Genomic DNA, 70,625 nt, shown 5'->3' with positions numbered 1-70,625 from the left:
GTTGGGAGGGTTGATTTGTGGGCTGGCTCTCCAGCTGCCTGACTTTGGAAAGAAGGGGTCAACCCACACCCCAGAGCTATGTGATGGGCAGCTGAGATGCTGACGGGGCTGGGAGGAAAATGCCTCCTCTTCACCTTCCTTCCCAAGGAGCCTCAGAGTTTCTCCTCAACAGCTAGGGAGATTCAATTATGGAAACTTCCTAAGTGCACAAAAAGGGTCTGTGAATAAGAAACCCTTATATTTTATCAACTCTTCCATTTCTGCTGTTGGATCTCATAATTCACCCACACACTTGTGAGGAAGAGGAGGCTGCATGGTGAGGCTCTAAGATGCAAAGGGAGAAGTGACCTGGCAGGTTGATGTCAAGGGCCCGAGACCCAGCCTCCACGGCTGCACCTTGCTTGCACTGTCCTGACTTGGAGATTTCACAGTGCCATCTCCCAGAGTGGGACTAGACACACTCATTAATCAAGGCAGGATGGTAGGTTGGGGGATTGGAGTTAGGACAGAAGGGGCTGTCCGCTGTTCAGATTCATGTGACCTGGTTGAACATAGGGGTGGGCACCAGACAAGGGCAACCCATTCATAGGCTGACCAGAGGCCTGTGACACGGTCAGGTGCAGAAAGCCATCAGCTCAACCAATCAGGCCCTCTCTCATTTTGGAAAATAAAAGGATTAAGACATCAGCAGGGACAGGAGAAGTAAGAAGCCACCAAAGAGAAGGCAGACGAGTCCTGTTGGTGACAGAGTCTAGAGGGAAGAGTCACAAGTGCTGGCTTGTGGGTCCTTGGAGAACATAGCCTAAGAGCCTAAGGACCCCCACCTTACTCCGCCTTCCTGTCTAAGCCCAGTGCCACAGCTTCTGTCCTGAGATGTGATCATGAATATCCTTGTAAGTAAACCTCCATATGCTAGACAGGCTCCCAATAAGCTGGGGAAATGGCACAGGGTGTCTTAAGTTTACCTGATTAAAAATCACCCAGGTGGACTTCCCTTGAGGTCCAGAGGCTAAGAATCTGCCTGTCAATGCAGGGGACACAGGTTCAATCCCTGGTCTGGGAAGATTCCTCACGCTGTGGGGCAACTGACCCCACACACCACAACTACTGAAGCCTGTGTGCTCTGGAGCCTGCGCTCTGCAATAAGAGAAGGCACTGCAATGAGAAGCCTGCACATGGCAGCTAGACTAGCCTGCACTCACCACAAGCAGAGAAAGCCCACATATAGCAATGAAGACCCAGCACAACCAAACATAAATAAATCAACCTCACACAGGCAGTTTGTTCAACCTACAAACCCCTGGGTTCCTTTCCTGACCACTGGATCTGAATCTCCAAGAAGGGCCAGGATATGGACTTTTTACCATACACCCTGGGTGGACTTATGGCACGTTAGGAAAACGCTAGTTTACTCCCATCCTTTTTAATCCTTGTAAGTCAGTTGAATTGATTGTGCAACACCACACTGCTTAAAAAAAAAAAAAAAAAAGAGGTGAGATACCCATTTAGGGGTACAGCCAGGCAAACAAAAAGGAAGTTGCACAAATTTCTTGTCCCCTCCATTTGCCCACAGCCCCAAGGTAAGATATTCTAGCAATTGGAGCACATTCCCTCTGGATGGCTATGATACAGGTGACACGTCCACGGCCTTGAATTCGCTGCTGCTGATGCTTACCATCTTCAGCGGTTAAGTCATGGCTCTGCCTTAACTCTGTTCCCAAAGACTCATTTTTCTCTTCTGTAGTAAGAGGATTTTTAGCTGGACACATAGCAGCTCAAAATAAAGAATGTGTTTTCCAGCTTCCTTGAGGCTATGTGTTTGTGTATTAGTTGCTCATTTTTATCCAACTCTTTGCTGTCCCATGGACTGTAGCCTGACCCAATGGACTGCAGCCTACCAGGCTCTTCTGTCCATGGGATTCTCCAGGCAAGAATACTGAAGTGGATAGCCGTTCCCTTCTCCAGGCTATCTCCCCAACCCAGGGATGGAACCTGGGTCTCCTGCACTGCAGGCAGATTCTTTACCATCTGAGCCACCAGGCTGGAGGTGGCCATGTGACTAAGTTGTAGCCAATGGGATGTGAGCAAAAGCAATGCCCACAACTTATTGATCAGGATTTACGGGAAAGATGTATGCTCTTCCTGCCTCCTTTTTCCTATCTCCTGGATGGAATGCAGAGCAGGTGGTGAGGCACCTTGGACCGTGTGAATGAGGTTTTTCCAGAGGAAACAGAACCAATAGGATGCACATATGCATGAGTGATATGTGTGTATTATATATTTATTTTATATGTTTACACACACACACATATATAAAGAGATTTATTATAAGGAATTGATTCACACTTTTATGGATGCTGACAAGTCCCAAGTTCTGCAGTTGGCAGGGTGGAGAGCTGGTGATGTCATTCTAGTCCAAAGACCAGCAAGTTCAAGGCCCAGGAAGAACCAGTGTTTCAGTTCAAGTCCAAAGGTAGGAAGAGACCAGTGTTCCAGCTCGAAGGCAGTCAGGCAGGAGGAGTTCCCTCTTATGTGGCAGGGGGTGGGGATCAGCCCTTTTGCTCTAGTCAAGCTTTCAAATGGTTGGATGAAGCCCACCCACATTCGGGAGGGCAATCTGCTTTACTATGTCTATCAGTTTAAATGCTGCTGCTGCTGCTAAGTCGCTTCATTCGTGTCCGACTCTGTGAGACCCCATAGACGGCAGCCCACCAGGCTCCCCCATCCATGGGATTTTCCAGGCAAGAACACTGGAGTGGGTTGCCATTTCCTTCTCTAATGCATGAAAGTGAAAAGTGAAAGCGAAGCCACTCAGTTGTGTCTGACTCGCAGCTACCCCAGGGACTGCAGCCTACCAGGTTCCTCCGTCCATGGGATTTTCCAGCCAAGAGTACTGGAGTGGGTTGCCATTGCCTTCTCCAGATTTAAATGCTAAACTCATCCAAAATCAATGCCGCAGAAATACCCAGAATTATGTTGGGTGCAGTCAAGTTGACACATAAAATGATCACAACGTGCAACTTGAGGGATGACAGAGCAACAAGGAAGAGGGGCGTTGATTTCTATACCATGGAACTACTATGCCAGCCCTGTTGCAGGAGAGAAAAATAGACTATATTGTATAAGCCACTATTATTTTGGATTTTGTTATAGCATTATTGCAGCTGTATCTATATCTTAATGATAGGGTTTTGGTGCAATTTTCAACCAGGGGTATCTTTTCAGTGGAGTTTATCTCACTTTATGGCAAGGCTTAACCCCCCACTCTCTAGAAGATTCCCACAGATGCCTCTTGTCCATGACACCTGGTCCTGCACCTCACAGGTCCTTGTTCTGAGGGACAGGATGTCAGAGGCAGATGTCGACTTCCACTAGCATACGCAATGGCATCCTAGCATACTCCACACACACAGTGAATTATTTGTTTATTTATTTATCTATTCATTTTTGGCTGTGCTAGGTCTTTGTTGCTATACGTGGGCTTTCTCTGGTTGCAGCAAGTGGGGGCTGCTTTCTAGTCGCGGTGCACGGGCTTCTCACTGTGGTGGCGTCTCTTGTTGCGGAGCACAGGCTCCAGGGCACATAGGCTCAGTAGTTGCAGCGCACAGACTTAGTTGCCCTGTGGCATGTGAAACCTTCCCAGACCAGGGATCGAACCCATGTCCCCTGCATTGGCAGGCAGATTCTTAACCACTGGGCCACCAGGGAAGTCCAGAGAGAATTTTTTAAAGTCCTTTCCTCTATTTAGCAAAGTTACTTTCAGTAATGATTATGAAACAAACAATAATAATGGCCAGAAAAGAAACACAGTGAAAATGTTATTTTATTAAACTTCTTATGTTAACGCATCCCAATAAAAAAATAAAAAATAATATTTTAGGTAAATTAGTAATTAATAAATGAATTTTAATAAAACCCAAGCATTTGCAAATGGCATAATTTAGGCACTATTAAATTATACCAATGATATTATATTTCACCTTTGAGATTATTCTTTAGCATTAAAATAGTTAATACTTTTAAAATAATAATAAATTTTGATATTAAAGATATTATTTAAATTATGCAAAATATTTCACATATGAACTAAAATTTTCACTTAACCAAATAATAGCATTACATTTCATGGCTTGTTTCATTGTTTTAAATTTTAAACACAAATGAAAATTTCAAGTGGTCACATAGAATGACAGAATTGGAGGAACTCAAGATCTAGGCTACTTCTTTAAAATCTCTGTGCTATCACTGTTGATTGAGAGCCTACTGTTCAAATGCAGAAATATGTCATACTCCAGGAGCTGGAGACAAACTCCACCTGAAGCAACCGTATTAGTTGTTCAGTCGTATCTGACTCTGTGACCTCATGGACTATAGCCTGACAGTCTCCTCTGTCCATGGAATTTTCCAGGCAAGAGGACTGGAGTGGGTAGTCATTCCCTTCTCCAGGGGATCTTCCAGATGCGGGGATCAAACCCAGGTCTCCTGCATTACAGGCAGATTCTTTACCGTCCGAGCCACCAGGGAAGCCCCCACCTGAAACAAACCCTATCCCAAACAATCATGAACTGACTTGTAAAACTGAGCCCATGTGTGTCAAGAGGCAACTGAATGCTAGAAATACTCTCAATTAACTTCCATGTGCATGCAGTGCTTAAGAATAAGAATAAGAAAAAAGAATAATAAAACTGCTAATTTGAACCTTACGTTTATTTATTTAGATAAAATTGACATATAACAGAGTATTAGTTTTAGGTATACAACATAATGATTTGATGTATATATGTGTATATGTATATATATATTGCAAAATTATTATCAGAATAAGTTTAATTAGCATCCATCACTATACATAGTTGTACATTTTTTCTTGTTGTGGAAATTTCTAAGACCTACTCTCTTCGCAACCTTTGAATATACAGTAGAGCGTTGCTAATTATAGACACCATGTTGTACATTACATCCCCAGACTTATCTTATATCTGGAAGTTTGTACTTTTTGACCATTTCACCCATTTTGCCCAACCTCCCACCCCCAATCCCAAGGCTCTAGTATTTTTATGGGTTCATTTTTTTCAGATTCCATTTATAAGTAAGATCATAAAGGATTTATCTTTTTCTCTCTGGCTTATTTCACTTAATATAATGCCCTCAAGATCCATCCGTGTTGTAGCGATCGGCAAGATTTCCTTCCTGTTTTATGGCTGAATAATATATACATATGAGTAATACATGCATGTATTTTCTTCAGTCAGTCATCCATCAGTAAACATGTATGTTGCTTCCACGTCTCGGAAAATGCTGCTGCAATGAACACAGGAATGCAGGTGTCTTTCTGAGAGAGTGACTTCACTCCCCTTAGATGAATACTCGTGTGGAACTGCAGTCTCAGGCAGTAGTTCTGTCTTCAGTTTCTTGAAACTGTTTTACATTCCCACCCACAGAGCACAAGGGCTCTGCTTACTCCACATCCTCACCAACACTTGTTATTTCTCGTCACTTTAATAATGACCGTTCTAACAGGTGTGCGCTGGTATCTCGCTGTGGTTTTGATGTACATTTCCCTGATGATTAGTGATGTTGAGCACCTTTTCGTGTGCCTGTTGGCCACTTGAAGGTCTTCTTTTGAAAAATGTCTATTCAGACCCTTTGCCCACTGTTTAATCAGATTTTTTGGTGTTTTGCTATTTAGTTGTAAGAATGCTTTCTATATTTTGTGTAGCAACTGCTTTTCATATTCATAGAGCACAGATATTTTCTCCTGTTTCATAGTTGCCTTTTCAATTTGTGGACCATCCTCTTTGCTGTGCAGAAGCTCTTTAGTTTGGTGTGGTCTCGCTTGTTTTTTTTTGCTTTTGTTGCCTTTGTTTTCAGTGTCCAGCCCCCAAATCACTGCCAACACCGATGTCAAAGAGCTTACTTCGTAGGTTTCTTCCTAAGAGTTTTACGGTTTCTATCTGATGTTCAAGTTTTTAACCCATTTTGAGCTAAATTTTGTGTATGTCCAGTTTCGTTCTTTTACATGTGACTGTCCAGTTTTCCCAACACATTTATGGAAGAAACTACCCTTTCCCCATTGTTTGTTCTTGGTTCTTTTGTCATAAACTAATTGACTATTTACATGTGGATTGATTTCTGGGCTCTTTATGATGTTTCATTGATCTATCGGTCTGTTTTTATGCCAAGACCACATTATTTTGGTTACTATCGATTTGTAATATAGCTTGAAATTAGAAAGTGCGATGCCTTTAGCTTTGTTCTTCTTCCTCAAGATTGCTTTGGCTACTCTGTGGCTTGCTGCTGCTACTGCTGCTGCTGCAAATTCGCTTCAGTCGTGTCCGACTCTGTGCGACCCCATACACGGCAGCCCACCAGGCTCCCCCGTCCCTGGGATTCTCCAGGCAAGAACACTGGAGTGGATTGCCATTTCCTTCTCCAATGCATGAAAATGAAAAGTGAAAGTAAAGTCGCTCAGTCGTGTCCGACTGTTAGCGACCCTATGGACTGCAGCCTATCAGGCTCCTCCATCCATGGGATTTTCCAGGCAAGAGTATTGGAGTGGGGTGCCATTGCCTTCTCCGACTCTGTGGCTCACATATATATCATTAACTCTCAACAATAATTGTCAAAATTATTTAGAACTTAGGCCAACAGGAGACTTTCCATAGAGTATTTTATCATCAGTGTATAGAATTTCCAGTGCATGATGGTACTAGAAAACTGACTGTTAGTCACTGTTGATGTTTATAAATTCTCTGCAGACATCATGCATCCTGTTGCGGGCATCTGGGCTGACCACTACCACTGCCCGGCCCTACCACACCACAGCATTTTGTCCTTAAATCCCCTCATTAGATGTGAGGGCCTAATTATTTTTGGCTCAGCTGCTTTATCTTCCTCTGGAAGACAAAGTTTGGGCACAAGAGGACCCAAAACACTGTAACTTTCAGATCTTGCCAACCAAAACACATAATACTTGTACTTTGTTTTAAATGGTAGTAATTGCATTATATGAATGGGCGGATGGTTAACTGCCCTTCTTTATTAGCTGAGGTGAATAACCACAGCAATGTGCTTTAGAAATGACAGCACACACTCTGGCGGAAGCTTGAGTGAGTTTTGCTGGAAATCGAAAGAGCCTCAATTTGGACTGAGGAGTCCATGGTGATGGGTGGGGAGTGGTCACGGCCTGTGGAAGGGGTGAAAGCTGAAGACAGGTTGATGGAACACGGTGCCCGGAAGACAAGTGGAAACAAGCAAGCAAGCCAGTGTCAAGGAAAACAGTCACTGTCCATAACAGGAACTACTGTTTAGCCTTTTTTCTTTTTTAATGTTTCTCGTTGTTTTTCTTCCCAACAACTCTTCAAAATGAGCTCAGGAGGTTCATTAATATTTGTTTAAGGTCTTTCAGCTAGAGTGGGATTGAACCCATGGCCTTGCCACTTCACCACCAGACTTCCAACACTGGCTCCTACACTGTCCAGTCTGTAGCCCAGCCTGGGCACTGGGACTCAGAGGTAGCCTCCAGGGGCTGCGCACTTGGACAGGATCATACAAAGAGTGAGATATTTCGGTATGCCACACCAAGCATGAGATCTGAGCATGTACCAGACCTGCTGGTTCTCAGAACTGAGGGCAGGCTAAGGCCTCACTGGAGCTTCCCAGGTGGCGCTAGTGGTAAAGAACCTGCCTGTCTATGCAGGAGACATAAGAGGCGCAGGTTCAATCCCTGGGTTGGGAAGATCCCCTGGAGGAAGACATGGCAATCCACTCCAGTATTCTTGCCTGGAGAATCCCATGGACAGAGGAACCTGGTGGGCTACAATCCTTAGGATCAAAAAAAATCAGACACGACTGAAGTGGCTTGGCACACATGCACAGGCCTCACTGGCAGCCAGGCCCACTTGAAGCAGAGTCCCTGGGCATCAAGGTATTGATAGAACTATTAATTCTCTCCAGCTGGGGTCAGGATTCCTCCGAGAGGGGTTTGTAGCAGGACTTGGAGGGTTACTAAAGCTGGGGGCCAGGCCACTCCAGGTCACATTGCATCTCTCCTCTCAAGAACACTTTTGAGAGCGCTGAACCAAAGAGTTGCAGGTGAGACCTCAGATTTGACAACCACATGGTGAGAGGTGGGGCTCTTAAATGTGGGGCTCTTAAGCCCCTTCCTCCCAAGAGCCAGCTTTGGGTGCGAACAGGAGGAGGGATCTCTTCCTGGTGAATGTCGAATCACAGAACAGTTCAGGATTGATTTTTTGAAGACTGAGAAGGCCAAATGCCTTTATTTCTTTGTTTCTAGCAGTGAGGGCCTGAAACAATTCAGGAATCTTTCACCATTGGCATCCTTATCAGAGGGATCCAGTGTTTTATTTATCCAACAATTATCTGCTGAGTGTCTGTTATGTGCGCAGCCCTGTTCTGGGCATGGACAGCTCACAATGAACAGCGTAGAAACCTCTGCCTTTGTAGAGCTCAGTGCTAATCGGGGAGAGAGACCATAAATAAAAATAAGGGAGTGAAGAGTACTATGGAGAAATCGAAGTCAGCTAAAAAGGCGGATGGCTCCGGGGGTGCAGTTTCGATGAGGGGTCAGGGCAGGTCTCTGTAAGGAGGGAAGTAGGAGCCAAGTAGCTCCTTTATTACCTCCCCAGCTCACATGTCAGGCTAGGTCTGAGCATCCATCACTTGCAGTGATGAGTGAAAGGGTCTGTCTCTTAGTTCAGAGGCACACTGCGGGGACACAGGGAAAGTGAAGAGACAGCCACTGCCTCCAGGGGAACAGGGTGAGCACACCAGAAACGGCATGAGGCATGCACACAGAAGCAGGGGGACAAATGACAATTACCAGGAAGCGCGCTGACCATCTGTCGGGCAGGCTACTGGGGGCGGGGGAGCAGCAGTGGTCTCTGTCGTGATTCTATCACAAGTGCATCCTGAATGTCACGGGCTTCCCCAGCTGGAGGGTGAAAAGCTGTGCCCACTAACTTTAATGCCTAAACCTTGGTGCTCCAAGCACCCAGCTGTATGTTGGCAGGAAGTCCAGCCTTTTAGAGAGTCACTCCTCCTGTCCATCCCGAGATGCTTCAGGGAGGTTACGTGTGACATGAAGCCTCCCTGCCCCATTGTTTACGACTATAAGCCAAGTCCTGGGCCCAACAGCACCCCTGCTGTGTCGCTTCTAGGGGCTCGTTCTATTGCCAGTATCTTGCCACAGCCAAGTCCGTGACCGAATAGTGAAGCCCAAAGTCAGTGACGGAGAAGGCTGCCTGTGATTTTGCCACCACTGGTATTGTCGCTCTTGCAATGTGAAAGGGAAGTGCTCTGGGCGCAGAGAGGGAAACAAAGGCTGGCATCTGAGATGCTATCCAGCTGGTCGAGCATCTCACCTCCTCCCCTGGACAGGCTGCGAGAAGGCCTCCACCACGGCCCCCACCCCCAGTGGCTGTTGCCAGAGCGGTCACAGTCCAGGAAGGCACTGCACCACAGGTGGCTCCGCCGAGTCACCCCTGCCTCTACCCCTGAGAGCAAATCTGACTTCGCACACAAGGAGCATGCTTTGTCTCACACAGACATGGTTGTCACCTGAAAAGGAGTTTTGAGCAGCCCGTGTTCCAGATTCTTCAGCTCACGGGCATGCAAAGCCCCTTTGTCTCAAACCACACACATGTCACCAAGGGGCTGGGGCAGGAAGATGGCATTTAGCAACACCCCTCCCTGGGAAGGGTAGGCCGGTGACTGGGCCAGGCTTCCTGTTCCAGCAACCCTTCTCACAGAGGGGAGCACGTTTCGCGTGTCCCTGCCATTCTCCTGTTGCCTGCCTTCCTTTGCCTCTCATCCCTCCCTCTGCTTTCACCAGCCCCCATTTCATCAGACGTGTTTGTGTCTATGCCCCTGCAGTAGAAAAGATTTTTCTTCTATCCCAGGAAGCTCCCTGGTCGTCATGCAAATCAGTGTACACACTGCCTGACAACTCCGATAGTCAGAAACACCCGACCCTAATATGAGGGGTGGTGGGACTAAGTTCCAGCTTATATCAAGATGCTCAGAATGTCCTATGGCACATAATGTCCATTTAACTTGCAACGACGGAGGTTTTGCAGTGCACGTCAAGATCTTGGAAGATAAAATATCTTTAGAAGCAATTGGTTCAATATACTCTGGTACATACACACAGTACTATGCAGCTGTAAGAAAAAATGAGGAAGTCACTATGAACTGATATGGAATGATTTCCAGATGTTATTAACTGAACAAGGCAAAGTAGAAAAGGCATGGATGGCATGCTATCTTTGTGTGAGAAATAAGAGAAAATATGAAAATGTGCCTGTATCAGTTTGTGATTACAAATAGAAAAATAGAAAAGATCAAGCAGAAAATAATGACATTGGTATCCACAAGAAATAAGAAGAAATAGTGCTTTAGACTGCAATATTTGTGGAATTCTTGGGGGAAGACTTTGTATGTTGAAACCCGTGTAATGGTGCTGGGGGATAAGACCTGTGGGTAATTAGGTCATGAGTGTGGAGCCTTCGTGACCGGGATTAGTACTCTTATAAAAGAAGCCCCAGAGAGCTCCCTTGCCCCTTTTGTCACGTGAGGACACAATTAAAAAGTCTGTGGTCTATGAACCCGGAGAAGGCTATGGCACCCCACTCCAGTGCTCTTGCCTGGAAAATCCTATGGACAGAGGAGTCTGGTGGGCTGCAGTCCATGGGGTCACAAAGAGTCGGACATGACTGAACGACTTCACTTTCACTTTTCACTTTCATGCACTGGAGAAGGAAATGGCAACCCACTCCAGTGTTCTTGCCTGGAGAATCCCAGGGACGGGGGAGCCTGGTGGGCTGCCGTCTATGGGGTTGCAGAGCTGGGCACGACTGAAGCGACTTAGCAGTAGCAGCAGCAGTCTATGAACCAGGAAATGGGCTCTCTCCAGACACCAAAATCTGCGAGGACTTCGATCTTAAACTTCCCAGCCTCCAGAACTGCGAGAAATAACTTTATCTTGTTTAGGAGATCAAACCAGTCAATCCTAAAGGAAGTCACCTCTGAATATTAATTGGAAGGACTGATGCTGAGGCTGAAGCCCCAGTGCTTTGGCCACCTGACGCAAAGAGCTAACTCACTGGAAAAGACTCTGATGCTGGGAAAGACTGAAGGCAGGAGGAGAAGGGGACGACTGAGGATGAGATGGTTGAATGGCAACGCTGACTCCATGGACATGAGTTTGAGCAGACTCCAAGAGATAGTGAAGGACAGGGAGGCCTGGTGTGCTGCAGTCCATGGAGTCACAGAGTCGGACAGAACTGAACGTCAATAAAATAAGCCACTCAGTCTACGGTAATTGTTATAGGAACCCAAATGGACTGAGGTGGAAATCAGTACCAAGATGTGGGGGTGCCGTTGTAACAAATACCTTTTTAAATGTGGACGTGGCTTTGGAACTGGATAAAGGGTGGAGGCTGTAAGAATTTGAAGTGCTTGCTAGAAAAAGCCTGCATCAAAGAAAAGCCTCAATTTTCTGAAAGAATACCTAGGTAACCCCGAGCAGAATATTGGTAGAAATACAGACGGTAAAGGCCATCATCATGAGGTCCTAGGAGGAAACGAGGAATGTGTTCTTGAACAATGGAGAAAGGGAGATCCTTGTTATAGAGTGGCAAAGAACTTGGCTGAATTATGTTCTGTGCAACACAGAACTTATGAGCGATGAAATCTGGGTGTTTGGCCGAAGCAATATCTAAGCAGTGTTAAAGGAGCAGTCTGGTTCTTTACTGTTTTCAGTGAAATACAAGAAAGAATAAATTATTCCACACAATATTCATACACATGCACGCACAAGTGGGAAATTATTCAGATAAAAGGAGAAGGAGATCCTGTCATTTGCAACAACGTGGATGGACCTTGAGGGCATTGCGTGCGTGTGATATACGCATGCTCAGTCTGACTCTTTTCAACCCCACGGACTGTAGCCCACCAGGCTCCTCTGTTCATGGAATTTTCCTGTCAAGAATACTGGAGTGGGTCACCATTACCTACTCCAGGGGATCTTCCTGACCCAGGGATCGAAACTGCGTCTCTGTCATCTCCTACATTGGCAGGCGGATTCTTTACCACTACAGCCACCTGGGAAGCTCCCCTTAAGGGCATTATGCTAAGCGAAACAAGTCAGACAGAGAGAGACAAATACTGTGTGATCGCACTTACCTATAGAATCTTAAAACAAACAAACAAACAAACAAACAAAAAAGGCAAAACAAAACCCAAACCCATAGATTTCAAGAACAGATTGGTGGTTACCAGATAAGTTTGTTCATCAAAATGTAAGCAGAGGGCTTCCCTTGTGGTCCAGTGGTTAAGAATCTACCTGCCAATGCAGGGGACATGGTTTTGACCCCAGGTCTGGGACGAGCCCACAAGCTGCCAGGCGGCTAAGCCTGTGTACCACAACTACTGAAGCCTGTGAACCTAGAGCCTGTGCTCCGCAAAAAGAGACGCCGCCGCGATGAGAAGCCTGAGCACCACAACCAGAGAATAGGCCCTGCTCTCCACAACTGGAGGAAGCCTGCAAGCAGAGCAACAAAGACCCAGAACAGCCAAAACTAAATGGTAAAAGTGTAATCGGAATCTAAAGATGTGTAATATTCTCAACCTGGGGCTTCCCAGGGGGCTCAGCGGTAAAGGATCTGCCTGCAGTGCAGGAGACATGGGTTAGATGCCTGGATGGGAAGATCCCCTGGAGAAGGAAATAGCAACCCACTCCACTGTTCTTGCCTGGGAAAATCCTTGGACAGAGGAAAAGAGTCAGACATGACAAAGCAACTAAACAGCAACCGTATTCTCAGCCTAGTCGTGTTGAAAAGCACAAGACAGCCTGTTAAGCTAAGAACACTATGAGGGTGGTCAAATGACCATTTGCTCTGATCAATCAGCTCAGGAAAGTGAGAGAAAGAAGCCCCGCATCCCTAAGGTGATTTAGGCCCTGGTGCAGCTGAGCCTTGGTGGGCACACCTCTTGGGGGCACTAGATGCAGACGTTGGCAGCTTCCCTGTGGCACTGTCTGGGCCTACACACAGAGTACAGGAGCCATGGGGGCGTGGCTTCCCTCACCTAGATTTCTAAGGACGCCGGGCAGAGGCACAGGTTCAGAACCCCACCCCTGAGGAGAGTCACTGCTCCAGACCCCAGTCAGCAGGAGCGGTCCAGGCAGAGAGCCACTGCACGGAAAGGGTCACTGCAGAGACCCCCCCAGTGCCCAGAGGGGCGGTGGGGCAGGGCCTCCCAGAACATCGGGTGCTGGACCCTTGTCCCATAGACCTGCAGAGGCAGGACCCCTGCCCCAGTATGTGCAGTCGGTGGGTTGTTCTCCTGCCTTTAAGTCTCATGCGGCTTGCCTTGTTGGGTTTGGACTTGCTCAAGACCATTCCCTCCTTCCTTCTCTCCTATCTCTCCCTTTTGGAATAGGAATGTCTATAAGTCCCACTATTGTGTTTTAGAGACGTATAACCTGTTTAGGTCCATGGGTTCACAGCTGGAGAGCAGTTTGCCTCAGGATAAATCAAACCTCGAGTCTCACTCATACCTGGCTTAGATAATACTTGGGGGAAACCTTGGACTCAGACTTCACACTTGCTGCTGGAAGGAGTTAAGACTTTGAGGGCTGTTGGGATTGAATGAATGTATTTTGCATGTGAGAGGTACGTGTTTTTTTTTAGGGGAGGTCAGGATATACTGATATATACTTAATATTTGTGTCCCACCAAATTCATACGTTGAAATCTAATCTCCAGTGGGATAGAATTAGAAGATAGGGGGCTTTGGGGAGGGGTCATGAGGGTGGAGTTCTCATGAATGGAGTTACTGCCCTTATATCAAGCCCCACGGAGCTCATTTTTCCCCTTCTTCTGTGAAAGGTTACAGCCAAAGTAAGGCTGTCTATGAACCAGGAAGGAGGCCCTCACCAGACACTGGATCTGCCAAGGCCTTGATCTTGGACTTCCAGACTCCAGAATTGTGAGAAATAAATTTTTGTTATTTATAAGTCCCCAGTCTGTACCATTTCATGATAGCAGCCTTAAAAGACAGGGAGAATGGGGTGGAAGGGATATGTGAGGAAGTGGTACTTTTCTGAGGATATCTTTTCAAAATAGTTTTGACTTTTGTAAAAAAGTCAATAGTCTATAGATACCAAAAGCAAATTAAATAGATAAGGAGAGGCAGAGAAAAGAGATGGAAGGGAAACTGAAACAAATGAAGCTACCTGTTTCAAGTAAGGATTATAACCACACAGAAGGTGCAGGGAGAGAAAGGGATAATCCGAGAGAATATCCCTGTTCTTAGGAAATACACACTGCAATATCCAAGAATAAAGACCTATGATGTATGTAGCTTATCACAGCATTCAAAAAAAATTATGTATAAACATTTATAATTACGTGTATAAGAGAGAAAATACGTAATAGATGGGGTAAACTGTAAACAATAGGTAAATCTAGATAAAGTGCGTATGAATGTTCTTGGTAAAATATTTAGTTTTGCAACTTTTTTGTGACTTTGCAATTCTTTCTAAATAAAATGCTTAAAAATGCCTTTCCATTTGCCTTTCATTTAGCCATTTTCTGGTGTGTTCATAGGGCTTCCCAGGTGGTGCTGGTGGTAAAGAATCTGTCTGCCAGTGCATGAGACACAAAAGACCTGAGTTCAAGCCCTGGGTCGGGAAGATCCCCGGAGAAGGGCATGGCTATCCACTCCAGTATTTTTGCCTAGAGAATCCCATGGACAGAGGAGCCTGGTGGGCTTCAGTCTATAGAGTCTCAAAGAGTCGGACACGACTGAGCGACTAATGCTTCATCCTTTACTTGGCGTGTTCATGCGCATTGGTACTTTTGATCTTCCCAGCAACCCCACTGAGGCAGGCAGGACAGGCATTGTTATTTACATTTCCCATTTTACAAGTACAGAAGTTGCGGAACAAAGGATGCTGAGTGACTTACCAGGTATCACATCCTGGACCCTCAACTCCAAATGGCAAGTCTAAGCTTCCTCCCATGATAACCACATACACTTTCCCATCTACCAGACTCCATTTACAGTTCCTGCTAGTAATCTCTCCGGGAGGTGATTAATTCCATAATTCTATCTCCATGAGTTTCTTAGCCAGCCTTTGAAACCCAACTTAAGAGTCAGTTCTGTCACTGATCCCCTGCCCCCCAGAGTCCCAGAGGGCCGTCATCTGTTCTCTGCATTATCAGTACACGCATTGACTCTAGAACTGGGGACACATAGTGTTATTTCCTATTTGTTTCTGTTTGTCTCCATAAAGGGCAAGGACCAAGTATGCGTCCTCTGACCGCCAGCCCCGAGCTCTGAGCCTGGCTCTGAATGTTTGCTGAATAATTGACTGCGGGGCTGAATGAAATCTCCTCTTATTTGACCTAAACTCACCTGAATCAAGTCTCAAGTGAGCCTTTCATCGTGGAAATGGAATTAAGTAGGATTAATGTTGACGCTGTCCTGGCTGGCATACCTCGCTGGGCCCATCCCGTTCTTTCACAGGGTAGCAGATTATGAGAGGTGACAGGTCACAGGGAAGCAGTGTGGTGTTTCTCCTAATACAATAGAGAGCATCCCATGAATGTAGTTTAGAGGGAAGGTCCTCAATCTGGCCAACATGTAGGAAGCAATGGTGTGGACTAAGTTTGGGGGAGGCAGTGGACAGAGGAGCAGAAGCCTGGGGGTCGGGGTAGGGGGCTTAGCAGGAAATTTCTCCTGAATCACAGATTCCAAATCAATTCATGGTTCAGCCCACTAGGGAAATGAGAATTTGAGTGGAGTGACATTTAACACAGTTCAGGTGACTGCTTCCCCCACATAAGTAGACCAGAAAATAAGCAAGAAAGGGACATTGCACACCCATCTTAGGAAACCTAACTGATGTCTACCTTCTCGATTCACCACCCTCAGGGGATGGGGGGCTATGATCTCTCTGGCACAGCTCTGTGCAGAGTGTGAGCAGATAGAACCTCCAAATAAACCCCTGGATTTGAGACAAGGCTGAAATCTTATTTGAAGGGATTTGCTTTCGATTTCATTTTTTTAAACGCATTTTTAATAACAAGCCTATTCAATCAAAAGGCAGCATTAGACTCCTTGGAACAGCAGTGGGGTCTTTCTCAATGTAATTTGGATCTTTTCCTAAACCCATTGCTTTTGATTCTGCCAGCTCAGATCTCTCCTTGGTCAGTAACTCATAAAGCCTTGTCATCAGTGGTGTGGATGAAATGCAGTTAGGAGCATCCCTAAGTACACCTCCGGACCCATCCCCGTAAGGCAGGAGAACAAGCTCCCATTCCCTGGCTGCCAGTGAGTGACATTATGCATATGAATTTTAATGCTGGAGGGGGGTGGATCCTGGTACCTGGATACCCACCCCTCTCACAGCATTAAGAGCCAAATCAGCCTCTCTTTAACTTTCTCACTGTTACAAATTTGTGACATAGTCAATTCACTGTTTTCCTAGAAATATTCCAAACCTAGCAGAGTTTAACCTAATAATGATATAGACCTTCTCGAGTCCAGGGACAAGGACAGAATGAGCACCTAATCTAAGGAGACAAAGCCTAAAATTTAATATATTCTCAACACAGCAGCCAGACGGATTCTGTAAGAGCCTATAGAGTATGTCCCTCCCCTGTCAAACCTCCATGTGGCTTCCCACTGCACCCAGAAAACCCCTACAGTGGCTGCAAAGCCCAGGGTGATCAGGTTCCATTATTTCTTGGACCTCATCCTCTGCAGTTTTCCCCTTTGTCACCCCATTCCTGTGACCCAGGCCCCCACTCCTGTTCCTCCGGCACACCGGGCCCATGGGCTCTGTGCTTGCTATTGCCTCTGCCTGGGTCCTCTTCTCCCAAGCATCCCCGTGGCTCTGGTTCCTCACTCTTTACTTCCTCACTGAAGCATCACCTCAGACAGGCCTGCCCTGCCGACCTTGTCTTCGATCACAGCACCCCCACCCTTCCTCTGCCCTCCTCCTGGTGTAGCCCTTGTTACCAGCTGACACACCACGTGTTCCAGTGATCTGCTTACTATCTGGGGCCTCTGGTAGACAGTGAGGGTCTATCGGGGCGGGCATTTTTGTCTGTTTTACTCACCACTCACCTCATGAGGACCTAGAGTAGCACCACACACATAGTATAATAAATACTCCAAACAGGTTTGTGGACTGAATGAAAGGGAAGAAGGGGGAGACTTCTGGACCCCAAATCCCACCACCTTCTAACAGGGCTCCTGCCCCAGGCTTCTCTGGTTCAGCCTTGACTCATGACTTCTGCCCTCTCCCATGCTCAGCTCAAATTTGACCTGTGCCCGTGACAACAGAGGGGCCAAGACATGGGGAAGTAACCTCAGCACTTCCCAGAGCTGTGGCTTCACTTGCGTCTATGACACGCTTCCTTGATTTGGAGATGTGTAATTGACTCTCCAGTCCCTCATCACCTCTCTCCTTCAGGCAGAGAAATCCCAATATCTGAAAGAAAGAGAGGCCTTCCCCAGCAGTCCAGTGGTTAAGACTTCACCCTTGCAATATAGGAGATGCATGTTCAACCCCTGGTCAGGGATTTAAGGTTCCGCATGCCATGCACTGCAGCCAAAGTTTTTTTTTTTTTTTTTTTTAATAAAATTGAAAAGAGAGGAAGGAAGGAAGAGAAAGAGAAAGAAAATCTCCGACTATTTTATTTAGGCAAATAAGCCATCGGTTTGGCCAGAACAGGTGATCCTGAAGCACACGCAACAGAGGGCTAGTCGGCAAGACAGGATCCCCTCTCATTGCTGAGCCTGCCTCCTAACCCTCACCATTCGCAGCCCTGTCCAAAGCCTTCTCCCACAGACTCATCGCTGAGCCAGTTCAAAGAGGAGACCCTCTTTGAATCTCAGAGAAACGTACACTTTCAGAATTATAAAGTACACATGGACCAGGAAGAGAAATTCGATAGACACCCGTCCCTTCCTGCCAAGGCAGTTCTTTCAAGACTCACCAACATTAACATCCAATGAAAGTGAAAGTGTTCATTGTTCAGTCGTGTCTGACTCTTCTCAACTGTGTCCGACTCTTCTCAACTGTGTCTGACTCTTTGCGACCCCATGGACTTTAGCCCCCCAGGCTCCTCTGTCCATGGGATTCTCCAGGCAAGAATACTGGAGTAGGTAGCCATGCCCTTCTCCAGGGGATCTTCCTGACCCAGGGATGGAACTTGGGTCTCCTGCATTGCAGGCAGATTCTTTACCGTCTGAGCCACAGGGAAGCCCCGCATCCAGAGCTGCTGTCTAAACAGCTGCACACAGATGCAGGGATTTCTCGGTGTCAGAGAGTATGGCAGAAGCACGTGCCATCTGGCTCTTGAAATTATCAAGGAGGGACCCCCCTTTCTCTGGGGAGACACCTTAAGGCAGGTTTCACATCTGAGATACACCCGGGTGTGGGAGCAGAAATTTCGAGAGGCCTCTTTTGGATGCCATGAGTGTCAGGCTCCCAGACTTGCCATCCACCATGAGCGCATCCCCCTCCACCAGTGGTCACAGCAGTTCTGGAAACCAGAGGAATAAGGATGCCTATGCGAATGCACATGTAGGGGTGGAGGGAGGTGCGGGCCACACACTCTGCCGAACACTGTTCCCAGTCATTCCAGACCAAATTCAATTGAAATGACACAGTTTTCAAAAACAATTTCTGGGTAAGTGGTGGAGAAAATAAGATCACCCTGAACACATGGAGGGAAGGAAGTAGCAGCCTGCCCCCTCCCCTTGCCCACCAGAGCAGAGATGTGTTCTGGTCCACAGGCAGGCGAGGCTGGCAAGGTTCCTTCCTCCCATACCTTCGCACAGAGGCATCGGCTGGGCTCGGACAATGACTTGTGTGGGTTGTCATGACGATGAAATTGAAACTGGGATAAACAATAGCCACTCAACCAGCAGCCTCACCTCAGAACTGACCTGTCATTATGATGGCAGCCGCCTGGGCCTCATATAGATATCAAGAGATGAGCATCTCCAAGCAGGCTTTCATAACAGGTGGCTAAACAGGAGGTTGGAAATCAACTGGCTCTCTTTGCCCTTTTCTTGAGCTAAACTAGCGGATTGAGCGGCATCCTAGGAAAGGTCCCCAGAGCCTGTAGAGGGACAGGAAAGCACAGAAAGCTATTGGAGTGGTCCTAGACGCCCGCCACACCCCAGCAGAAAAGGTGAAGAACTGGTCCCCCATCCCAAGTTCAGAACCCTCCGAAATCAGCTCACTGCGGGTCAGACAGGTCACTCAGGGCTCCATGTGAGTGTGCGTGTGTGTGTGCGTGTGTGCGTGTGTGTGTGCGTGTGTGCAATCACTCAGTCATGCATGACTCTCACCACCCCATGGACTGTAGCCCACCAGGCTCCCCTATCCATGGGAATTCTCAGGCAAGAATACTAGAGTGTTTTGTCATTTCCTCCTCCAGGGGATCTTCCCAACCCAGAGATCAAACCCGAATCTGCTGCTTGGCAGGCAGATTCTTTACCATGGGTAGAAATTTTAAAGCCCATCGGGGATTCTTGACATCCCTCACCAAATGGACCAGGGCAAAATTGGATTATTGTATCTTAGAATTTGAACATGCCTTTGCAGTTCCAAGTCAAATGCAAATTGCCTAGTTCCTGTGGCACTCTGTCCCACCCTTCCCTCCATCTCTGCTAGCCTCAGACATGGAGCCTAAGCCCCCCTCCACAGCCACAGAAGCTGAAGCTCAGGAAAGAGAATAGAATATGCCCCATAGGGCTCAACTTGGCTTTAAAAACTGGTATTGTTATTTATATTTAATAGCAGCTTCAGAAAAAGCTGCAAATCCTAGAGCATGGCAGAAATGTAAATGCTAACTGATTGTTATTCTTACGGAAACTTAGAATTCAAAAGTTTAATCACCCTCATTAGCATAATTTGGGCGACTTCAGTCCATAACCTTACCCTGGAGTTGATTATTTATGGCGCCCTGAACAGAAGTCGAAAATTAACTTTGATTTAATGGAACAATTCCATCCCCAATATAATTCATAATGCAGAGACGTTTGTCAAAAATAAATCAGGCTGCTTCGCCCATCTCAGAACAAGAAATCTAGAAAGGGATAGAAAGAGAATCCCTAATCTTTCATTTCTGTGGCTGTTCCCACTCTCTCTTCCCCTTGTCAAGTCCCTGTCTGCCGAGGGATTGGCTTTGGAGGCAGCAGAGAACTTCAGAGTGCGGAGAAGTCTGTGGACCGAGACAGACGGGCCAGAGAGGAGTAGGGCTCCCCAGGGATGGGCTTCTTGCTCCTCCTGAGGGTTTTATCCAAGCAATCAGCTTTCTAAGAAAATCGAATGAGAAAAACTGATCACAGGGAGCTAGTCTGGTGGAAAGGCTGCGAATGGAGAGCATCATCTCTGTCTTGCCCGTGTTTGAGGTTTCTCGGGTTGTGCAGGTTGCCTTGACCTACATCGCCGCATTCAGTCCTCACAGTAATAGAGAAGGCCCTTGGAACCTGAGACCTGGGCAAGTTAAGCAGCTTGTCCACACCCCACAGGGCTTGTGCAAGCAGAGCGGCCCCGCAATGCCATCTCCTGGCTCCACTTGCAGTGCCTTCTCTCTGCCAGCGGGTGGAGAGAAAGGTATCCCAGCCGAGCACTCCCACAGGGGCTTGGGGTGACGAGGGCAGACAGGGCTCCCAGAGCAGGCAGAGAACATCCTCAAGACATCACCAGCTCAGGACTTCTCTGATGGTCCCATGGCTAAGACTCTGCACTCCCAATGCAGGTGACTCGGGTTTGATCCCTGGTCAGGGAACTAGATCCCACATGTCACAACTAAGAGTTCACACACCACAGCTGAAAGGTTGCAACAAAGACTGCAAATCCTGCATCCACAACTGGCACCTGGAGCAGACATATAAATTAATTAAAATCCTTTTTAAAAGACATCACCAGCTTACCAGTTTCCAAAAGCTCAGAAATGGCATTTATTACCCTTGCTGGCTTCCCTGGTGGCTCAGAAGGTAAAGAATCTGCCTGCAATGCAGGAAACCTGGGTTCGACCCCTGGGTCAGGAAGATCCCCTAGAGGAGGGCATGGCAAACCACTCCAGTAATCTTGCCTGGAGAATCCCACGAACAGAGGAGCCTGGAGGGCTACAGTCCATGGGGTCGCAAAGAGCCAGACACAACTAAGCAACTGAGCATAGCATGCAGCACCCCTGCTGGAAAAGCTCAGAAAATGTAGGTCCCCCACGTGCTTGGTCAAGTGTCCCAGGAGGAACCTCTTTATGTGCTGGGGGTCATAGTCATGCTGGAATTCTCTTTATCCCACTTCACATAAAATTGCCTCTGAGTTGCACCAAGCTCTCTGCCACGGAAGAGATCTTTCTACAGGCAGCACCAAGGAGCCAGATGAGCGTTGCTGTGCAGGCACTTCCTCTGTGTTAATTCTCTGTCTGAACTGCTAAAGCCTCCCAGACGTGCCAAGTTTTAGTGGCAACAGGTTTGCCTGCCAGGAACCAGCCTCCTCGGCCTTCTCCCTCAAGCACCTACTGGCTGGGCGATGCCAGCTTTCCCCTTCCTGTGCTAGGCAGAGCCAATGCAACCTCACGATGGGCAGCAGAGTAGAGTGCCAACAGCCAGAGCCTTGCCCGATGGCTGGCAGGAAAGTGACCAAGCTCAGACTGTGCCATTTGACTCTTTTGGCGTCTGCTATGGAAAAGAACTGGCTGAGAAGAGGTAAAAGCTATTGGCAAAACATAAAGTTTGGGTTCTCCTGGTCCCAGATCAGCAGGGATAATCATCAGCTTGCTTGGCTTCTGTGTATGTGCACGTGTGTCTTCACGCTCAACCACTTATTTTGAACAGTTTTAAAATGAAGGCGAAATCAGGCCACAAGACTCATTGTGGAAGAGAAGGCCTTGGATAAAATCATGACCATTCTTAGATGGGGTCACCAGAATGCCAGAACAATGAACTGATTCATCTGATTAGAGCAACCAATTAGTTCCTCCAGTTCAAACAACCACCGGATCCCACCATGAAAACAGTGTCAGTTAGAGCCTTTGTGGACCAAACACTCAAGGAGTTGGCTGCACTCATGTTTTACCAACTAAAGGCTGTGATGTGGTGCAGATACAGCTTTGGAATCGCCTCTTCCAGGATTTCACTTTACTGAAAGAAAGGTCTCTTACCTCTATTTCTAAATGTGCAATATTCACAATAACAGTAACAAAAACGCATACATGGGTACATTCGCCATGAGTTAGTATTCCACTGTGTACTTCATATACTTTCTTTCAAGTCATCTTCACGGTCCTATGAAATCAGTATTATCATCATCCTGAGTCTAGAGGTAGATGAACCTAGAGCCTGTTATACAGACTGCAGTAAGTCAGAAAGACAAAAAGAAAGTGTATAGTATATTAACGCATACATATGGAATCTAGATAAATGGTATTGATGAACCTATTTGCAGGGGAGGAATGGAGACTCAGATATAGGGAATGGACTTATGGGCATAGTAGGGGAGGGAGAGAGTGGGACAAATGGAGAAAGTAGCACCAACATATATACACTATCACATGTAAGATGGATGTCTGGTAAGTTGCTGTGTACCAAAGGGAGCCCAGTCTGGTGCTCTGCAATGATCTGGAGGGATGGGATGGGGAGAGGGGAGGGAGACAAGGGAGGGAGGGGAGGTATGTACAAGTATGACTGATTTGCATTGTATGGCAGAAACCAACACTACACTGTAAAAATATTTTTTTAATCTTTAAATAAAAAATAGAAAGATGAAAAAGTCGAGGTTCAGCACAGTTAAGTAACTTGCCCAAGGTCACACAGCTACTAAATGACACATCCAAGGCTCAGACTCAGATCTACCCAGTTATCCTCTTTACAACTTGCTCACATGCACACACTTGCCTCCCCAACTAGAGTGCGAGTTCCATGATGCAAGGGACCTGGGTTCTCACATCTAACACAGTGCCAGCAAACAGGCACAGAAGAGGCTCTCAGTAAACATTTATTGAATGAGTGAATGGTTGAATGAATCTGCTCCACCATAACTGTGTCATGAAACCAAACCATATCCACCTCCCACCTGAAGCCCCCAGCATTGAGAATGCCCAAGGATGGACATTGGGGTAAGGTACTCCCAGAAGGCAAGGGTGAATGTGCCCATGTTCACTGCAGTCAGCAGGGGAAAGGAGGGCAGAGACTGCCTGCCTTCCTGTCTCCTGGATGTTTACTTCATCCCACTCCAATGCAAGTTTCCCATCAGTTGCATATCTCCTCAACAGGCCCTTGTGCTGGGAATGCCCTGGGCCACTCAGCACCCATTAATCGTGCCAGTGGCATCCATGCTCCATCATGCCAAGCCACTGTCAGAGCCAGGCAGTGGATATCCTTGGCAATGTTGGACGTAGAGCCAGACAAGTTTCTACCTGAACTTTTGCTCTACCAGTGACTGGATGGAGGAGCCAGAATAGAGACTTGGTGAAAGAAAATGCCTTCTCTTTTCTGCTTCCAGACCATAAAAGGCCAAGAGAAAAGGATGTGCTGACGGTGGTGGGAAAGCACCAATAAGAAGAGATGGTCCTTGGGCAGATGGGAGCTCCAAACTCCCACTCATGCCCTGCCTGTCAGGCTCACCTGCACAAAACTCACCCGGGACAGACCTGTTCCTCCACAGCCCCCAGACAGGAAGCACCTCTGATAACCCATTGGATCCACCACATTCAGACCTGCAGCCCCTCCTGATGGGCAATGGCAAAGAGTGGAGAAAACCAACAATCTGAGGGTTCTCTCTCAGCACAGGATGGAAAAAGCACCAGTTCTCAACCGGGTCTCTCAAATACAAGTGTTACTGCTTTTGTCCTCAAAGCCCCTGGCCCAATGTATGCCTTGTCCCTCTCTTAGGACGCAAGAAAGTGAATAAATAAGAAGGTGGGTTTAACCCTTCCCTTGGTAGGGATAGGAAGTTGTCAGAGATGAGTAGGAGTAAGTTTGCAAGATGAATACTTTGGGCTTGCAAAATGCTTTATATTTGACAAAGTATTTTCTCACTGGAGCCTTAAAGCTGTGAGATGAGCTGTTGTTCAGTCGCTTGATTGTGTCTGACTCTGCGACTTCATGGACTGTAGTGCACCAGGCTTCCCTGCCTTTCACCATCTCCTGAAGTTTGCTCATATTCATGTCCCTTGAGTCATCTACACCTTTAGCTATATAAGTTTCTATTGGTTCCATTTCTCTGGAAAATCCTAGCTGATTCAGGGCCCCAGACAGGCTTTGATTTAGGAGATGAGCTGGGAAGCCAGGCTGTGCTGAGTCAGGCCAGCCTCCCATCCCCACATCAGTCAAGAAAGGAAAGGTTGTCTGCTCTTGTATTGACTCCTTTGAGAAGCTGCCCTTTCTCCCACAAAGAATTTTTTCAGAAAGGTTTACTGACCCCTACCTTATGGCAGACACTGTTTGGGGAATATTTGTATCAGTGAATGAAGCAGACAAAACTCTCTGCCCTCATGACACTCAATTTCCATTGCAGATGTAATAAGGAAATTAGTGTATTACAAGGTGAGAAACACTATAAAAAATTTAAAAGGGATCAAGGGAAGAGGGGTCAGGTATATTGGGGTGGGAGCAAGTGAGCATGTTGAATCCAGAAAAGCCTTGATACGGAGGTGAGATTGGAGTGGACTTAAAGGAGGAGAAGGAGCGAGGCAAGCACATGCGTGGAAAAGAGCATTCCAGATGGGGAACAGCCAGTGCAAAGTCACGAAGAGGAGAGGTGCCTGATGAGCACAAGGAACCACACAAGTTAGCTCCGCTGATGTGGAGCGAGTGGAGAAGGGCAGAGAGGCAGGAGATGGGGGAGACGCTGCAGGAAACTGGACCATGCTGGCCACTGTGAAGAAGAGGTGGTGCATACACACGGTGGGACATTGCTCAGCCAGAAAGCGGAGGGAAACTGGGCCATTTGTGCAGAAGCGGATGGACTAGAATCCGTTATGCAGAGTGAAGTATGTCAAAAAGAGAAGAGCAAATATCATATATCAACATGTGTGTGTGGAATCTGAAAAATGGTGTAGATGAACCTATTCACAGGGCAGGAACAGATTGCAGATGTAGGGAACCCACGTGGGGAAATGGGTGAGGTGGCGGGGGGTGAACCTGGGAATTGGGACTGACATACGTGCACTGCCAAGTGTAAAACAGATAGCTGTGGGAAGCTACGGCATAGCAGAGGGAGCTCAGCTTGGTGCTGTGAGGGGTGGGGTGGGGGTGGGCGGCGGGAGGGAGGATCTAGAGGGAGGGAGCCATGGCGGGGGGCAGGACAGGGGGCATGATCTGATCATGAGGGTCCCTCTGGCTCTCTGTTGAGAAGCCTCCCCCTGCAAAGGGGACAAAGACAGAAATGGAGAGACCAGTTAGGAAGCTCTTGTCAAAATCCAGACAGAGATGATGGCGGCCCTGCCCAAGGTAGTGTCAGAGGTCTGATTTCAGATGGAGTCAGCCAACAGGTGGAGACGCCCCCGCCAAAGTTGAGCAGGCAAGTTCCAGGCTCTTGGGTCCTTCTGCTCTCTGCCCAAGGACATCTTTTCTCCTGGGGCAAAAACTAGGAGTTGATCTCCTTTGGAGGGGGTTGTGGAGGAGGATGAGAAAGCCAAGCTCTAGCTCCTTCCTTCACATCTGGTACAGCCAGTAAAGGCTGATGACACCTTGCAAGTCCCTGAGCTAGAGTGGGGAGGAAGGGGATGAGGGTGTCTCTCATGAGTCCAGTCAGCGGCATGCTGGAAAAGGTTTAACAACTGTGTGTATGTTTGTGATTTTACTGATATAAAGGGTGCATTGCATATATTTTACAAATAATAATATATTATTACCAATAATAATAAAATTTTATTGTAAATTCCATTTAGCTGATTGGTCCTCATAGAAGGTTTCTGCTGGTTATTGCAGAACTCTTATACCCATAGCTAACCTATGGTTATAATTGACAAACAAGTGTAGTTCCCACATGAATGTTGGTTGATATTTGCATTTACATTAATGGGTAAAAAGAAAGTGAAATGACAAAGACATTTTCGGGAAATTCCTTTGGCAATGATGTGATTTCTTTGCTGCATCAGATAATAGTTTTCAATTACTGCAAGAATATTTTCTCAATTTTTTTTGCTATTTGCAATGTAATAGCTACACACACCACATATTACTTTGAGGTTTAATCTGCATCATTAAAATTTTCTCCATCACTGTTTTTAAGTCTAAACTAATAACAAAACAATAAATGAAGTCTTGACTTTGTGGCATTTGCCAGTTTCCATGTTGCAAATACTCTCACCCTGGCCAATTTCAGGCTACCAAGATGATGTCACTGGCGTGGAGCTGAGAAGAGATGCTTAGCAGTGAGTCATTATACCAGGATTTCCAACAGATACGATCGATGGAAATAACCTCAAGAGCAGAGATAATAGTAAAATAATTAGAAAATAATGAGTTTTGAGTATTTATTACCTTTGTGTTTAATGCAACTTGTTTAATTGTAAGTTTATATAACTTAATTTTTAATAATGACCGTGTTTATCAGCTAGCTCACAAAATCACTGAAAGTTTAACAATCGACTCTTGTGAGTCAATACCAGCAGCTCAGGCACCCCACTGACTGTATGGTGCTGTCACAGAAATCACCCATCTTTCCAACGGGGAGACCAAAAATAGAGAAAGTGATGATCAGAGGGGTGAGCGATTTGCCCCGGTGCCTGGTAACTGGTGGCCTTGGGTGTCTGGTATGGCGTGAGGGGTGAGTGGTGGAAAGCCCAGGGAACCAGAGGAAGCTTCATACAAGGGCAGGGAGGGTCGATGGAGGCTGTGGATGTGAGGGATCCTCAAGCCCACACCCCCATAGCCATCACCTGGCTCCTCTATCTGCCAGGCCAGGCGTGGTGGATCTTCACGGACAGGCAGCCGCACCCAAGTTGCATAGGCTGTGGTTGATTAACAAACTGGCTGTTAATCACATGCCCATCAACATAAATAGCATGTTTGTCCACAGGACGGAAGATGTGCCAGGGCCAGCCTCCTTGGCTGGGCTCATGGTGAAGCCAGCATGTGGGGATCAGGCCAAAGGGAATCAGGTGGAGAGTCTGGCCCTCTGGCCAAGTGAACTAGTGTTTCATTGTCCCAGAAATGAGGGAGGGGCCAAAAGAGAGGTTGAGAGCTAGCCCCCAAAGATCCCAGCTGCAGCTGGGAGGACAGTCCCCTTTCCCCCCTTAAGTCCTCAGCATCCTGTTTTGTTCCCCAAGTTCCTTCTCTACCAACCAGTGCCTCCAAAATACTTGCTTGACCCTCTGGGCTCTAGAAATGAGAGTGATGATAGCAAGGCCAGACTCACCCCAGCCTCCCCAGGCCCACCCAGGTCCTGGACGTGGAAGGAGCAGCAGTGTGTAGTCCTAAACCCCAGGACGCTGAGTGTGCCCTTGGGTGTGGCCACTCTGAATTTGGCCCAGCTCAGAAGCTGAGGGGTAGAGCAGGCCTCCTGAGCTGGGGACCCTGTAAGGGGCGAGGGCAGCAGGGAGAGTGAGGGACTGGCCAGAGCGTGGCCCACATCCCAGCTTCTGTGCCCAGGAGGGGTAGCCCACTAACCCAGAGCTGTGTGATCTCAGGCAATTTAAAGAACCTCTCTGAGTTTCCATTTTCTCCATGTTAGAAAATGAGTTAACCACACAATAAATTCTTGGCTTTTATAGATTTACTATTTGGCTGTTTAGTTTTGTTTGTAGCCATTTAACGAACTGGATGCTTGCCTGGGCAGTACCCCCTCTTGAGCCCGGTTTGCCTTCCCAGAAGCCCTTGGTCTCCTGCTTCATTGGCCTTGATGGAAGCTTGGGAAGAAGGATTTAATGTCTGTTCTAGCCTCCATCCTCAACTCAGTCTAGAAGCTCACTCCTCCTGGATTTCCCTTCCCCTAGGACCTAGAATCTGCACTGCTGCAGCCAGTGCCTTACCGCTGGTGGCAGAGCCCCCCCCCCACCCGCCCCCAAGACCTCTGCACCCGGGTCTGCAGCTCTGCCCCTTCCCCATGTCCAGGCTTTATCAGCCCTGGGGATGAGGACCATGTGGGCCGCAGAGTGAGGCTTGGAGCAGGTCTTGCCCTGGGACAGGTGACATGAACAGAAGCTTCCAGGGCCCCTTCCTCCTTTTCCACAAAGGGCCTCAGGGCAGCTCTCCTGGAACAATGGGAGCTGGGGTGGGGGAGCACGTCCCCCACCTGCCTGCTCCACCCTCAGATCTCTCCCAGCTGCTAGTGACAGGTCAGGCCCTGAAAGGAGCTGAAATTCGGCCCAGCTCAGCTTTGGGCAACTCAGGGAGGGGTAACCAGTGAGAGGGCAGGCTGCAGTGGGAGAAACAGGTGAAGAGAGCAAAGAGAAGGGAGTGGAGACAGAGAGGGAGGCGGGAGGGGAGGGGTGCAGAGCTCAGGCTCTGCGCAACACTGCCACAAATCACTTGGAGGAGGCCTGGGAGCCCTCACAGCTCCAAGGAGATCATCAGCTCAAGAAAGGTCCTTTCCCTAGGAGGCCTAGGGGGCCTCCAGCCACCCTTTGCTCTCACTAGTGGGGAGGGGCAAGGCGGGGGGCGGGGGGCGGCTTCATTTACCCCATTGCAAAATGTGAAGCGGGATCCCTGCCTCCAAGGCCCAGGGCAGAGACTGTGTCCTAGGGACACTGAGGTCTCCATGCACAGGTATGTGGACAAGCCATGGGAATATTACTAGCGATTCTCATCCCTAGCAGTATTAATAAAAATACTTCGTGCAGAGCTCTGGAACAAGCCTGCTCTGGGGTGTGGAACAATAACTAACATTTATATAGCGCCTCACAGCATGAAAAGCAGGGTGTATTTCTCTCCCGTGATTCCCACAATACAGGAGCAATGCAGGTAAGGTGGAGGACTTTCTTCTTGTCTTACAATCCAGGAACTTCCAGTTCAAAGCAGCCCCAAGGCAATGGAACCGGGAAGCTGGGCAGAGCAGAAACGGCACCCCAACTCTCGCCCTTTCTGTGGGTCACACAGGAGAACCCGGTGAATGTGACTGAATCCAGGGAAGGAGAGAGACCACGGGACATGGGGGTCTGGGTCACTGGCACAGGGGTTCTGTGCACTTGTTATAATGAAGACGGTGCCCACCTGCTAGGGTCATTGGGCACATTTGGAGTTAGGATGGATTCAGAGGGCTTGGCAAAGCTCCCAGAAGAGAGTTAGTGCTCAGTTAACATGAGCAGAGGATTTACTCTTCCTAAGACCTAAGAAATGGCAGAGTTGGGCGGGGGGGTGTGGGGGGAAGGGGGTGTTGCCGGCCACTCATTGGCCAAGAGATGGACATGATGACCCTCCCAGTTCTCTCCAGGGTGAGGGACCCAGAAAGTCATTTTCACAGCTTTTCTCATTGAGTCCCCATCCCCATGGAGGCTTTGGAAGCCCACAGCTACTGGTTTCACTGGACAGCCAGAGGACATCACTAAAGTGATGGGTGTCCTGAGCTGAAGCAAAGGAAGTGGGCTCTAGCGCCTGGGGACTTGAGCAGCTTCTTGGAGCCCACCTGTGCCCAAGGCAGACCCGGGACAGATCAGCACCTCATCAAAGCCATCAGAGATTAAGCAGGAAGCTTGGAGCTGTGCAATAGCATAGACTCTGGATGCCAACAGATGGAAACCTAACTCTGCCTCAGTTTCCTTATCTGGAAAGTGAAATTATAGTAGCCATAGTGGGGACTAAAAGTGGTTACCTGGGTTGAGTTCCCCTTCCCCTCCTGCCCCTCACTGTGGAGGCTAGATGAAGGCCCAAGATGCCAGACCACTGGGCAGAGGTCCCCAGCCCTCTCTGTGTGGATTCGCTGGGGTCAGGTTCCCTGGAGGCAGGTCTCTCATCAGGCAGGACCGACAAGTGGGATGCTGGTCACAGGAGCATCAGAGCCTGTCCGTCTTCTTCAGGACTGGCGGCTGCCGCGGCCTTCCAGGATATACCCCTGAGGTGTGGATCCATGGAGACAGCCCTGTCTCCCTCCATGGCTACCTGAGCGCCCTGACCCCTGGTCCCTCCTCCACGGTCCCCTTGAGCCCTGTGCCATGTGCCAGCATCACATGTGGTCTCCTCCTGCCACCCTTACCCCTGCAGCAGGCGAGTAAGTCTGGTGACACGTTTGGAGGTTCCGCGGGCCCCGCCATTGAGCGGTGTAATTTAGTCTGGGTTCTGTGTTTTGATTTTGCCCAGCTGCGTCTGTGTGCATTTAGATTAATCCTGTTAGCTGGTGGGAGCGGGGCTACCTGCTGTTTATCAAGAGTGCTTGCGCGATTTGCGTTTAGTATGCAGCCACCTCCCCTCTTAGTGAAGCCTTCTGTCCCCTTGCTTCCCACCTGAGCAGGGAGAGGAGGAGGGGTCCACAGAAGGGGCTGCGGAGCCACCCACACTCAGCCGAGCACAGACCCACCTCTCAGCCTCCTCCACCCTCGTCACCTCCCCCCGGGCTCCACTTTCATCCAAGGCCTTTGATCTGTGCATCTTGGAGCGTGGAACACTCCAGGATCATGGCTGTGGCTGGCCTAAGGTCAGCAGGGGTCCGGTGCTCTGACTGATGTTTGGAGACTGGTCCCTGACTCTCAGTTTTCCTACCAATCAGATGGAGCTCGGGCTTCCCTGGTGGCTCAGCGGTAAAAGAACCCGCCTGCCAGTGCAGGAGACACGGGTTCAGTCCTTGATCCAGGAAGATCCCACATGCTGCGGTGCAGCTAAGCGCATGCGCAACTATTGAGCCTGTGCCCTAGAGCCGCAGCTACTGAGCCCGTGGGCCCTAAGGCCTGTGCTCTGCACCGAGACGCCACTGCAGTGAGAAGCCTTCACACCACACTAGAGAGCAGCCCCTGCTCACCAGAACGAGAGAAAAGCCTCTGCAGCAAGGAAGACCCAGCACAGCCACAGGTAAATAAACCAGTACTTTTTTTAAAGGTGGGGCTAGTGATAGCCATCCTACTCACGCAGAAACCTGTCCTGCAGGTGCAGTGAGGGCATTCATCCCAGTATTCATGCAGTGTCAGCCCTGCTGCGCAGCCCGGTGCAAGGCATTCTGGATGAGAGTCCCGTTCTGCGCTCCCTCTTGGCCGTCTGTCCTTAGACGAGTCACCACGGCGAACGGCCTCTGGGACACCTCATGGGATACCTGCCCCATCTACCCACAGGGTTGAGGCCAAGACCAGCTGAGATCAGTTTTCACCCAACAGCGGAACTCTTACCAGATGCTTTCAACACAGCATCTGATTTCACGCAGGGCAACCCTAGGAAGGAGAAGTGGCCACTCCAGGCTCCTGGATAAGGAGCCTGGAGTCAGAGAGGTCCACTGCCTCTGAGCTCGTGCTCCCAGCGTTGTGCTCCGCTGGTGGGACACTGACTGGGTCAAGTTCTGTCCCTTTGCACAAGGTCACATCTTTAATGGTGATCTCCACGTGGAAATAAATGGCTAGGCAGAGTCATTTACTGCTCCTCAGGACTGCGGGCACCGCATCAGAACCCCAGCTCCCCTCACCCAGCGCTGACCAGTCCTCTCCTGCTAGAGGGTTTGAGGGCTGCCAGAGGTCACCGGCTGAGCCCTCCCCCTGCCCTGACACCTCCTAACGGTGCACCAGCCCTCCCCCGTGAAGGCATTCCCCCAGGGTCCATCATCGGTCCCTTGGGAAATCTTTCTGAGCAAGGTCACAGCCCCACCACCACTGTCTCCATTAGCAACTCCCCAGCCTCTGTCTCCACTCATACCTCACCTCTCAGCCTCAGGTTTTTTTGCTATGGGTTTCTCTTTTTTTGAACAGTTTTGTTGAGACGCAACCCAAATACTCTATAATTCACCCATTTAAAGTCTACAGTTCAATGGTTTATTTAGTTTATTCACGAACGTGTGCAAACATCACCACAGTTCACTTTAGAACATTCTCATCATCTCAAAAAGAAAACTCATACCTTTTAGCCATCACCCCCCATCCCTTCAGCCCCACTCACGTCCCCAAGCAACCATTAACCTACTTTCTGTCCCCACAGATTTGCTTATTCTGGACTTTTGTAGGAACAGAATTGCATACTAGGTGGACTTTGGTGACTGACTTCTTTCACTTAACCCAATGTTTTTGAGGTTCCTCCACGTGGTAGCACGTGTCAGGACCCCATTCCTTTCACGGCTGGATGATGTTGCTGGGACACACACAGGAATAGCCGGCTTGTTTCTACCCTTTAACTGTAATGAATAGAGCTGCTATAAATGTTAGCATACAAGTTTTTGTCTGGATGTATGTTTTCTGTTCTCCTGAGTATATACCTAAGAGTGGAACTGCTGGGTTATATGGTGTTGTTCAGGGCTTCCCTGGTGGCTCAGAGGTTAAAGCGTCTGCCTGCAATACGGGAGGCCTGGGTTTGATCCCTGGGTTGGGAAGATCCCCTGGAGAAGGAAATGGCATCCCACTCCAGTATTCTTGCCTGGAGAATCCCATGGATGGAGGAGCCTGGTGGGCTACAGTCCACGGGGTCGCAAAGAGTCGGACACGACTGAACAAATTCACTTCACTTCACTTTCACTTATGGTGTTGTTTAGAGAAGGAAGTGGCAACCTACTCCATACTCTTGCCTGGAAAATCCCATGGACAGAGGAGCCTGGTGGGCTGCAGTCCAAGCGGTCACGAAGAGTTGGACACAACTAAGCGACTTCACTTTCACTTTTCACTTTCATGCACTGGAGAAGGAAATGGCAACTCAACTCCAGTGTTCTTGCCTGGAGAATCCCAGGGACAGGGGAGCCTGGTGGGCTGCCATCTATGGGGTCGCACAGAGTCAGACACGACTGAAGCAACGCAGCAGCAGCAGCAGCAGCAGCAGCATAGTGTTGTTGCTCTTAAATCGCTGTCGTGTCCAACTCTTTGTGACCCCATGGACTGTAGCCCCCCGCCAGGCTCCTCTGTCCATGGGATTTCCCAGGCAAGAATACTGGAGTGGGTTGCCGTTTCCTTCTCCAGGGGATCTTCCTGACCCAGGATTGAACTCATATCTCTTATGTCTCCTACATTGGCTGGTGGGTTCTTTACAACCCGTACTACCTGGGAAGCCCACCAGCGGTATATGAGGTTCTAATACTCCATCTCCCTGACACACTGGCTACTATTGTCTGTCTTTTCAATTATCACCATCCTGTGAAGCAGTGTCTTGTTGTGGGTTTGATTTGTGTTTCCCTGATGGCTAACAGTGTTGAGTATCTCTTCACATGTTTACCGGCCATGTGTATTTCCTTGGAGAAATATGTACTCAGACACTTTGTCCACTTTCTAATTGGGTTGTCTTTGAAAGTTTGTTTATTTATTTGGCTGCACTGCGTCTTAGCTGTGGCACTCTGGATCCTTGTTGCATCATGCAGGACCTTTCACCGTGTGCACAGACTCTCCAGTTGTGGTGTGCAGGCTTAGTTGCTCCATGGCATATGGGATCTTAGTTCCTTGACCAGGGATCAAACTGGTGTCCCCTGCATTACAAGGCAGATTCTTAGCCACTGGACCACCAGGGAAGTCCCTATTGTTTTTTGTTTTTTGTTTTTTTTAATTTTGGAGTTAAGTTTCTACATATTTTCTAGATATCAGTCCTGCCATCTCATAGTTGAGCAGCTAACCAAGCCTAGCTTCAAGGTCCAGGGGGAGGACCATGGGCTCTGAAATGAGATCAACTTGGGTTCAAGTGTCCACTCAGGCACCGAGTAGCAGAGAGTTAGTGTAACTCATCTATAGAATTGAAGTAATGGCACCTGGAAAACAGCACACTTGTGTTTAGCTGGTGCTCGGACGGTGCTGGAGCTGAGGCTCTGCAGTTTTCCCACTGAGGTAGGTAAGGAGCAGCTATTATTCCTATTTTGCAGGGGAGGCCACAGAGGCACAACTTGCTCAAGGCTATGGCGTCATCAGTGTCAGGCTGGGAGAGCCCAGAACTGCAGGACTCTAGAGCTGAGAGCCACAGTGGTGTACTGCTTTTCCAAGGTAGACCATCAACATGGGTTAAATGAATGAATGAATTCATGCCCCCACTGATGGGGACCTCACTACTGACAAAGCTATCTGCTCTACTCTTGGAGAGTCCTAGTTACTGCAAATTCTTTCTTTCTTTGAATAACAATCGCCTGTCCCTCATCATAACCTCTCGCACTGGCCCTGGTTTTGCTCTGCAGCAGACTCCTGAAGCGTGGACCACCGTTCACTCCAAGCCTCTCCCTTTGGCACTCAGATACTCACAGGTGAGCCCAAGCCCTGCCCACCTGGCCCCAGGGTTGAGTTTGGGGAGTGACCACTCCCACTGGCCTGTCCAGCCCTCCCGCTGGATGCAGAGAAAGCCAGATTCCCCTCCCCAGGAACCAACAGCTGAGGCCTCCACAAGGAGACGAGGCCCTTGTCCACAGTGATGTGGGAGCCAAGGCTTTGAGACCAGGTCAGGTTAAAGCAGACACAGATCCAGGTGAGAGCCAGAGGGGCCTGTGGCTGGCTGGTGGGAGGGGGTGCACACGGGGTGGGCAGGGGCAGGGAGCAGCTCACACTCTAGCAAGCTGAGCAATCTCGCGCTTGGTTAGCTCTGCGAGTGACATTGATTTGGAGCTGACCCTTCGTGGCCCCAAGGCTGACCCAACCAGAGAGCCGTGAGACTCAATCTCAGGCTGTGAGCCCTAGACAGCCTTAGGGCCAGGGTGGGGGCGGGCAACTTGAGTGCATAAGCCTCCCCCCTACACACACACACTCCTCCTGGCCTTGCAATCAGCCTGTCATGCAGTCAGACAGACAGTGCACCTGAGCCCCTCCGCCGGCCCCTCCAGACAAGACAAGGAGGGAGCCCCACCTCTGTCCCTTCAGGGGTCCCAGGGAGGGCTGCCCTTGAGAATTCAGGCTAGGACCATGACACCCAAGAATCCAAGGCCTGGACCTCTGGCTGTATCCTGAATGTGGAGGGAACTCCCCTGACATGGGCAGATCGGAGGGCCATCGTTTCCAAACAATTCCTGCAGGTCAGTATTAGTTGAGAGGCAGGCTTGGGGGGCAGGACAACCCCTAAGTTACTCACTGGCCTGACCTCCACTTGCATTTCTGTGGAATGGGATGGGGATGCTCACGTCGCCAACATGCTATGAGGGTTAAACAAATCCCCAGAGCCAAGCCCACAAGATGCCACATCTACGATTCCGTTCATTCGACACTCCTGACGCCAAAATGATAGAAAGGAGAACGGACCAGGGGCGGGCAGGGGTCAGAGAAGAGGGAGGAAGGAGGAGATGAGGGCGCCTACGAGGGGAAACAGCAAAGATCCTTTTGCTGACGGAGATGCTCTCTCTATTGGCCGTGTCCCTGTCAGTATCCTTGGTGTGAAACAGTACTAAGATTTTGCAGGATGCTACCACTAGGGGAACTGGATACTAGGCACAGGGCGCTCTCTGTATCATTTCTCACAACTGCACATGAAACTACAAGTGTCTCAAAATTAAAAGCTTAATTTTTAAAAAAGAGAGTTATCTCATGTCTGGTGAAGAATAGCATCTGTGACATTAGCTATTCCTCTTCCCCCTTCTCATGGGTTCCACTACGAACTGGTGTGTGGCCTGGAAATTGGCATTATGTGAGGTTGTCACCTCAAAAGAGGGGCATCTGTGAGAAGAGGCTGACTGTGTGTCAGCATCTTTCACTTCTGTGCCCACCATAAGTGCCTGATAGATGCAGGAACTCGCGAACGAGAGAAAGAGTGAATGGCCAGCACAGCCCCTGAGCTGGAAATGAAGTAGGCTTAAAGCAAGTGATACTTGGGGTAGACACGGGGCTGAACTTGTAGCTCCTAGACCGTTGGCTCAGGACCCTGCCTGGCCAGGTCACCCCGGGCTGTGTTTTGGGGTATGTCAGGGAGGGGGCAGGCTGAGGGCCTGCACAGACAGCACTTTAATTAGTGGTGGAGTCAATTATACCAGAAGAGGAGAGCCCTGACTTCTCCCTACGGCGTGGGGAAAATGGAAGCCTAGCATTTTCAATTTAAGGTTCAGTTAGATAATGCCTATTGGTGCCAGTAGATTATAGAGTGGATATTAAATCCCACAGGATTTGGAATCGGAGCGTACAAGTGGAATCCGTAAGTAGGGGGAAGCCTCCGGAAGGAGCTGGCCGCCGTCCTCAGCTAATGAGACAGCCTCTCTGTGAAACAGCAGCCGGCACAGACCTGGATCCTACAACTTCCACTCTGGGACGGCGAGGGGTCAGGGATCACTGACATTCCAGGGGCTGGCACGGCTGTCCTTACTATCTCCCTGTGCAGATTCTTCTGGTGCTACAGGTGGGAACGGAAGGGCCCAACTGCACACCAACTTTGGCCATCGTAATAGGAACTCACACTTCAACCCCATCCAGCCCTGCCCTCCCCTCTCCAGCTGATCGACTCCGACACAACCTTGGGACTTCCCTGGTGGTTCAGTGGTTAAGACTTCGCCTTCCAGTTCAGGGGGTGCAGGTTCGATCCCTGGTCAGGGAGCTAATATTCCCACATGGCTTGTAGCCTAAAAAACATAAAACAGAAGCAATATTTAGTAAATTCAATAAAGACTTTTAAATGATCTACATTAAAAAAATCTTGGGGAAAAAAAAAAAAACTCCTACACTACCTTCAAAATGATTCAAGCTCCCCTCCTCCAGGAAGCTGTCCAGGATGCTCCCAAACTACCCACTGAGGTTCCTCTGTGAGCCCAGGGGCATTCCGTTCACCACAGTCATTATCACTCAGGACTTTCCTTGCTTTCTACCCCATCTTTGAAGGGACCATTGTGATTTACCTTCCCACACTCCCAACCACACAGGGGTAACCAACAAATAAGCTGGACATGAACTGACATTTGTATACTGTTTGTTGTGGAATGACTGACGTTTTCCGAATACGTGATGCATTCACAGTGCTCAAGACTCAAGAGGCACAGAAAGATGAGGGCAAAAGTCTTCCTCTGTCTGACTTTCAGCCCAGCTCCTCCCTGGGGGTGGCCAGTCTCCTGTGAACCCGTCCAGGCTTTATCCTGCCAGCAAACATGCTTGGGTGTCTGCCTTTTTTAACAAAACAGGCGAACAATCTCCTTACACTATCTTCACATCTTTCTTGGAAGCTCTTTCTTATCCCGCTCAGAGCATGTCTTCCTGTGCCTAGTCATCTTTGTACCAGATCCTGCATCTTCAGACCGAGGAGCCTGTGAGCCTGTGGGGATGGACTCGCTTTTCCCGCTTTCCTCCCAGATGGGCATGAGGTTGCCTGGTTGCTCCGAGACGGCCTCTGAGGCTGACCTGGACCGTTGTGCTCAGAAGCGTGGACACAAGGCCTCCAAGCCTTGGGCCCAGCCCACAGGATGACAGTGGGGACCACCACAGCTTCCCTGAGGCCAGAGTGCTGTCTCTGGCAGGCCCATTGCAAAGGCTTGGGCTCAGTGGATAAGGAGGATATAGAAGCTTATTAGTTTAAGCAGGATGAAATGTGTAAATTAATTACCCCAGCCACCCGTGCATGTATCGGCCGGCCCCTCGCACTGGGAGGAGACGCATCAGCCTTCATCCTTCTCTCAGATTGCCTTCTCTGCTAGATACTGTCAAAGGACCTGTGGCTGCACACCCACTCAGGGCAGGAAGGGTCCAGGCCCATCCCGTCCCCAGGAACCGCAGTGGGTGGTCTTGAGGACAGGCCCTCCTGCAGAATGGTGAGGTTGAATTCTGCCACCACCAGCAGTGCAATCAGCATCAGAAAAGGACAGCAAAGCCCTGACGCCCACTCCCAGAGCATTTATTTATCGAGGGATAAGGTGTCAGGAACTGGGGCAACTCTTTGCTTGCTTCCTCTCATTTAATCCTCACAAAACACACAAGTGGTTGTAATTACTAGCCCCATTTTACAGATGAGAACATAGAGGGCCAGGATGTTGAGATGCCTCTAATATTGAGAATGAGTGAGAAAGCCCCCATCCGTTCTGCTCCCATACCAATTCCCATTCCCACCCCTCTGCTCTCACCTGGGCCTTCGTGCAGACCCAATCCTGGACTCAAGTCATCTAGCCCAGATCCCCCCGCCCCCCAGACGGGTCCCCACCTAAGCCACCAAAGACCCACAGCCTCACCTCTTGAGGAATAATAGGGAGCCGCACGCCTCCCACTGCCAGATCCACCTTCTGCAAGTTGCCAGTCAGCAGCAGGCTTTGCAGTCCACTGAGAGTCTTGACATGAGGATGGAACCAACCTCAGAGAAATACAGTTTGCTCCCCAAGGCCAACTGCAAGGCCAGTGGGGAAATAAATTATCAGTCCACTCAGGATTAATTTCCTAATAACCACAAGCTAGCCAAAGACCTCCCGACCCTCCCTCACCCAGCTCCTTGTCCTCCCTGGAGAGCCTCAGGGACCCAGAGCACTGTTCTCATCCTCGGGGGAGGGGGTCCTGGCTCCTGCCACCCACTGCCACATCCTCTTGCAAAGGTGTCTAGTTGTCCCCAGAGTCCCGGCTCCTTCCTCCTTCCTTTGCCTCTTAGCCTCAGTACGGTGAGGTGATGAATTAGGAACCAGAAGTTGGCACATTCACCCAGCAATTAGCATTTATCTCTCTTGTTTATGTGGCTGAACAACTGTTCATTTTCAAACTCAATAGTCACTACTCAGAAAGATAAACCTGCCTGGGTCACTCCTGGGAGGCGATTTGAGGGCTTGGTGGGAAGATGAGGACAGGGCAGGAACTCAGCCCACGTCTTCACCTCCAAGTGCTCACTCCTCCGCAGGCCTCTGCCCTCCCTGCCTAGTCAACCAGGATGAAGGTTCAGATCCCCCCGTTCCATGTGCTGGAAATCTGAGGATGACAGATGTTGAGAGGTTCTGTGGTTTGCAGACTCTCCATTTTTTCTCACCTTGGATTTCGAGGGCTCTGACTTTCCATCCTGCACTTCAACTGGGGTCTGCCTTGTACAGAGTCCTGTCTTTGGGGGCTGTAGAAGTGACCCTGAGGCACCCACTCGGCCCCCTTCCTGAGGCCCACACAGCCAACCCAACGGCAGCAGAGCCCACACGGAAGGGACCCAACCCGTGAACCATACTACAACCTCAAGCCAGGATGGACAGGGCTTGGTGGGATGAAGCAAGACCCTCCTTCCTGCGCACCTGTCATCACGTTCCAGCCTAAGACTACAGAGTCTGCTTGACTAGTGCAGAAAAAGGCAAGAAAGGGACTCCCCTTGCGGTGCCAGTCCTGACTGCAGGGCTAGGGGAGGGAGGCTTGGTGTCCATTAACTGTGGTGAAATGCTGTCACCTACCGGCCATGTCGGGAACTGCAGGGAGCCCTGGGGCTGCCTCGGGGGCTGGAAAGGAGTCCAGGAAAATGCCCATTGGCTCACTGGTCTCTCCCGTCCAATGGCGGAAGGTTAAAAGGACCAGAAAACCTAGCTTGGATGTTGACTGGACAGCAATAATCATCTTTTATTGAGCACTTGCTGTTCCCAGTGCTTTGCACACATTCCCAACAATCCTGTGTGTGTGTGTGTGTGTGTGTGTGTGTGTGTGTGTGAGTCCCTCAGTCATGTCCGACTCTGTGACCCCGCCGACTGTAGCCCGCCAGGCTCCTCTGTCCATGGGATTCTCCAGGCAAGAATACTGGAGTGGGTAACCATTTCCTGCTCCCTGGGTCTCCTGCATTACAGGCAGTTTCTTTACCATCTGAGCCACCAGGGAATCCTGTAAGACACCCCTATGGGATTTACCCTCCCTTGGCCAGGGAGCTCGTCAAGCTGGTGAGCAGTACAGTCTGGCTCCAAACTCTGTACTCCAAACTCAGGCGCCGGTCCCTGCTGCCCACACAATGGCGCGTCCCAGATCCCCCTTCCCTGGACCTCTCCCCAGCTCCTCTTTTGTTTCTTTCACCCCAACTGCCTTGCCTTCTCCCCCAGACAGCTGCTTCTCAGCCCCCAAGTCCTGTCCACAGGATCCCGTTCCTCCAGGAGAACAAAACTCCACGGAGTCTGTATTTTGGTGGGTCCTGATGATCCAGGCCCAGAGAAGAGCTCAACACTTCTAAGGTCCCAGTCTCCCACCTTCTGAACAGGGGAGGCGTCTCTTTGAGGATGCCCCAAGCTAACTATCGTCGGATCTAAAGGTGAAGTGGGGCAGCCGGCTGGATTAGGGGAGTCTCGGGGAGTTGGGGGCCCAGTTCTGATCACAGCACCCCAACCTGGGACCAAGCTGCATTTTCCAGTCCCTTCTAATCACTCTTCACTGTGATCTTTGCCGTTCTATCAGACTATCAGACTATCAGAGCTGGGAGCGGACCTCAGGATTGATCCATTGAAAACATCTCCTTCTATAGATGGCCTTCCCTTGTGGCTCAGCTGGTAAAAAATCTGCCCGCAGTGCGGGAGACCTGGGTTCGATCCCTGGGTTGGGACAGTCCCCTGGAGAAGGGAAAGGCTACCTACTCCAGTATTCTGGCCTGGAGAATTCCATGGACTGTATAGTCCATGGGGTCACAAGGAGTTGGGCACGACTAAGTGACTTTCATAGATGGGAAGTTGGGATCAGAGAGGGCAGCAGATCACACAGCCCAAAGTGGCAAATCAGGAAAGCTCCGCTGCCCAGCCTGTCTTTCTACTCCCTCCTCATCCAGCCCAGACCCTGGGGGTCCTCACCTCTGTGCCCACAGGCTACCCACACCACCCCCGGAACCACCTGAGGCCCAGAACTGGTGAGGCCAGGACATAAGGGAGCATGGGCCTCAGAGGATCTAGAATAGAAACAGCGTCTTGCTTCTCTCCTTTCTCTCCCTTTCTGCGGAGAGACGCCTCCTCTGTTCCCTGAGCCACTTGGGGCCTGAGTTAGTCCCCATGTTTTCACTCATGCTGAGGAGGGAGGTTTTCTAAGAAGTGGGAAGAAAGGATTCCCTTGATTGCTTTATAATCACAGCTCTGGAGGTAATGGAACCTGTGGGGATGGTGGGGGAGCATGGTGCTCCATCCGGGCCCAGCAGAGGGCCAGGGCCTCTGGACCCTGCTGCCCTCTCTCTTCCTGCCTTTCTGGCTTCCAGGCTGCAAGTGGCTGCTCCCAGGGAGATCCAGGCCTCGGACACGCAGGGGCCCAGCTGCCCCATGGCTCTCAGCAGGATAGGGGGACAGGACCCCTCCTCAGCTGGCGGGCTTGGGGAAGGGCCCAAACTTTGGGCAGCCAAGCCCCTTCTCAGAGACTCTGGGTGTCCCTGGGGCCCAGGGCAGTGGCTCTCCTGACCATCACATCCGTAGGGGGCAGAGGTCCTAAAGAAGGTGGGGGAGGCTGGGGGCAGTGGGTGCCCACGGAGATGGACCTGCTGGGCAGGGGATGCTCGTCGGGGGCACTGCTCGTGGGATCAGCCCCAGGGCTGCAGGGGGCAGCAGCTGAGCCTGGGACACTGGGCCCCCAGACCTCAAGGAGGGGTGCCAGATAGCAGAGCATCTCTCTGGTGGTCAGCTCTCCTTCCTGATCATGCCAGAGGGTTCTCCCTTCCTTCCTTCCCCTCTTTCCTCTCTGTCCCCCTCTTATCCATCTTCCCTGATTTCAAGGAGCCCCATTCTGGGAAGTCTGGCTGCTGGCTGGCCTCCCAAAGCTGCCTGGCCCAGCAGGGCAGGGAGGGGAGGGAGGGTTGCGCCTCCATGATGGGCCAGCAGGGAGCTCCCTGAGGCTCTTTTCCTGAGGTGGGTGGGGCTTCTCCCTCAGTGTTGTTTGGGCCTTGGTGGGGAGCAAAGAGGGACATGAATGGAAGGGCCTGGGGGCTCCCAGCCATACCGGAGAAGAGGTGGGTGTAATTTTCTTGCACTTTTTTCCTTCCCTGCCAAGTTATGCTTCCTTCTGTCTTGCTTGCCTCTTCCAGGGAGCCTTCCCTAACTGCCTCTCCAGGCCTCTCCATGTTCCCAGGGACTAGAAGGCCTCTCTCCTTTCCCCACGGCCTAAGCTCAGGATGATACTACCCTTAGGAGCTGGGCTTCCCTGCCAAGTCTCAGCTCTGGGCTCCTCAGCCCAGGAAGCCCTCCTTCTACTAAGAAGACTCTCAGGTCTGAAGGCTCTGCCTGGCCTCCATTCCAGCCTGTGGGCCCTGCTCCCCCTGGGGCCTCAGAGGTAAGCTTGCTGGGGGCTCCGGGCTCTCACAGCCCTCGGGGTGTGCTGGTGATCCCCTGGACCCCACCCCATTGTCCTCCCTTCTGCTCAGTGTTAACCAGGCCACTTCAGGAAGGTCCAGTCTCCTGCACTGACTCAGGTGGTGGTGGGGAGGGCTGGGAGCACTTCCCACCAGGGACTTAGGTGGGGGTGAGAGGGGTGGGAGCACTGCCCCTTAGAGACTTGGGTGGGGGTGGGGAGGAGTGGGAGCACTGCCTACTAGGGACTCAGGTGGGGGTGAGGGGGTGGGAGCACTTCCCACCAGGGACTCAGGTGGGGGTGAGAGGGGTGGGAGCATTTCCCACCAGGAACTCAGGTGGGGGTGAGAGGGATGGGAGCACTGCCCACCAGGGACTCAGGTGGGGGTGAGAGGGGTGGGAGCACTGCCCACCAGGAACTCAGATGGGGGTGAGAGGGGTGGGAGCACTTCCCACCAGGGACTCAGGTGGGGGTAAGAGGGGTGGGAACACTGCCCCTTAGAGACTTGGTGGGGGTGGGGAGGAGTGGGAGCACTGCCTACTAGGGGCTCAGGTGGGGGTGTGGAGGGGTGGGAGCACTTCCCACCAGAGACTCAGGTGGGGGTCGGAGGAGTGGGAGCACTGCCCTCTAGGGACTCAGGTGGGGGTGAGAGGGGTGAGAGCACTTCCCACCAGGAACTCAGGTGGGGATGAGAGGGGTGGGAGCATTGTCCCTTAGAGACTTGGTGGGGGTGGGGAGGAGTGGGAGCACTGCCTACTAGGGACTCAGATGGGGGTGGGGAGGAGTGGGAGCACTGCCTACTAGGGACTCAGGTGGGGAGCACTGCCCACCAGGGACTCAGGTGGGGGTGAGTGGGGTGGAAGCACTTCCCACCAGAGACTCAGGTGGGGGTCAGAGGAGTGGGAGCACTGCCTACTAGGGACTCAGGTGGGGTTAGAGGGGTGGGAGCACTACCCATTAGGAACTCAGGTGGGGATGAGAGGGGTGGAAGCACTGCCCGTTAAAGACTTGGGTGGGGGTGTGGAGGAGTGGGAGTACTGCCCACGAAGGACTCCGGTGGGGGTGAGAGGGGTGGGAGCACTTTCCACCAGGGACTCAGGTGGGCGTGAGAGGGGTGGGAGCACTGCCCTCTAGGGACTCAGGTGGGGTGGGGACGGCTGGGAGCACTGTCCACTAGGGACTCTGTGGGTTGGGGAAGGGTGGGAGGGAGGCTAAGAGGAACCGCGTCTTCTGGGGGAAAGAAAGGAGACAACCACATACTCATCAGAGGTGGGAAAAGTGGGTTCAGAAGAACTGCAGCCAGTCCCTCTGGTGACCCTGAGGAAATGGTGGTTCAGTACAAAGAAGTGAATGATCAATGGTTTATTCAGGAGGGGAAAGCCCAAGCTGAATGTCTCCCTCCCCCATGCCTCCCCCCATCCTCCCTTCCTCCCGTGCCCCCTCCCACCCCTGACAGCTGGCCCCGCTCCCTGAGGCCCCCATGGCCCTTGGGAGGGGTCAGTGAGAGGAGGGATGACCGTGCGTTGGTGCTCCTGGATTGGGCTCCTCTCCAGGAGGCCCCTTGACAACATGCAATGTGGAGGGCGGGAGGAGGAAGACGCTGGTGGGGGCAGTGGATGAGGGTGTGGGCAGGGTGTAGGCACCCTTGAATATAAGCACCTCTGGCTACCAGCCCCGCCGCACTTTCACCTGCGTGCTAACTTCCCATTGCCAGGGAGAAACACAATTATGAAACTAATGGAATTCTGCAGGTAAACCATATTTCCCTCAGAGCGGCTGGGCCAGGAGCTGTCTTCCTGGGTGGGGTATGTCACGCCAACGGAATGGCTTATCTCAGAAGAAAGGGCTATCCTGACGAAAGTCCTCCTGGTGGTGAGGGGAGCCCGTCCTCAGGGACCACACACTCACAGTGGATGTGGAGAGACCCAAGGCTGGGCAGGGTGACTCCAGGGCACTGGGAGCTTTCCTCTGCGGTGGCCAAGGGCTGCGGCCCTGCCGGGCTGGGCACTGATCGGCAGGACCCAAGCAGGGCACACGGGGCCAGTCTTCTCCTGGGTCGGGGGGCAAGCTGCCAGGAAGAAGTGGCCCACGTGGATGGGAGGCGGGCAGCTGTTGTGGCCAGGTGCCTACTGACTGCATCGTGGCATAGGGGTCCTTGGAAAGAAGCGGCCAACAGACCTGAAGAGAGCAGGGCCGGGCAGGGAAGGCGGGCGAGTACTGCGTGGGCACCCACCACCGGTCCCAAGAATCCTGCCCAAGAGCAGGAGGGGGGTGGGTTAGGGGAGAAAAGCCCAGCTGTCTCCCACCTCCATCCGAGCACAGGAAAGATGGTGACCCTTAGTTACAGAGCAGGAGAGGCCTGCATGGAGCGCACTGACGAGGAGGAAGGGGGCGGCCAGGCGGCCCTGAGCTAGCGGGCTGAGGGCAGATGAGAAGCGTAGCGAGAGCAGCCGGTGGGAAGGGCGGGGGTGGCGGGGCCTCGCTCCAGCCCATCTGGAACTCATGGGGCCTCATTGGACCCAATCCCGTTGCCTTTGTTGACATAGAAGGGCCGGTAGTGCGACTGTGTGGGAAAAGGAGAGTGGTTAGAAGGTCTGATGGAACGCATGCCCGCCAGCCAGACCCCACACCCTCACCTCCACCAGGAAGCAGCAGTGGTCTGAATCCCAATAACCCTAGGGCCCTGTGGCCTAACCTGTGAGCTCCATCTACCCTGGGACTAGGGTGGGTGCCAGTGGTATCAGAGTCTCCGGGTTTACATCCTGATTAGAATTCTTTCCACCAGTTGACAGGTGAGCTTGAACCTCAGCCTGATCAAACACTCTCTCCATGCCCAGGAAGCCCCTCCCAGCACCATCATAGCTCCCATTCATCCCGCGTTCTCTACTCTACAGACCTGGTGTGGGGCTTTCCACAGACACACTCACTGAATTTCCACAACCACCCAATTAAGTGGGTTACTATTAGGAAACCCATTAATACATGAACAAACTGAGGCACAGAGATGCTAAGCAACTCACCCAAGGTCCCTTAGCTAGTAAGCAGAGGCACTGGGATTCGAACCCCAGCAACCTGGCTCCAGAACTCAACCCTCGCCTCCACCTGTGGCATTGTACCACTTCTGAGTCTCAGGGGTTGGCCTCTGCTCTCTCTGCATCATTCTCCCTGACAGAAGGGGTTGCAGAGAGGGCGAACCACCCCCCAGCCCAACACAGACTGGGGGCCTCCCCCCCTTGCAAGCCCCTCCACCTCTCTCATCCTGGTCCCCTCATCAGGATTCAGGAAGCATCTCTCAGAACAGAGAGGGTGACAACTTTCCTGCCAGCCCTGTGTATTACATCCTGCAGCAATTTCATGAAATCAGCACGCCCCTCTCCTCCCAATCACTTCATCAGGGCCCTGAGCAACCACCCTCCAGGCTGCAACAGAAGAGCACATTTCAGCTGCAGCTTGCCCCTGGGAGTGCCCTGGCTCCTAAAGGGTCTCCAGAAGTGGCTTTGCCCTTGAACTGGGTCAGAGCCTGAGCCCATCTCACACCGCACTGATCCCAGGAGACCCCAAGGGTGACCCCAGTCCCTGCCCTGGGCCTGCCTGCCTGAACACCTGTGTCTACAGTAGCTCCTTGCCTACATCTGGTCCACCGTGGAAGTGGGGGCCTGTGGAATGCAAGAGCTAAGAGAACTTAGCTCTGGCCTTGGTTAAACCACTCATTAAACAATGGAAGAGACAGAGATTCAGGGCAGGGAGAGATGGCCAAAGTTCCTCGGCTGCTTAGCAGGAGAGCAGGGCCTGGATCCAGTCCCCTGATCCCCAGGTGCCAGCCTGGACCCCTGAAGAGTCAGTAAGGTGAAGTGGGTAGACCCAGAAATGGCTGAAGCCTTTCTTAAAGGAAGGTTGAGTCAAGCAAATGAATGGCAGGTCAGTGAACAGTGCTGTCTTATTGAGAGCCAAGCAGCAGGTGGGCACAGAGCCCCACGGCATCTGGGCAGGATGCTCCCAGCACATACACACCCATCCCCTACCCATTTCCTCCCAGGCTCAGGGTCACAGCACATGAAAGTTGGAAGACTTAGGAAATCATCTAGGCTATCTGCCCATGTTACAGATGGGAAAACTGAGGCACAGGGGAAGAATGACTCAAGTTGGTGAGAAGACTGGGGCCCAGGCATCCTGACTCCCAGGCCAGCCTCTGCCCACACTAGCACCTGCCCCCATTCTCCCCTCTGTGCTGGGTGCCAGCTGGGGACCGCAGAACCCTGCCCTGCCAGGCATCTCAGGGTGGTGATGAGCCTTCTGTGCTGGGACTGGGGCTCTGGGATGGTGGGAAAGTAGGGGGCGGGTGGGGAAGGATCGAGCCAGGAACAGAAGCCTTCCTTTTTCTTCCCATATCTGCTTTTCACAGCCCTGCTGTTGCAGTGGCCCTGGGCCTGGTTCAAATTACACATACCATCACTTAGTTCCATCGCCAGCAAATTAAAGGTTCTCTTCCAATTAAACCAGCCCCAGTCACTCTTTGTAGCCTGGAGCAAATCACCTCTATGTTCTGACCTCCAAATACAAAGACAGCAGGGAGCCAGGGGCCCCAGGCCCTGTGCACACAGAGGCCACCTCCATCCAAGGCAGCTGACTGACCCCTTCAGCAGGGCCTGGCGAAGGCCTTGGGAGAGAGCATTCCCAAGAGGAGGCCCAGCCTCCACAGTGAAGGACAGCCCCTGATCACTAAGGTCTTGGGCGGGGCTCAGTATGTAAGATCTACAGATATTAGAGATCAGTCCCATCTCAGCACTGCATTGTGGCGTCCCAAAGGGGGCTCTGACTCACAGCTACCAGGTGGTTCGACTCCAAGACCATGCTCCTTCTTGTCCTGCTCTTTACTCAGCGACATTAGCTATCGAATCTTAAATATCTCTGTTCCCGACTTCACAGCCTCTCACCCACACTATCATCCCAATGGCTTCTATGCTGTCAGAACTAGAGATGCACCCCCAGGGAACTGGGACTCGTGTCTAGGATGCCAGTCCCCCATAGTCAACATTTTGGCCACCATTCAACAAGCAGAGGCAGCCAACAACCATCTGCAAATTTTAAAAACTGCCTGCTTTACAGATTAGAAAATCGAGGCCCAGAAAATTGGTGCTTACCCAGGCCCCCTGCCTATCAGCCATTGGTCTTTCTCTACTACCCTTTGCTGGAAGCTGGTGTTCAGGCCACTGCCTCCTCTCTCCATCCCACGGCCAGGAGATATCACCATGCTCCCACAGGCCCTGGACAAGTGATGACCAGATGCCCCTGGGAGCCCACTCTGGACATGCTAATGCCCAGGCGGGCACTCCTCACTCACCAGTAGAGTCTGCTTGCCGGATTTCCAGGTCTGGGGCTGGGCCTTGGGACTCTGGCTCCTGATGAGGGAAGGGTAGCCTGGGGAGACAAGGGGCTCCAGTCAGAGGGAGCACAACCTGGTGCTCAGGGGCTCAGGGCTGGAGCAGCGCAGATGCCCTCTCTAGAGTGATCGCCAAGCTCCATCCAGCCCATTACCAAGTGCAGCCAGGGGGGTTGCCATGGAAAATCCTGAGGAGGTGGGCCGGAAGGAGGAGGCACCAAGGCAGACAGAAGGAGGAGGAGCAGGCCAGGTGGGCTGGGCCAGGCAGCAGGGGAGCATCACCCCACATCCAGGCCAGGATCACACCACTTGCGGGGATCGCCACCCACCCCACTGCAGGCTTACCCCAGAGGCCCCTCTCCTTCCCTCCCCAAAGCCCAGGAAAGCCCCTTTATAAGCACAGTCTGCCCCATCTCCACCAGGAGGTGCTCATTGCACTGAGCTGGACTCCACCTAGGTCTTCCCTGTTCTTATTGTCCTGGACGGCACAGATAATAATCAGCGGTCGGAACTGGAGCCCAGGTGTGCTGGACTCAAAACCTACCGTCTTGCCCCACCTCCCCAGTTCATTTTCCTCTTTCCTGCTTCCCAAGCAGGAGGCTGGGGCCCAGAGAGTGGCAGTAATGTGGCTGTGGTCCAGGTTTCAAACAGCAAGTCCATGGGGCGCTGTCTAGGTCTGGGGTCCTAGAGATGCTAGTCCGGGGCAGCGCTGTCTGAGCCCACCTCCCCATCCCTCTGCCTCAGCCCAGCAGGTTTGTAAGGGGCTCCATCCACAGAACTGTGAAAAGCAGTGTCAGCCCTCAGCCTGCAGAGACCAACAAGGCTGCCTGGGAAGGAATAGACTGTGAGCTGGACGTAGAGGAGCTCAAGAAATTAACAAGGTCTGTCTTGGCAGGGGCAGGCTGGAGCCCTGCACTGGGCTGCTTGAAGGGCAATGAGCTGGTCAGGCCCAGAGCCACCTGCAGCACTGTCGGGCTGCCAGCGAGGCTGGCCCTTCCAGGGCTGACGCTTGGCAAGGGGGCAGAGCCAGAGCAGAGAACCTGGCTGTCTCCCTGCATCTGCGGGTGGGGGAAGCCTTGGAAGGAGAGGAGGAAGCAGAGGGTCCCTCAGGTCCTGAGCGGGAGGCTAAGACAAGGGGGGAATTCAGGTCACTTCTCAGTTCCCAGAAAGAAAACCCCAGGCCAGCCATGAGAGAGGTGGGGATGGGGGTGCGGTGGGGTGTGGCCCAGGAGACCAGCCTGTACAGCAGGGGTTATCCAGGGGCGGGTAGGCTAGGATGGCGGGGGGGGGGGGCATGCATCCTCTGCCAGGGGGCTCTGGGGAGATGGGAGGGACCAGGACACCCTAGAAGTGGCAGAGAGCCCCGTAGGATGTCCCAATTGCCCTGCTATGGGAGAGAAAAGAGGGGTGATGCAAAACAGGTGGGTACCAGGATTATTTTTAAACAGCCCACTGCCATCCAGTGGTTTGGAAAACTCTGTGGTGGCCTGTCCCAAGGTGGTGAACTGATAGGGGACTTTCCCAGTGCCTGCCAGGAGAGAGAGAGCCATTAGCACTGGTCCTAGGAGGGGCCAGAGGGGGTTGCCCGTCCTGCAGGCGCTGCTGCTCTCAAAGCGCTCGCTCAGCCCCCCACCCAGCGCCCCCCAAGTAGATGCAGTTGGGAGCCACGGGGCAGCCCATGCCCAGGACCCCCATCTAGGCCAGTTCTGAGCAGATCTGCATGAAGGTGACAACAAGCATCCCGGGGGTCTTGGTGTATTTGAGGAGGGGCTCTCCTAGAGCAAGGCCCCGCCACCTGGAGAGACTGTGGACCTCCAGGGAGACGCTGAGGAGCAGGAAAGCTCTGAATCACACCTAAGGGGGGCCATCTTTCCTGCCTGGTGGCCTTTGATCCAAGCTTGACCAGAGAGCAGGGAAGGACCTGCTGTAAGCCAGATAGGCCAGAGCAAGTCCCTGACCTGGGGATCCTGCAGTCTGGGACCCTCTAGTCATATCCCCTTGTGGGTAGATCCCAGAATCCCAGCCCTGGGTAGAGTCCAGGACCCAGCCCAGAAGGGGCAGCCAGATAAGCAACTGTCTGAGGCTGCTGCCTGGGGGTCCACCTACACCTTTCCCACCCAAGCCCACCAGCCTGCTTATCCAGGCTCCCAGGCCAGATGTCTGCCAGCTAGAAGGCAGATAGACCTGCTCCCTCCACCCCCAGAGCTGCCCCGTGGACCTTTAAGAAGAGATGTGAGGGCTGTGGGTCCACTGGGAGCTGGGGTCTGGCTCAGGCTGGCCCCTTGGAATGACCTCAACCCCAGGGGACAGGAGGCATCGACCACTCAGTCTTGTCAAAGAGCTCTGGGGGCAGAACCAGATCGGGAGGGAGGCCTTCGAGATTACGTAGTCCGCCCGGCCCAGAGGGGACTTGGCAGGACTCTAGCTCTGTGGGAGGCTGACAGGTGCTTGGGCCACAGGGTTCTAGAGTCCCCTGAGGCTGGGAGTCACTGGGTGACAAAGTTAAATTAACTTTCTGCAGTAGGAAGACTCGAAATTAAGCCTGATGGAAGCCCCTGGGGACATCGGGGCACAGGATACAGAGAGTATGGTGTGTCTCCCTCACCCCCGACACTGAGGCCTGTATCACAGTGCATCCCGAGGGGCCCGGTGCGGTGGCCCAGCCCTCGTGACAGCAGAGACCTGATGGAGGCGGGGCATGGTGAGCAGAGACCAAGGCAGGGCTTACAGAGCGCCCAGAAGACAAGGGCCGGATGGAAGTGAGCTCACCTTTCAGGGAGAAGGAGGAGCTGCCTGCTTGCACCGCAGGCATGTCGTCAGAGCTCTGAATGGTGGAGGAGTATTCCCAGACCCGGGAGGTGTAGTTACCTGGTGGGGAAAGGAAGCGGAGTCAGCCCAGGGCGGCCTGGCACGTGGGGTGGGGGGTTGGGCAGCGAGCAGAGGCCATTTCTGCAAATGTCTCCAGGCAGAAGGCAGCTGAGTCCTCATCACACCTCTGACCAACCCTTCCTGCCATCAAGCTGTCCTTCTAAGGCATCGTCCTGTCCTTGCTCTCAGCTTAAGGTACAAAGTCCTTAACATGACCCTCAGCTCTTCCCTGAGCTGATGCTCCCATCCTTCTCCACCACCTCCACTTCCTGGCTTCCCCCTCCCCTCTCCCGCCCTCACTCAACACCCCAGCCAGGCTGTGCCCTGAGCTCCTGACGCACACCAGGCTCGCTCTAGCTCCAGGCTTTTGGCACAGCCCAGGTCCTCTGCCTAGGAGAGTCCACCTGCTTCCCGACACTTAGTAAATTCATGCATTGGGTCTTCAGGCATCAGCTTCCACATCATCTCCCCCAAGTCTGCGTGTGTCTCAGCCCCACGCCCCGTATCACACTGTAATTACACGTTGAATGGTCCATCTCCCCAGCTGGCTCCGTGGGGGCAGGTGGTGTGCCCGTCTGACCCAGCCTTCCACCCAGGGCCCGGCACCTAGCCTGGCTCCTGGAAGGCGCTCACTGTCTGGCTGATGGATGAATGAATGAGTGGAGGAACAAATAAACAAACACAAGCTAAAAGTTGGAGACGGAGGCAGCTGCTACAAGCCCTGAAATTCTGTGTGGAGGATGGAGCAGGCTGTGGTGCTCCATTTGCAGATGGATATAGAGAGACCTGGGGACAGTGGGGCAGGGACACCACGGGGTCATTCGAGAGCCCCCCCGCCTCCCGCATGGAGACCTGCCCACTCCAAACCCTCCCTTTCAGCAGCTCTGAGCACAGCGGCTCTGCTCCATTGAGCTCACGCCACAGAGGAGCCCCCCAGCCCTGGAGATCTCCTGCTGCTGCCTGGGGGGGAAGGGGTCAGAGGGCAGATGGGGGTCGGGGGCTGGACACCTGCCCCATCATGAACCCTCGCCCATAGGGATCTCTGACAGAGTCTGCATTAAGGCTGTCACTAAGCATGTCCACCCAAGGCTCCAAGGGGCCATTTTCTTTGCCCTCTCATCCATCCATTCATCGCCCCCTCTTCCTCCCATTAAACAAATGTTTGCTGAGCCCATCCTTCTGGACCCTGAAGTGTTAGTGGGGAATAGGACAGACCCAGCATCTGCCTTCACGGAGCTCACAGCGCAACGAACCCAATCCTGGACATAGAGGCCTGGGCACTGCCCTGTCCACGGTGCCCCAACCCCCAGATCTCTGGATCTACCAACACCCCCACTTCCTTCCTTGCTTCTCCAGACCCCTGGTGCTGTGTCCCCAGGGACTCTGGTGGAGCTGGCCCGAGTCCCCTCCCCATCTGCACGTGGCACACACCCAGGAGCCCCCCAAATGTGGGTCCATCAAAGGCTGGGCCCTGCCCTCAGCAGAGCAGTGCCCTCCGCACTTTGGGCAGAGGAGGGGACCCTGCACTTGGCAACTCTCCCTGGGGAAGCACGCCTCCACCCTCATTTCACCCCTTCCGGGTCTTAAGGGCAAGTCGCCCACTTACCTCCCTGGCAAACATGCCTCCTGGCTCTCCAGGGATGGCCCGGCCCATAGCACACCTGACTTTTCCTTGCCTGCTTCCCTAGTCTGTTTTAACCAGTGTCCGACTTTCTGACACAGGAGTGTACAAATCAGGAAAGGTCCCCTGTGGACCCCTGGCCTGCCACTTGCTGAGGGAAGTCCTCACACACCTCACCCTGGGGTCCGCTTTCCCCAGCTCATCCTTCAGGGAGAAGACCTTACAGACCCAGGGATTCCACTGATGCGGAGGTGCCTGGCTGGCTTTCCTCAGCCGAACGATGTCACACACATGCGTGCACACAAGCACATGTGCGAACCACACAGACACACATACACCTGAACACCCCCTGAGCTTGGTAGGATCCCTCCTCACCCATCTCCAGGCCAACCCCACTCCAGCCCCCCAAGTCACCTCGTATGGGGAGTCCCGCTGCCCATTGCCCAGCCCCCGCCTGCTGCCTGCATGGCCCCACACAGAGGCCCTGCCACCCTCCCGCTGAGCCGCCTCCTACCTTTGGTGCCGTACAGGTTGCTGAAGTTCTTCTCCTTGGAGAGGCGGCTGGGGGAGGCCGGCTGGTACGAGGTCCTGGCCCCACCTGTGAAGGGGATGAGGAGGGGGCTGTCATCCCAGAAAGGGGGGCCTGGCTCAGCCGGGGGGCCTGTGGCTCTGACTTGAGGGGTGTCAAGCAGGAATGCTTGCCCCCCAAAAACAGCTCCACCTGCCTGGGTCAGGACCGGGGTTCAACCACCAAGATAGTGCCCTTGGGTCTAGGATAAGGTGACCACGTAATTTACCATTCATATAGGAGCAGAATTGAGAGGGATGATGCTAGTCATCAGGCTGAGGGTACCAGTGTAAACTTGGAGAGTCTTGAATGGACTAAGATGTATAGGCATCCTAATTAGAGGCTTTGAGGGTCACCAGAGCGCCCCTGCACCAGGCCCTGCATGCTGAGACCCCAGAGGCTGGGTGAGAGGTGGGGTGCCCGTGAGGAAGCTGGGCCAGGACCACCATGGGGGCGGAGGTGCAGTGAGGGCTGCCAGCTGGATGCTGCTGAGCTGGTACCATGAATACCTCCCCACCTGGGTAAGCTTTCCCCAGCGATTGGCCCTAAATGGCATGGGTTTCCCTTTTCCCTCCCTCCCCTATTTGGCTTCACAACCATCTGGGGAGAAAGGCAGAAAGAAGGGGCTCCACACCCTCACTTCACAGATGAAGACATCGCATGCGTGTGTCAGAGTGCGCGTCGGCTCCTGCCCTCCTGCCTAACCAGCCCCACTCCCATTCTGGAGGAGAGCAAGCATGCCAAACCTTCACACCTTCGGTCCAGCCCTCTCGCCCCTCGCCCTCTGTCCATCACAGCCATGCCCTCTCTACCAAGCCCTCAACCCCTCTTTCAGGGAGCCTGGAAACTAACCTCTCCTCCAGAAGTCTCACTGCCCAGCCCCACTGCCCCAAAGCTCCCAGACTCGGGCCGCTGGCCCCGCTTCCGGATCTCTGTGCTAACTCTCCTGGCCCCTCCCTTGCCTCTGTCTTGAGCCTGGGAGCCCCCAGAGGGCAGATTTCCTCCTCCCTCCTGTCCTGGGTGCAGGGGCAGAGACAGGATAAACCTGTTTCTTCTGCCTACAAATGTCACAACCTGACTCACAGTCGCAGAGCTGGAGGCTCTCTTAGCAGCTGAGTCCAACCCCCTCCTTCTCAGGTAGGAATACTGAAGGGGCAGTGACCAGCCCAAGGCCACTGGGCCCTGGCTCTCCAGTGACATCTGGGCAGGTCCATGCTCCTTCCTCAACACCCCCATTATTACTCGGCTCCCCTCCATCTGCAACAGAGCAGGCCAGCCCTGCAGGGCCAGTCGGGGTCTGATACCACCCTGGGTCTGGTCCTCAGAAGCTGGTGAGCCAAAGGTCTGGACCATGGCTAGGGATGCTGAGACAGCTGATTAATGTAGCTCATCTTCCCACAGAACTAGGCTCGAAGGGCAGCGCCCCGGGGGAGGGAAGGAAGCAGAACTGGCCAGCCCGGACCTGGATGGCCCCACTAGGAATGTAGGGCAGGGTACCTGCGCCCAGCTGCCTCACCGGAAGCCCAGGTGTTGTTTTGACATTGGGTGGGGCAGCCGAGGTTCCTCTCTGCTGAACTCACCCCTCCAAATACCCGCTGGGGCCCCTCCTGCTGTGCATGCGTGTCTGAGGGTGTGAGTCAGTGCCCAGGACCTCAAGGCTCCCCCTCCCGGCCCCTGGTGTCTACCCCAAGTCTCCTGTCTCCCCCCTTCCCTACACACCCTCTCTTCTCCTGACCCCCGACCCCCCGCAACACACGCACGTGCGTGCACCTCTCTGTCTACCGGGCCCACCCACCCTTATGTAACAAGCATCACTGTGGTTTGTTTGTTGCTGATGCCAAAGAATGTGACGGGCTACTGCAGGGCAAGGACAGGCCGGCGCTGGTCTCTTCCCTCACCCAGCTGGGCAGCGCCCATCGGACTGGCCCTCACCCGGGCCTGGGAGGGAGGGCTGGCTGCCTGGGGGAGGGGGACTGAGGAATTTACAAGAGCGCCCCTCAATCCCTGTCCCCACTGCCTGGAGGAGCAGGATGGTTCTGGAGGAGCCAGCCCTCCTCCAGGACTACAGAAATCTAAGCAGAAGCAAAACACAGCTCAGCCTGGCGGATGGAAGTGGATGAGACCCTCAGGGGTCCCTCTGGAAGGAAAGAGAAGGAGCTGTGGGCGGGGGGTGGGGGCGGGGGCTGGCATGGGGCACGGAAACCAGTGGGGCAGGTGCCAAATGGAAGCACGAGGAGGTGCTGGTGACTGCACCAGTAAGCACAGGGCCTCCAGGTGGCTCAGTGGCAGAGACGCAGGAGACCTGGGCTCAATCCCTGACGTGGGAAGATCCCCTGGAGAAGGAAACGGCCACCCACTCTAGTATTCCTGCCTGGGAAGTCCCATGGACAGAGGAGCCTGGCTGGCTACAGAGCATGGGGTCACAAAAGAGTCAGACATGACTTGGCGTTAAACAACAGGCAGGTACAGGCCAGGACCTTCCCAGGCAAGCCCACGGGGGTTGCCCCTTGGGGAACCTGGCTGCGTCTCTCCTGGACCTGCTCTCAGCGGCAGGACCCGCTCCCGTCTCTTACCCTTGGGCGTCAGGTACATGGAGTACCTCTTCATGGCGTCCGGAGTGCTCCACTCGCTGGTGTAGCTGTTACTGTAGTTGTTCATGTAGCGGTGGTCACCCCCTGAGGAGAGAGCTCAGGTCAGCAGAGGGACAGGTGGGGAGGATGAGCTGGCCCACCAGGGGCATCACTGAGTCAGCCTGTGGCCCCTCTGTCCCAGGGAGAGGCGAGGCCCCCAACCTCAGAGACGGTGGCCCTCTGCCCTGCACCCGCTCTGGCCCTGAGCTCCTGGTGGGTGAGGGAAGGGCTCAGTGGGCCATCTGGCCTCGCTGGGACTGCTTCCTATGAGGAGACGATGAGCACAGCACTTTGCAATTAATAAGGTCCTACTGAGTTCCATTTCTCGTCTGATGTGTCCATCAACCCTTGGGCTGGTATGAAGATACCCAGGTGGCAGATAGGAAGATGGAGGCTCAGGAGGTGAGTGAAGCCACTGCCCAGTGTCACATGGCCCATAAGGGCAGATTTGGGATTCGAGCCCCCATGCCCACTTCCTGCCTTTGTCCCAGCCACTGATGACAGCCCAGGGGATGGAATGAGGTCCCAGCACTGGCCTCCAGGGCCAAGGATCCAAGTGGCTGTGTGGAACCATGCAGAGGGGAGTGAGCTACTCAGAAGGGGCACCGACTGCCCCCGCCTGGCACCCACCAGCAGAGCCCTGAACCCAAACAGACCTGTTGCTCCACGCTTGCCCTCCACCCCATTCCTCTCTCTTGCTACTTCCCTTCCCTCTTCCTCCAAGAAGAGGAGTGGGGAACTTAGACCTTCACCCTTCATCTCCATCATGTGGGCCAAGCAGGGGCCTGGCACACAGTAGGCACGTCATGACAAACATCCTCTTTGATGTAGGTCCAGCTTCCTCCCCACCAAGCCCAGGGGGGAGATGCCCTGGTGTCTCTCAGCTCCCTCACCTTTGATGGTGAGAATTGAGCCCCTGGCGGGTGGACAGACCACCATCAAGGAAGAGAAGACGGTCACTCCAAGGTCTGACTCACCGGCCACCCACCTCCCACCTCCTATAGCCAGACACACTCCCAGCAGCACAGCAGTGACCAAACGCCGACTCGGATGGAGGCCCAGGGCCCCAGGCACAGGTGTAGAGCCGCTGACGTCAGCACGACCCATCCCGCGCCTGGCAGCGGTCTCCCCGCACAGCTTGTACAGGCGCAGGGCCACACCTGCACAGAGGCCACGGCCAGCACAGTCATGACCTAGAAATGGCTCCGTGGGCGAGTGGCAGTGGGAGGTGGGGGGTCCCTGCGCCCGCGAGGCTCACAGGCCACCCCAATGCAGCCAAGGGCATCCTCATGGGTCTGGCCCGACCTCAGCTGAGGAGCTCCCCCACACAGTTTTGTGCCCCAGGGAACTTGACCCTCACACCCCCTACTCCTCTGCAGGCCACCATGAGCAGCAGCTTCTCCAATGAGAAGATGTGGGTGGAGGTTTTGAATAACAGAGCATGAAACCCAGCTCACCCCCTGCTTAGCCGTGTGCCCTTTGAAAATCTTCTTCTGTGAGATGCAATACATCCCGCAGGGAGACTGAGATAGTGCAAGGGAGGCGCTTACACAGAGCCAGCATCCAGGGAGCGCCAGATCACAGAGGGCCATCCCTGCCAGGACTGCCTCCATTGTCATTAGGAGGATTTCAGGACCCAAGTGCCCCTTGAAGCAAATGATTGTCTTGTGGCAGTGGCTTATCTGTCCTTAGGGTGGCAATGTCCCTCACATCTTCCAGGGACACTATGTGATGTCAACATTCCCAAGATATACAGACACCAGCCCCTGAGTCCCAGCCCCTCAGCACACCATACCCTCTTCTCATGCCCCAAAGAGTCACATACTCCCTTTGGAGACCAAAGACAATCACTTCCTCTAGGTGTTGCAGTTAGAAGTCACTAAGTAGGCTGCATCCTCAAGGTCTGGGCCACCGGGTGGAGTTTGGGGAAAGTGTCCAGCTTCAGGCCCTAAAGGGATGGGCTGGGACTGGTGGAAAAGCACTTAACGGGGCAAGTTATCGTGTTTGGAGGCTTTCTATGAAGATGATTCAGTTGCCTCTGCAGAGGACAGTGTGATTCAATAGAGAAGCTGACTTCAGGGGAGCTGGTGAGTCACCAAGACATGCTGTGCTCAACCACGCCCAGCTAGTCCACCAGGCCAAGTCCACCTCTGGGCTCAGCACTGCTCAGCACGGCCATGATGACAGGCAAGTTCTCCCTCCCAGCATGCATGCAGTTCTAGGTCATGTCCCCTGGAGCCTACGAAGCCACCAGATTGGAGTCTGGCCCTTACAATTCGCAGCGCCCACACTGCTCCTAGCTTAGGTCCCCAGTCAGACGCAGGGCTGTAGAACCAACCCCCGAGTTTGAGGGACAATCCAGGGAGAAGACATTTGTCCCTAGTGGTACATCTCCCTAGCCAGTGCCTGGGATGCTCCCCTGGAGGCCCCATGTAATAGCTGCATAACTTGGGCAGCAACTTCGAGAGAGGAGGGTACCATCTCTGAGTCCTTGTCCAAACACCCTCAGGTGAGATGGGAGGCTGGAAACTGTGAGGTCCCAGCTGCTGGGATGCCAGCCTGAGCCAGGCAGCGGGAACTGACCTAGGAGAAAACCTCCATGGCCTTGGAGCCCGCCCACGGGAGGGGACTTACCATTCTCCATGTGGTTCCTCTCAATGAAGCTGCGGCTCAGGTCCGCCTTGCACATCTTCTCAACGTGGCGCATGCAGACGTTAAGCAGGTCATCCTTGCAGTTGCCCAGCGACTGCCCCAGGCCCTCCCCCTCCAGCAGAACATGATAGGTGGGCAGGGGTGGGGGGAGGGAGTAATTGCTCATCAAAGCACCAAATTCCTACCAGGAAAGGAAAGGAGCCATTAGTGTCCTGGGTCTTTAGGAGCCATGGGGACCCACAGTCTAGCTGGACGATTCAACCGGGAGCCAGAGGAGGTGGGGTCTACATCCAGCTCGGCTATTAACTGGCCTCACTTTTCCTCAGTGGGCACTCATTTCTTATTCTTCTGTAAAATGAGAGGGTTTGACTAAAATCCACTAGATGGGGACTTCCCTGGCGGTCCAGTGGTTAAGACTCCGTGCTTTCATTGCTGATGGCACGGGCTTAATCCCTGGTTAGGGAACTAAGATCCCCACAAGCCAAAAAATAAAATTAACTTTTAAAGAATAACTAAATAAAATTCACTAGATGCTAATATCCCTGATGGCACTAGCAGTCGGATATGCGACTCCGTGGCTCCCACCTCTTAAACTGGATGCATGGTGCCTCCCCACAGTGGTTTATTTGGGTTTATGGGAGCAACCCAACCTGCCAAGTCTTTGGGAGTGAAACCACCAAAGAAAGGCAAGGAAATACTAGCATTGTGGGTCAGTCACAGCGGTCTCTCCCCCTGCATGTGCCCACTCAGTCCTGCCTCTGTTCTCTGGCACGTCTTACCTCCTTTCTCCCTTACTGGAGACCCTCTCCTTCTTTTCAAATCCTAACAGGCTTTCAAGACCCAGTTCAAGTTCCACTGCCTCCACAAAACTGTCTCCATCCTGTCTGCCCTTCCCAGAGCTTCCACAGGCACTTATCTCCTGAACCATAGGCTTTTTCACTTAATTACAGGCTCTTCTGTATTCTCTAATTGTGCGTGTCTTATCTTCCCCGCTGGACTGCAGTTCCTTGAGGGCAAAAACTGCACCTTCTACCTTTCTAGTCTCCACAGCACCTAAAACAGTACTGGGTGGATAGTGCCCAAAATACTGTAGCAGATGGAAGGATGGAGGAACAGACGGACAGACCACATCAAAGAAAGCAAATCCACATGCTTACTTGCCACCTTCCCATACCCAAAGCAGGCATCACTAATCTATCATGGAGCTATTTCCTGAAGTACTGAGCCTGAAGTACTATTAATACATATCAGTTGAAGTTGGTACAAGGTGATCTTTGTGTGCCATCTTTAAAGTAGGTAGGATGGCTTGGATGGAAGTTAAATAGACAGATGGAATGGAGCTTAAAGGCATGGATGGATGATGAATGGTGGATACATGGATGGATGGACAGATGGACAGTGGATGAGAGTTTGGGTAAGTGGATGGAAGGAGGAGGGGCTGGATGGGATGGAAGGAGGAGGGGCTGGATGGGGTGGAAGGAGGAGGGGCTGGATGGATGGAGGGAGGAGGGCTGGATGGATGGAGGGAGGAGGGCCTGGATGGATGGAGGGAGGAGGGCCTGGATGGATGGAGGGAGGAGGGCCTGGATGGGGTGGAAGGAGGAGGGCCTGGAAGGATGGAGGGAGGAGGGCCTGGATGGGTGGAGGGAGGAGGGCCTGGATGGATGGAGGGAGGAGGGCCTGGATGGATGGAGGGAGGAGGGCCTGGATGGGATGGAAGGAGGAGGGGCTGGATGGGGTGGAAGGAGGAGGGCCTGGAAGGATGGAGGGAGGAGGGCCTGGAAGGATGGAGGGAGGAGGGCCTGGATGGATGGAGGGAGGAGGGCCTGGATGGATGGAGGGAGGAGGGCCTGGAAGGATGGAGGGAGGAGGGCCTGGATGGATGGAGGGAGGAGGGCCTGGCTGGCAGCGGGGCTGCTCGTTACCTGCAGGAACAGCACCGAGTCGCTGATGCTGTGCAGCTGCTCCCTGGTCTGCTTGTCGTCCTGCAGCACCTTGGCCCTCTCTTCCAGAGCATCCACGATCACCTTCACCTGGTCCACTGCGTCCTGCTCCCGCTGCTCCAGCGCAGCCCTCACTTCCTCCTTCTGCTTCTCCAGGTCCCGTACCAGATCCCGGAAGCTCTGCTCCAGGATGGCCTTCTCGTTGGTGGTGAAGCTCTGGGTCCAGAGTGAGGGGAGAGGGGAGGGGTACGTCTTTATGTCCCAGCATAGATTCAGGTCATTTCTACTGCCCCGACCCTGCAAGCCTGTTCAGCCAAGAATCTCATTCAAAGGGATGAGGGATCCCTATCTCTTGATAGAGATGGCCAGGGTGTTTTTACAGCCCACCCTTCCTTATCCATCAGCAGTTCCTCCCACTCAATGGGTGTGCATGAACCATCATTCTACGCTTGGGCAACTCTATGGGTCCAAAAGTTCCAGAGGAGTCAGGGTGTGTCCACTGAAACCTCAGCCAGAACCAAGCATCATTCAGAAGTGAACTGATGAGCTGTTTATGCAGCCAGGTTCAAGAGCGAGAGCCCAGGCCCAGGCCTGCCTCCTCCAGGCCGCACCAGCTGGGGGGAGACCCTGGGCGCTGCTCACCTTGATGCGATCCTTCTCCTTCTGCCACTTCTCGGCTTCATCTTCTATCTCAATGATCTTGAGCTGCAACTGCTCTTTTTGCAGTGACAGCTCCGTCTGTAGGGAAGGAGCCGGGGTTGGAAGAGAAGTCAGGGGGAGGAAGTGGAAAAGATACAGAGAGTCAGGGAGGAGGGCCCACAAATCATCACTCTGCCCTTCATTCACCCAACACTCACTGGGCCCTTAAATATGCCAGGCACTGTGCCAGTCACCAAGGATCCAGCAACAAGTCAAGCACCACCTCATTGTAAACTCTGGGCTCTGAGGCTGGGCAACCCAGCCATGTGTTTGTAAGGCGGACCCTCTACCAGGCCCTCCACCCAACGTGAGCAGGAAGGAAGCTCATTAGGGGGTTCCTGCTCCTTTCAATGGACCTGGGGCCATCAGGGAGCAGCTTACAGGAGAAAGGGGACCCAGCCCAGCTCAGCCCAGCCCAGCCCAGGGAGCGCCCATGGCAGTAAGAGGGTACAGCGTTTCTGTGGCATGACGTGAGGCCTGTGTTGCAAGCAGCAGTCTGGGTTGCCGCCAGCGGGGAGTCCGTCTGGGCAGGCACAGCTATAAACCTGTTTATGGGAAATGGAGAGCACTTTGCAGTCTGGGCAAGATTGGGACTTTATTCAAGTCCCTGGGGGAGGAGAGAGGCCAGTGAGCGAGGCAGTGAGGGTGGATGGGAGAAAAGAAAGAAAGGGTCCAGGGTCCCTCCTCAGGAAGAGAACATGGGCTGTCAGGGTCTGGGGTGGGTTGGGAAGAGGACCCGGAGTGAACTGGGACATGAGCTCTGATACGGAAAGTGTGGATAATAGCTTCCTTCCGATGGAGAAACACCCTGCTCTGAAAAGCAGCTACAACACAGACAAAAGGGGGAGCATGAGCTATGTGGGTGTGCAGTCACTCAGCTGTGTCTGGCTCTGTGACCCCATGGACTGTAGCCCTTCAGGCTCCTCTGTCCATGGGATCTCCCAGGCAAGAACACTCAAGTGGGTTGCCATTTCCTTCTCCAGGGGAATCTTCCTAAGTCAGGAATCAGACCTGCATCTTCTGCTTTGCAGGCAGATTCTTTACCCGTTGAACCACTGAGGAAGCGCGCATGAAGCTAAGGCCAAGCCAGTCCAGCCAAGAGGCACCTCTTCTGTTCTGTGGGTTCCCCACTAGTACTCCTAAAACACCTTCCAGTTTGAAAGGCAGGTGGGTGATCTCCACCTGAAAGCAGGAAGACTGGGCATCCGAGAGCACCCCAGAATGCTCAAGGTCTCCCCATTACACTGGATTTTGAACAGAGTCCCAACCTTTTCCAGCCATCTCCTTGAGGAAACTCAAGAAGAATCAAGATGTGGACGCCACAAACTACCAGGAATGTGAGTTCTGCTGGCAAGGAGTCCTGAGCAGCTGTGCACACACGTCACAATTCCTGGATGCTCCCCCAGGCCAGGGGGTGCTGGTGGGTCCCTGGTGCAGAGACCCAGTGAAGTGGACTGATGAAGGAGAGAGCATCCTGGCTTTTGTGGGAAAGAGCACTGAGAAGCTGGTGGGGATGGTGGGAAGGACTGGGGTGGGAGCTGAAAATCTCCCAGACCCGAAGCCCCGGATTCCCACCCCACCCCTCTGCCCACACCCCAGGGCTCTCTGGGCCGCAGACTCTCAGTTCTTCTCAGGAAGCCAGCGCCCCACCAGCTACACACAAGAAATCCCACAACATGGAAAATGCCACCAGCCAAGATGGGAAATGTTTGTGAAGAGGAATAAAAGCAGATGAGGGCGGGATTTGGCCCAATCTCTGGACAAAGGCTGGGAGGAGCCAGCTGTCCACAGACAGGGTGGAGGGAGGGTGGAGAGCAGAGACAAAAAGACCCCACATGGGCAGTGGAGACTCTGCAGGAGGCGGGCGGAGCCAAAAGCCCAAAACACAGAAGTGGGCAGAGCTGGTAGCCTGGAACGTTCGTGAGAAGCCTGGGACTGGTAATGGGTCCAAGCTGTGAGAAAGAAGCCTAAAGGCTGAACAGTGCTGGGCAACTTTCCCATTCCTGGATAACCCCCTCACCCCCTCACCTGCAGCAAGCAAGGCCTGAGGAGGTGGTGGGGGGCGGGGGGGCGACACTGGAATCCACCTCCCCCTGCAGCTGAGATGTCACCAGCCCAGAGATGAGCGGCTGGCACTGGGGTTCCTCACCCCTACCTCACACCAGAACAAGGAGAGCAGAGAGCAAACGTGCATTCACTCCCCAGGCCTGGGGAAGCGGCGACAGAGCAACTCTTCCATGAAACAAGCCTGGGGGAATCCAGGAGGGACCCTGCCCAGAGCCCAGGACTGGGAGTCCAGAGGTTTGAATCCAGTTACCACCACGTCCAGGCAGGTGGCCTTTGCAAGTTACTAAACTCCTCCATGCCCCAGTCACTCCATCTTTCATGGAGGTAGGAAGAGGACCACCTTCCAGGCAGGTGAGACTCTAGAGAAAAGCACTGGCCACTGGCCCCGTCACCACTGCTGTGTCAGGCACCTTCCATGGGCCAGAACTCGGAGGGGAGAGGACAGGGAGGCAGGCAGGCCCGCAGGGCAGGTAAGCCGGGGGAGCAGGCAGGGGTGAGCAGGTGAGTCTTGATGGTGCTCAGAGGTTGGGATGCTGTGTGCGGGGGTCCAGGTGTGGTGTGTGCAGGGTCAGGATACAGAGCAAAATGTACAGAAAGGGGGGAGGTCAAGGCATCAGGCTGAGAGTGTGAAGTGAAGGGAAGTCGCTCAGTCGTGTCCGACTCTTTGCGACCCCATAGACTGTAGCCCACCAGGCTCCTCTGTCCACGGGATTCTCCAGGCAAGCACACTGGAGAGGGCAGCCATGCCCTTCTCCAGGGGGTCATCTCGACCCAGGGATTGAACCCAGATCTCCTGCATTGCAGGTAGATTATTTACCATATGAGACACCAGGGAAGCCCTGGGGATGTAGAGACTAGATGGCGGATAACTGAAGACTGGAGGATGTTGGGGGAAAACAGAACAGAAGGAGGATAAACGGGGTGCAGGCGGGCTGCCCCCTGTGAGTGGTAGGAGGTTTTCCTAGAGAAGAGGGAGGTGAGGAGCCAGTGGAATGCACAGAGGTCTGTGCGTTGGGAATGTCTTACCCACAAGAGCACAGACTCACTGGCCAAGAGGGAGGAAGATGGCACTGAATCCCCTGGGGGGGGGGGGTGGCGCTTTAGAACAGTGAAGAGCCTCAGCCAAGGGCAGCAGGAGTCAGCCCCTGGGGTCCAGCCTGTGTAAGAGAGGCCGGGAAGAGGGAGGCTAGTGGGAGGGGATGTGCCGAGGAGAGCCAGAGATGCTGGCCAGTGACCTGGGAGGGGTGGAGGGAGAGGCTGCCAGCCGATCTGGAAACATGCAAGGGCAGGGTCAAAAGCAGAGCCTTGCTGTCTGCAGCCGTGGGTGGAAGCATCAGTCAGGGCGGCAGAGACTGGTCTCCTGGTTTCTTTGGGGCACCAGGGAAGTCAACACGGGCGGAGTGGAGGCCTCTCAAGCCCCAACTTGCCAAGCACAGTGGGATCTTGGAAGGGACCTGGGGCTGTGAATTCTGTGCTACTAGAAGGGTCTGCTCTCACATCTGGGGTGAGTGCTACCCTGTTAGGAGAGGAGGGTTTGGGCTGAGACCTCTGGGGATGTGAACAGCATCTGTTTAGTCCTTGGCAATTTTTCCCTGCTAGCCAGGCGGCACAAAAGCCAGACGAGGCAGGAGACAGAAAGCAATATAACACAGGAAGGTTCTGAAATATTGGGTTCTCCTGTCACCATAGAAGGAAGGACCCTAACTGCTTTGTTGAGCAGCCACTGTGTGTTTGCATTTCTCCTTTCATCTCAAAAGCCCCCTGGGGAGGTAAGCCCTGTTGTCCCCATTTTACAGGTACAGAAACCAAGGCAGATTGAGGAGCTTGCCTGAGTTTTCCCAGTGAGGAAATGAGAGGACCATGACACAGAGACAGGACTCAGCTCAGTTACATGGCGTCAACCCCTGGGCTGTTCTCTGTATCATCCAGGACATCGTAGTGCCAGGCCTCCCCACCCCCTACCTCATAGATGAGGCAATTCATGGATTCTGCCTCTCTCCCTGTCCTCCCCACACCTCCCCATCACCCCCTAAGGCCCCGCTCTCTCCTTCTCCTCCCTGGGCTTGCTAAGTTGTTTTGAGTTATGTGCGACTCTTTGCAACCCTATTGGGCTCTAGCCCACCAAGCTCCTCTGTCCATGGGATTCTCCAGGCAAGAATATTGGAGTGGGTTGCCATGCCCTCCTCCAGGAGATCTTCCTGACCCAGGGATCAAACCTGTGTCTTTCAAGCCTTCTGCACTGGCAGGTGGGTTCTTTACCACTAGCATCACCTGGGAAGCCCTCCCTCCTCCCTAAGAATCTGATTAAATCCCCTGATGTCTGATGGGGCCTCAGCTCCTGTCGGCTCCCCCGTCTACACCTCCCTCCGGCTTCCCTCCGCTCCCTGCTCACCCCCTCCGCCCTGCCCAGGCCTGCCCCTAAATACCTTCTTTGTTCCCTTCTCCCACACTCCTCCTGTTGCCACTCGCTCTGTGGCTGGGACGGGCCCTGCGTAGGCCACCCAGTCTTGAAATCCTTCCGGCCTTGGGGGAGCAAAGAGGTGGCCGGCAGCTGGTGGTGCCTCGGCTGGGACAGACAGGGCCTTCAGATGCAGACACACCTGAGCACTCACCTGAACAGGTGTGCCTGTGCCGCCCCAGGGAAGGGGAAATGGGGCCCAGGATCCTCCTCTGGTCTGAATTAACCACACGGGCCACTGGCTATGACATTTGCCAAATGAGCCAGTTAATTGCCAAATTTGTACTTTCAGACAAATGGTAATTATCTGGATAAGAATCTGAAATGCTGGATAGATTTCCCCATTCCCACCCAGATGTCAACCAGCCCAGTATTCGTTGGCTTTGTTGGGACTCACTATTCCTCCTGCTTCCTTGGACATCAGGATGCAGAAGGGGCAAGATGGGTGGGGAAGAGCATCATCCAAGCGCACCCACAGAGGTCATCCCACCACCTTTCTCACTCACCCTGTCCCAGGGCAGTTTTCCCCCCAATATCTCTGAAAAGAGTGGTCCCAGACATGCCCCCAACCCCATTCTAGGCCTTTAGCCATCTGGCTCCTCTTCCTGAACTTGGTCATGTTGGTCCACCCAGAGAGCCCCAAAATCCCAGACCAGCACATCTCCCAAAGCTCAAAGACCAGTAATTGCCCATGGCCAGCAGCCTGGCAGCTCAGACTTCATGGAAAAACTGAGCAATGAGACCAGAGGCAAAGCCACAGACCACTGTGGCAGAAAGGAACTGAGCCAAATGATGGCGTCAGGAGAGTGGCCGAGATGTTGAATCTGAGCTGCACTACTGAGTTAGGACCTCGCCCTCCAGAGCAATGCTTGTCCTGAGCGCTCCTCCCCATGCCTGGCCAGACTGCCGACCTAGAGCCTGGAGAACCTACAGAATGGCAGACGACCCTGCAGCAAGAGTCGTGGCCAGGAATCCTCCACTCTGACCCAATGCAGCAGAAGGTACTCGGGAGAGAAGAAGACAGGCCCTGAGACACAGAACAGGATGGATGTGCACATTGCAAAGGCTTCCCAGTTGGTGCTAGTGGTAGAGAATCCGCCTGCCAATGCAACAGGCATAAGAGACGTGGGTTTGATCCCTGGGTCGGGAAGATCCCCTGAAGCAGGGCATGGCAACCTACTCCAGCATTCTTGCCTGGGAAATCCCGTGGACAGTGGAGCCTGGGGGGCTACAGTCCATGGGGTCACAAAAGAGTCAGACATGACTTAGCAACTAAACAACAACAGAAATGTGCAACTCAGGACATCTGTGGACCCTCCTTGAGACATTCAGAGTGAAACTGGAAATCTTCTGATCTTGGGTCGGCAGAGGAAGGCCTGTCGTGTTGGCGGCGCACCGAGTAGCCTTTCTCCAACACCACCTCTGCTCGGATTCTGCAGATGAGGCCCAAACGCACTGCAGCCCAGGGTGTTGTCTACAGTCTCATGCAAGAAACCATGACCGATCAGTGACGGCCTCATCGGGGCCTCACCGACCAGCCTGCAGAACAGGTTCGGGACAGGACTTCTTGCAAAAAAGTTGTGTGTAGGCTGATGTTTGGGTCTGCAGGGGCTGCCTCTGAAGGATGTCAGGGCTGACAGGCTCCTTCACTTTGATCTGACAACCTACCTAAGGCTGCCCTGTGCCAACGCCCCCAGTGTCTGACATTCCAGCGGGGCTAGGCTTGGACAAAGAGCTCCACTCCACCTCTGTCTCCACTCAGCTGCTCAGCACCACCCCTCCCTGCCTACCTATGCTGCAGCACACACACACACACACACACACACACACAGTCTGAAGCTCCCACCATTTAAGTCACTCCAGAGGGTCAGACATTTCCCCCTGAGGCCCTGTAAGGCACACACCTCCTGAATCCCATCCCCCTTCCCCCAGTTGCTCTCAAACACTAGAAGAGGACTCAGGGGGCTTCTTCCTCCAGCACTGAGCCTGGACAGGTCCCTTCCTTCCTCTGGGTCTGTGTTCCCATGCAAGGTGGAGAGGAGACGGCAAGGTTGCTCATTCTCCATCCAGCCTAGCATTCTGTCCTCTGCAAGTTGATGTTTACTTACAGCCGCTGCTGTGTAACTAGGCGGATGCACCCCAGACTGGTCTGTGCGTCTGAGCTCTGCCTCTTGACCTACATCACGAGCCCTAGAGCATGAACACCAAGTCCCAGGTGCTGCCAGAGAAAACTGCCCAAGACTGTCCTGTCCTCTGGGGCACTCAGGCTTTTCTTAAGTGGAGATACCCTGGTTTCAAATAAAATTTGGAACCAAGCCCTACACATATAACAGATAAATAAGAGCTGTTGTTGTTCAGTCACTAAGTCGTGTCCGACTCTTCTGTGACCCCATGGACTGTAGCCCACCAGGCTCTGCTTCCATGGGATTCTCCAGGCAACACTACTGGAGTGGGTAGGTGCTGGAAAATCCCATGGACAGAAGAGCCTGGCGGTCTGCTTCCAGAGGGTTGCAAAGATTCAGACATGACTGAGCCCCAGCATGGCACAGCTGCTTGCAGTAGCAATAGGAGCCTGCACCCCTGCCTTCTGGGCGTCAGTTTGCCCCCCTCCTCATCCCTGAGGTCTCAGAGACATTCCTAAGAATCTTCAGGCTCCAGGGGGTCATTTGAAAACTTCCAATCTAGTCCAACCCCTTAGTTTCATGTGAAGGGAAACCAAGGCTGAGAGAACATAAGGGACTTGTCCACTGTCTTAGAGCTGGTTCGAGGAAAAACTAGAACTGGAGCTGAGTCTCCTAAAACCCAGCCTGGGGCTCTGCAATTTCTTGGTTGTGGTGGTTGAGGATAATTACCCGCAATCTGTTTTGATTCCCTAAGTGAGACCCTGGAGGAGATCCATGGCCCCTGCCCCAGCTCCATCTCCCTGTCTGAAGCCTGAAGCCAGGCTGGGGTCAGGGAGTTAGGGAGACTAGGACCACCTTTCTTTCCTGGGCTAAATGAGGCTCCTGAAAAGGCTCTTTGAGCCTTTTGTCATCTCTGACTCGTCTCTCCTGCCCAGGAGTATGGATAGGAAAGAGTGACCCACAGACTTCAGGTCAGGAAGGCTGGGCACAGAGGGGGGCCTGTGCTGCCCCATTCTGTGGGGTGCAGAAAGCAGAGTCCCCTGCCTTGACAATGAGCATGGCTGACCCCGGCTGGAGGACGCGCCACGTCAGGGGGTCTGTGTTGTTGTAGAGGGAGGAGTCCCAGTATCTATGCAGCCACAGACGAGCCCTTATCCCAGCACATCCTCTCCAGGAGTAAGGCGTGCCACATTCACAAGCCTCCACGCGCCTCTGCTCCTCCCCACAGAAGCACAGGCAGGATCACGCACACAGAACACATGCGAACACACTCACATGCCACATATACAGTCACATGCAAGCATCCATACACAGACATAAGCACCCACGTGCACAGAAAACACGCACACACGCACACACATGTACACCCCTCCCCCCCGACTCCAACCGCCACGAGTGTCCACCTATAGGCAACGGCCACACACACAAAGCACTGAGCGTCCAGCTGAGGGAAGGATAAAGGAGGCTGCTGGGAGTGTCAAGACTGGCTGGGGGATCAGACAGAACAAGAAGGAGCCACTGCCAAAGAGACCAACTCCAAGGTCAGGGGAGAAAGGGCCTTGACGTGGTCCCCAAATTCCCTCCTCCTTACCCATGACTTATCCCCACGAGCCAGTCCTCCTCAGCTAGGAAGAATTCTCTCTCCATTAAGTAGAAAGAGGTGGCTTTCCCGGTGGCTTTCCCAGTGTCTCAGATAGTAAAGATTCTGCCTGCAAGGCAGAAGACTGGGTTTGACCCTTGCGTGGGGAAGATCCCCTGGAGAAGGAAATGGCAACCCACTCCAGTACTCTTGCCTGGATAATTCCATGGATAGAGGAGCCTGGTGGGCTACAGTCCATGGAGTCACAAAGAGTTGGACACGACTGAGTGACTTAGCACCGAAGTAGAAAGGAAGGAAGAAGCACCCAGCCAGGCAGAGAGCCCAGGATGGAATGCTGATTTCCTGGCCTGTCTTGAACTTATCCTATGACCTTGGCCAAGCCCCCCATCTTTGCTGAGGCCCTCTTTGCTCATTTAGGAGATGACTTGACTCCTGAGGCTTTAGAGGATAGGGGAACCATCTCTGACTCCCAGTCTGGGGGTAGGAGGGGAAAGGACTGTTTTCTGAAAGAACCAGGAACAGCAGAGAGGTAAGCTCCAGACCCTGGGAGCAGCCGGTGGAGCAGGTGAGGTGGGAGGGCACTGCGAGGGCGGCCAGCTCTTACCTCCTTCTCGGCCTTGGCCTCTTCCACAGTCACGGTGCTGTGGTTCTTGTGCTCCTGGAACATGCAGAGGTAGCAGATACAGGTCTGGTCCGTCTGGCAGAAGAGCTCCATGGTCTTGCCGTGCAGGGGGCACTTGCGGGCCTCGAAGTCCCGGATGGGCTCGAGCAGCTGGTGGTCGCGGAAGGCAGCGCCCTCCAGGTGGGGCTTGAGGTGCAGCTCGCAGAAGGAGGCCTGGCACACCAGGCAGGACTTGACGGCCTTCTGCTTGTTGCCGATGCACGAGTCGCACAGGACCTCCTCGGAGCCCGACTTGGAGCGCAGGAGGGTGCTGGAGTCGCCCCGGGGGTAGCTGTTCCGCCGGACATCTCCGGGCTCCAGGATGGACACCGAGGGCTTCCGAGGCTCTGAGAACATGGACCTGCGCGGCTCCCCCTTCTCGGCAAAGGAGACAGGCGGCTTCTTGGCAGCCCCCAGCTGGAGCCCGGCGTAGGGAGACCTCCTGCCTTCCCCAGAGTCCATGCTGAAGTAGCTGGAGCCCTTGTCATCCACCGACTCGACAAACTGGATAATGGGCCGTCGCCACTCGCTGCCGGAGAACAGGGAGCTCCTGCCTTCGCCCGGCTTCAGGGCGCCGCCTGCGCCCTTGCCCTCGGCCACCTCCCCGCCGTGCCCGTTGGCAGTCTTAGCCCCTTTGTCTTCAGCTTTGACCCCATTCTCCAGGCTGCCATTGGGGCTCAGGGGGCTGCGGACATCCCTGACTTCCGGGCTGGCCCCGTTGCTCCTGGAGGCGTCTGCAGCTTCCATCTCGGCTCACCTGGCTGGTCTTTGTTGGGCGCGCTGGGGGTTCAGGTGGGTGACCTCTCGGGCTGCGGCGTCTCTGCAGGAGTGAGACAGGCAGCCACGGAGCCCGAGACACACCTACCGGGAGCCGAGAGGAGGGCCTGACACAACGGGCGGGCAGGAGAGGCAGGCGGCTCCCAGAGCCAGCAGAGCAGCTAATTATACAGAGGGGCCACGCCCTGCACATTCATACCTAACCTGGTTTTTTAAAGAAGTGTTTTTATTCTTCCCCAGTTTAATTATTTTCCACGGCTCAGCAACCAGTTGGGCTGCTTCCTTCTGATACACTTTCTTCTCATCAGGAAAGCGGGAGCCTCTGTCCTCGCAGGTGGGCAGGCTTCGCTG

General features: G+C 52.9%; 1 protein-coding gene across 2 annotated transcripts; it reads right to left on the bottom strand.

Annotated features, from left to right (window-relative positions):
• TRIM29 (tripartite motif containing 29) lies at positions 43,575-70,420 on the bottom strand. 2 transcript variants are annotated; one of them, XM_018059654.1, is made up of 10 exons: positions 69,441-70,420; positions 60,532-60,627; positions 59,872-60,105; positions 57,929-58,127; positions 55,238-55,339; positions 52,611-52,694; positions 50,377-50,475; positions 49,037-49,135; positions 47,569-47,645; positions 43,575-44,790 (listed from the first exon to the last, which is right to left on the bottom strand). In XM_018059654.1, exons 1-10 carry the CDS (start codon positions 70,242-70,244, stop codon positions 44,728-44,730), a joined length of 1,857 nt encoding a protein of 618 aa, XP_017915143.1. In that variant the 5' UTR covers positions 70,245-70,420; the 3' UTR covers positions 43,575-44,727. The 2 variants fall into 2 exon arrangements, with proteins under 2 accessions (XP_017915143.1, XP_017915144.1); XM_018059655.1 differs by lacking the exon at positions 49,037-49,135 and having other exon boundaries at positions 69,441-70,419.

The sequence above is a fragment of the Capra hircus genome, chromosome 15 (assembly GCF_001704415.2).
Source record: "Capra hircus breed San Clemente chromosome 15, ASM170441v1, whole genome shotgun sequence".
Taxonomy (NCBI): domain Eukaryota; kingdom Metazoa; phylum Chordata; class Mammalia; order Artiodactyla; family Bovidae; genus Capra; species Capra hircus.
The sequence above is the reverse complement of the archived record's forward strand: the minus strand, read 5'-3'. Positions and strand labels throughout refer to the sequence as shown.

What these genes read in the sequence shown, in the direction of transcription:
- TRIM29 (XM_018059654.1), bottom strand. Translation starts at nt 70,244, where the DNA reads ATGGAAGCTGCAGACGCCTCCAGGAGCAACGGGGCCAGCCCGGAAGTC. An exon ending in AGGAGAAGGATCGCATCAAG is followed by an intron (nt 60,106 to 60,531) that starts GTGAGCAGCGCC and finishes CTCTGGACCCAG; the next exon opens with AGCTTCACCACCAACGAGAA. An exon ending in CAACCTGTACGGCACCAAAG is followed by an intron (nt 50,476 to 52,610) that starts GTAGGAGGCGGC and finishes TTTCCCCACCAG; the next exon opens with GTAACTACACCTCCCGGGTC.